The sequence below is a fragment of the Primulina eburnea genome, chromosome 1 (assembly GCF_022965805.1).
Source record: "Primulina eburnea isolate SZY01 chromosome 1, ASM2296580v1, whole genome shotgun sequence".
NCBI classification, from domain to species: Eukaryota; Viridiplantae; Streptophyta; class Magnoliopsida; order Lamiales; family Gesneriaceae; genus Primulina; species Primulina eburnea.
In genome coordinates, this window is record NC_133101.1 from 17357409 (window position 1) to 17429497 (window position 72089).

The 72089-nt window shown below is 36.4% G+C and overlaps 2 protein-coding genes across 3 annotated transcripts; one reads left to right on the top strand and one right to left on the bottom strand.

Annotated features, from left to right (window-relative positions):
* Nucleotides 1-19211: 19211 nt before the first annotated feature.
* On the bottom strand, nucleotides 19212-20195 carry LOC140805165 (secreted RxLR effector protein 161-like). The gene is made up of 2 exons (XM_073161385.1): nucleotides 19665-20195; nucleotides 19212-19352 (listed from the first exon to the last, which is right to left on the bottom strand). The coding sequence occupies exons 1-2, from the start codon at nucleotides 20193-20195 to the stop codon at nucleotides 19212-19214; spliced, it is 672 nt and encodes a 223-aa protein (XP_073017486.1).
* A 25697-nt stretch (nucleotides 20196-45892) lies between these two features.
* On the top strand, nucleotides 45893-51741 carry LOC140828763 (transcription factor bHLH18-like). Of its 2 annotated transcripts, none has more exons than XM_073191636.1 (5): nucleotides 45893-45941; nucleotides 49586-49631; nucleotides 49751-50245; nucleotides 50430-50813; nucleotides 51013-51741. In XM_073191636.1, the coding sequence occupies exons 2-5, from the start codon at nucleotides 49596-49598 to the stop codon at nucleotides 51130-51132; spliced, it is 1035 nt and encodes a 344-aa protein (XP_073047737.1). In that variant the 5' UTR covers nucleotides 45893-45941; nucleotides 49586-49595; the 3' UTR covers nucleotides 51133-51741. The 2 variants fall into 2 exon arrangements, with proteins under 2 accessions (XP_073047737.1, XP_073047736.1); XM_073191635.1 differs by lacking the exon at nucleotides 45893-45941 and adding an exon at nucleotides 49387-49503.
* Nucleotides 51742-72089: the final 20348 nt, after the last annotated feature.

Sequence of the window (72089 nt, forward strand, 5' to 3'; positions counted from 1 at the left end):
TATCGGTTCTGAGAAAGACTCGGCGGTTCTGCCCTAGCTAGGCTGTCTGCCCTAGACTCTGACTCTGACTTTATTCTAAGTCAATACATTAACATATCAATCTGATAATCTGCAAATATCAATGCAATAAAATAAAGTATGTGATTTAGGGAAACTCAAGTCAAACCTAACTCGAGTTGTGCAATCTCGAATCAACATTTATTTATACATTTGTCTTCCCGGTCTGACGAAGACGAAGTCTCGTATTCTGATCTGTCCATACCCAGTCTGGCAATGACAATCATATAAATACAACATCAGTATATAACTCGAATCAAAACCTGTTCTGATCAATACTCAAATCAGTATATAATCTGATCTATATCTGAACAAGGTACAATCTAATTCCTATCAACGATATCACGTTACAATCGAAATCATTACTGAATCTGATCAATCTAATCAACTGATGTTTTAACGGCTAACAATACAATCTTGATACCCCGTCAATCAAAACATCACCGATATACTACCAGAATTCATAATCTGTGTCAACATAATTTATACTCTGAATATTCCCACAATTCTGATATAGAATCTCAGTCAATCTCTTTCAAAAATCATAACAATTACAGAAACAGTCTGTTCTTTAATCTGACTTCAATTCTATAATGTCTACGGTAGCAGAAACACCATATCTGAATCATATTCAATTCTGACAATATCATAATTTCAAATCTTGTCTAAACGTAATAAAACTTACGTCCTGTAGCAGCCTGCGTTGATATGAACACAGTATCGAAGTCGGATTTAAAATCTAACGGACAGATTTCTCACAAAAGGCGTAAGGATTTTCCACACAAATTCTCTGAAGCTTCTCCTCGACTTTTGTTAATTCTTCATTCTGAAGAATGATATATATATGTATATATATCCCAATTGCATGTCAAGGCAACGTGTTTACTTTTCTTGAATTTCGGTCGGCGCTCGAGCGGTGGAAATCTACCGCTCGAGCGCGGTATCTTCTGTCCAGCAATTTCCAGTCGCACTCTTGGCGCTCGGGCGGTAATAATCTACCTCCCGGGCGCCACATCTTCTGCCCGCGGCGTACTTTTCAAGGACACTGGCGCTCGGGCGGTCGATCTTTACCGCTCGGGCGCCAACACTTCTGTCCCAAAAATTGTATACTCTAAATATTTGGCCAATCTGGTCTCGTAGTAGCCCGTCTATACTTATATCAATTTAACTTCAATAATCTCATGTTAATATAATTAAAATCTCATATTAACAGAGTCAAGATCTTGGCCCTTACATTTCTCCCCCTCTTAGATCTGAGTTCGTCCTCGAACTCGCAAGTAATCAATTCAGATATATCAGAAAAAAAATGTATACAGAGTTTTAAATCAAAACTCTCATCTTACTGAATCCATTCTGAAATTTCTTTCATGTATCAATCTCTTATTTCAAATCTGGAATAAGACTTCATGAAGTATCTTATCATGATACTTCTCCATTTAATTCTGACAAAATCAATCTTGCCATGTGGGTTATACAACATCCGTATAAACCACTCCATAGTCTATAATGATCCAATACAGCCAACCATCGTTAAATCTGCTGCTCTCGATCTAGGACATATTCAATCCTCGACCTCAAATACCAATCATCATCATCCGATGTTGGTTTATGACATCTGTTCTTTCTGAACTATCTTCATCTGCCTTCGAATTTCTTCAAAAGAATTAAAAATCTGTAGTATTCACTGTTTAATATCTTGTCTGTAACTATCTCATTACCCATCTGGTAATCTGATAAATACCATCATATCATACTCACATAGTGACAATCTGTCATATCCACTAGTGCTAGCATCCAACACTGCAGCTTGCTGGATATCGTCCAATATCTAGATAGCACATTCTGGCTATCTTCTGGTCAATCTGACCATTTCTTTGACATCGATCTTTGTCATCTGGTCATGTTTGTACGTGATCTGGTACAAACTAGTAGATATAGATTGAACAATCTGTCAATCACAATCATATCACATCACAATCTGGAAAGTATTACAATGATCTTATTACGAAATTCATCGAAATATATTCCCCATGTCGAATCAGAAATATACTAAGTCTGTAATAAATCTTCTGATTTCTATCTTTCTGTCTTTTCTGTTAGCGATTCAGACATATCAGTACAATTTCTGCTAACATTTTTTTTTTTTACAAATTCTGTCACGACTGATCTAATCTGTCTATATCATACATGTCTGTTCGAATCTCCTACATTCTCAGTCAGCAAAATGAACACTGAATCCACTACAATGCATTTCTGACACTATCTGTAATTTCAGATTCAAACTATTCGGTATAAACCAATCAGCTAATAATAAAATTTAAAGAAAAATACCTACCTGGTATTCGGCCCTGATTATAAATATCAATTCGGTTATACAACTCTGAAATATTCTGATATCATAACACAATTAGTCTAATACAAAACATAAAATCACATATCTGTTTCTCTGACCGATACTCTGCTCTGATTATCGAAATACTGTTCTGACCACTCTGATCACGTTTCTGAACTGCTGCAATTCTTGAATTCATTTCTGCTATAAGCTGCACTGTATATACTCTCAACGGTTCATAAAATCTGTATCAATACTGATTCAGAATAACCATAATCTATACTAATCTAGTAAATATATAGGATTGTAAGGTCTAACAATACTATCGATTCTGACAATTCAATCAGATCTTCATGCCATACTGATCATCTGCTATATATCATCTGCAAATATAATATGCTCCCCAAACAATACAATCTGTATAAATAATGATCTAGAAGCAAAAATTCTCAAGCAGTTTAAAACACAATCATATCAGATAATCTGTCAACTCATATAATATCAATCTCTGACAATTCTGACATTTCTGACTTCCTGATCTTTCTGATATCGGTATCTGATCAGTCACTGATCACAATATCAACTGTCTCAAAATCAATCAGTATACTAACATCAGATATCATCTATTCTGAATAGAATCTGTTTCAACAAAATACATATCTGAACAATTTCTGTATACAAGAATCATAATTATCTGAATATTTAATATGATCTTTCAAATATTCTTTCAATTCATTTTGTATCATTCTGTATAGTCAATACCATTCTGTACTAAATCTACTATACAAACAATACCTGATCTCCATTCAATTCTGAACTTTTTCTTTCTGATATAACACCATTCTGAAATCTTATCTAAGCAAACATCAGTCAACTTGTATAATACTGACCAATCTGTCAATACTAAACTCGATTTCAGTGGATCTAATGAATACATAAAGAGACAATCTGCTCCTTTCTGTACTAATCGAGTCATATACAATCTGAGTATCACAAGAATTCTGAATCTAGAATTCTTACCGTGAAGTCTCTACTCATCAACCATATCTGGTCTGAATCTTATGTTCTAGTTCTGTACTTGTTTAGCAGATTAATATCAATAATGCAATCAAATCTGAAAACACAAGTACATTATCATCTAATTCAATCTCATTCTCATCTTACTGTAGTTTACAATATTTCACAGAAATCTCTGATATAAATCTTTCTTTCCTAACACCAGGAAATTAATACTACAGTACATACAACCCAACAGATACAGTATATCTCCATGCAACTCAGTCAAAGATATTCTTAACAAATGCATTAGTATATATCAATACATATGCAATAGAATCATAAAGACTAGTACCTGTTGTAAATTCTGAATCTGTGGTTTCAAGTGAACTCTGTTCCCTACGATCTTCGGGAACGCTTCTGGGGACAAACTTTAGCAAAGTGTCCCGGCTGTCCACAAATATTGCATCTACCAGTTACTCCCTGGCATTGTTCAGTGAAATGTCTTCCTCCGCAACTTCTGCAATACACTCCAGTATAACTTGGACCAGAAACACTAGAGCTAGATGAATCGCTTCCTAGCTTCTTGAATGGCTTCTTTCGAGCTTTCAGCACATCTTGCTTCCCACTCGTACTGCCGTGATCATATCGAAGAGGGGATTGCTGTGTCTGAAGTGGCTTCACACACAACCTCCCTTGTGGGGACCCGGACACTAATCAAGTTTTTAATCATCATTGGGACTAATTAATCAATTATAAAACAGGGTCTAAAATTTTTTTAAAATAAAAAGCGGAAACGTAATGTAATTTACTCAAATTACATATTAAACATATATATACAACTCGGTATTATCTACAAGAATTCCACTAGGTTCAACTACATATCAGTGCTGAATCCTAAGTTGCTTCAAAGCCCGGATCTCCACGCTACCTAGTCCAGCCTCATTCTCATCTTGACCCTGATCCAGCCCCACCTGTTGTCATGCACACATACAAAACAAGACAACAGCCGGATAACTCCGGTGAGATATGAATATCCCAGTATAAACAATGTATACATGCAATCATATAAAAGCATATACAAAAGCATATAAGCAATAATCATAACATGTATCAAATCAGAACATGAAGCAATATCAAGAATAACTCTTATTCTAAACATGTACCATCATCAGGAACATAATCCACATCAAATAATATAAATCAATATCAAGCAATGACTCACACTCAGACTCAAACTCAACTCAAACAACGCGTCGTCTCAGACTCGACTCAACTCTAACCTAGGGATCCCGATGTCTGGATATAGGTAATTATATCGAATCTCAGTCGATAGGAATGAATCAATCCCTAAACGGCATCGATATAATTAATATCTCCAGTGTCTGGGCGAATCAGCCGCAGAATTGACGACTCAGTCAATAACCTGACGAATCAGCCAGTAATTAGGCGAATCAGCCAATAATCAGACAACTCAGCCTGTAATTAAGCGAATCAGCTTATGTGTAGACGAATCAGTCAATAACCAGACGAATCAGCCGGTGACTAGGCGAATCAACCTATGACTCAACGACTCAGTAGTCAATACATGCAGTGGCTATAAATCAATAGACAATACCCATCAATCTCATCAATTACAAGAATCAATGTAATAAACTAAGTATGTGATTTAGGGAGACTCGAGTCAAACCTTACTCGAGTTGTGCAATCCCAACTCAACATTAATTTATACCTTTCTTTCTGATACTCTGACTCTGTCGAAGTCTCGAACCCCAAGCCTGTCAATACTCAGTCTGACAATAACGATATTGAGGGTATAATATCAATACACCATCCAACCAATACTGGATATAATCAGAATTTAATCAAATTCTGTTTCAACAACATAACGGCGAAATCTCAATATATCCAGCCATATCATATTAGTCAGATATCAATTCTAATATCTCATACTCAATAACAACTCAATTCTGATATCACTTGACTCCAAAACTATTCCGAAAATCATAACAATTCCATAATCAGTCCGTTTCTTAATCTGACTTCGATTCTATGATGTCTAATATGTCGAGAACAACATATATGAGTTCCATTCAATTCTGGCAATATCATAATTTCAAAGCATGTCAAAACGTAGTAAAACTTACGTCCAGTTGTAGCCTACGTTGATAGGAACACGGTACCGAAGTCGGATTTAAAATCTAACGGACGGATTGATCGCAAATCGAATTCTAAAATTCAAAAGCTATTTTCCTTCGAAGCTTTCGTTTCCTTTTTCTTTTTTTCCTTCATTTGCACGTATATACATATATATATATATACTCCATGCATGTGAGAGAAACGTGGCACAATTTTCACAACACACGCCTCTCGCTCGGGCGGACATAAATTACCTGCCCGGGCGAGCAACTCTCGGCCCTTCTGCGCGATTCAGTCTCGCTCGGGCGGACAAAAACTTCCGCCCGGTCGAGACACTTTCGGCCCTCTTGCATAATTCCGTCTCGCTCGAGCGGACATAAACTTCCGCCCGGGCGAGACACTTTCGGCCCACATATTGGCTCTTCCTACTTCTTGGTCCAATAAAATCTCGGACTGACCCGGCTATAACCACATTAAGTCATAATCCATAATCTCATATTAATCTAATTAAAATCTCGGGCATTACATCCCTAGCTGTCTAATCAGACTCGCCTCAGCTCTCTTCGCTCTACTCAAGATATCCGCAAAATGGTAAGGTCGCTGCATATTCATCAATGCAACTATCTCCGAGTTCAACCCTCTGATGAATTGATTCACTACAGCTTCATCATTCCCAGCCAAATGAGGAGCAAAACGCAGTAGAGTAGAGAATTTAGCAATATATTGATCAATATTCAGCTGCAAACTCTAATTTCTTGTCCTCTCGATACGAGGCTGAGAAAAATCTTCGATAGAATTCAGTTCTGAATATTTCCCACGACATCACTGTACCTCTCTGTGCCCACATTCTTCTACTTGTAATCCACCAACTCCTGGCGGCTTCTCGTAACTGATAAGGCACCATGTTAACCCTCTGTTCATCTGTATAGTTAAGTAAATCGAACAAGATTTCTATATCATCAAACCAGTTCTGACAACCTTCAGATGTCTCAGTACCATTCAGAACCGGCGGCTGTAATAACTCAAATTCTTTCATCTTTTCTTCTAACTGAGTTTCTGATACATCTCTCTGTTCAGACGAAGTACTGCCCTTTTCTGAAATTCTTCGAGGCGGTATATCTGAATATCAAACAGATTAGTACACAATCTATACAATCTGTCTCAGCCCTCCTCTGATCATATACCTCTGATTCAGACTCGGTTCTGATCCAGGCTTAACAATTACATGCTGCAATCAACTCAGATAACAACCAACATGTAATAGGGAAAGCAGTAAATCATGCTAGCACACACAATGTAAGTCAACATTGAAATAATTCTCATGCTAGCAATCACATGCAAGGACGAAAAATTCAATCTACCCCGCTCATTCTCTACCATCTCATTCTAAAAGATCTATCAACTCTGACTATCTCAATCTAAAGGATCTATCGCTCTGATACCACCTGTTGTGGGGACCCGGACGCTAATCATCTTCTTAATCATCTTTGGGGTTTAATTATCAGTTAAGATAAACAGGGTCTAAAAATTTTCTTTTAAAATGCGGAAGGTAATGGAATCATTCTATTACACAAACTAGTATAATAATACAAATCTTTTATAACATGCCTCTAATTTAAAATTAGGTTCAACTACTACATTCAAGTAATAAAACCTATCTACATCCAAGTCCGCGATCACCACTCTAATCTCGATCTCTCCTCATCTTCTGGACCCTGATCCTGCCCCACCTGTTGTCATGCACACATACAAAACAAGACAACAGCCGGATAACTCCGGTGAGATATAAATATCCCAGTATAAACAATGTATTAAATGCAGTCATATAAAACATATATATACACATGAAATATATCTTGTCACATATAGCATAATCAACAACAAGTATCCATACCAGTCTGTAAATAAAACATGAATCGTAATCTACGAAACATAAATTAATACGGATCTGTATAAAAGCATAAACAAACATCAAGACATGTATCTGATCTGATTACATGAATCAGTGACTCGTGATCTAATCTTATCTTATCTCAAATCTAGGGATCCCAATCTAATTTAGACTTTGGTATGCTATATCGAATGTGTCTGAGATAGACGTCGATCTACATCTGAAGCTCTTCGATACACCGTAAGTCTAGAGTCTTATCGGTTCTGAGAAAGACTCGGCGGTTCTGCCCTAGCTAGGCTGTCTGCCCTAGACTCTGACTCTGACTTTATTCTAAGTCAATACATTAACATATCAATCTGATAATCTGCAAATATAAATGCAATAAAATAAAGTATGTGATTTAGGGAAACTCAAGTCAAACCTAACTCGAGTTGTGCAATCCCGAATCAACATTTATTTATACCTTTGTCTTCCCGGTCTGACGAAGACGAAGTCTCGTATTCTGATCTGTCCATACCCAGTCTGGCAATGACAATCATATAAATACAACATCAGTATATAACTCGAATCAAAACCTGTTCTGATCAATACTCAAATCAGTATATAATCTGATCTATATCTAAACAAGGTACAATCTAATTCCTATCAAAGATATCACGTTACAATCGAAATCATTACTGAATCTGATCAATCTAATCAACTGATGTTTTAACGGCTAACAATACAGTCTTGATACCCCGTCAATCAAAACATCACTGATATACTACCAGAATTCATAATCTGTGTCAACATAATTTATACTCTGAATATTCCCACAATTCTGATATAGAATCTCAGTCAATCTCTTTCAAAAATCATAACAATTACAGAAACAGTCTGTTCTTTAATCTGACTTCAATTCTATAATGTCTACGGTAGCAGAAACACCATATCTGAATCATATTCAATTCTGACAATATCATAATTTCAAATCTTGTTTAAACGTAATAAAACTTACGTCCTGTAGCAGCCTGCGTTGATATGAACACAGTATCGAAGTCGGATTTAAAATCTAACGGACAGATTTCTCACAAAAGGCGTAAGGATTTTCCACACAAATTCTCTGAAGCTTCTCCTCGACTTTTGTTAATTCTTCATTCTGAAGAATGATATATATATGTATATATATCCCAATTGCATGTCAAGGCAACGTGTTTACTTTTCGTGAATTTCGGTCGGCGCTCGAGCGGTGGAAATCTACCGCTCGAGCGCGGTATCTTCTGTCCAGCAATTTCCAGTCGCACTCTTGGCGCTCGGGCGGTAATAATCTACCGCCCGGGCGCCACATCTTCTGCCTGCGACGTACTTTTCAAGGACACTGGCGCTCGGGCGGTCGATCTTTACCGCTCGGGCGCCAACACTTCTGTCCCAAAAATTGTATACTCTAAATATTTGGCCAATCTGGTCTCGTAGTAGCCCGTCTATACTTATATCAATTTAACTTCAATAATCTCATGTTAATATAATTAAAATCTCATATTAACAGAGTCAAGATCTTGGCCCTTACACTAATCCTCTTCAATTCATGAATCTTCTCCCATGTTGACAACACTTTCTGCAGGACATATATCTCCATCTTTCTTTTGATATTTATTAAACGAGGGGTTGATTGCTCAGTCACATGGACATGAGTGCTGCTGCATGCATCAGAATCGGACATATTGAAATACTTTTGAACTGATATTAAAACACATCTTTTAGCACTATCATCCAATTTATAGGAAAATGACGATGGAGAAGCTGAAGAGTCTCAAGTCAATTAAAGAGTCTTTCACATATACCGAGGACTTTAAGTTATCAGTTGTTCATTATCAACTGACACCAGTTTGATTGTTATTAACAACTGTTTAAATAGTATCAGTTTATCATCAACTTATGATAATTTGTTTCTCAATAGTTCATTTGTTTACTTATCACAACTGATGTTTCTTAGTGTGTCATTACTCCATGTGTTTAAATCTCATACAGATCATTGCGTGCAGAAACAAAGAAAAACGACGCATTATCAAAATAAACATTTTATTTATTCATAAATTTTGGAGAGAACTACATTTTCGTAAGTTTCTACTACACTAGCTATCCACATCCTCATCCAAACAGCTAGAGCTGAGGAAGAAGTCTTGCAGAAGCTGTGCGAAGAAGCGAAGCCATTAAGAATCTCCAGCTCCTTGCGAAGCATCAGCTCATAGAGATGGCCTTCCTTGAAAGCATCCACCTCTACAGAAATGTTTAAGTGCCTTCGCACTTCTCTCAGCTGGGCCATCCGCCTGAAGGTGGTAACCCTCCCAGAGTTGTACAGAAGCTCCAGTTCCTGTAACTCTTCCCAATAGGGAAGACTGGCATAAAAAACCTTGTCCTCTATAGCAGCCTTTTGAGCTTCAAGCGAAAGTGGAGAGAAGTTTGAACTACTTGCTCCTTCCATTATTTTTTTTTGCTGATACTTGTGACTAACTCCTCTATTTTTATTTATAGGCCAAGTCGGGAAAATGAAAGGACACTTTCTTAAGTGACGATTACTCTACTAAGCCTCAAGATTATCTTATTTAATCGAATTTATTTTATTTTCTCTAACGCATCTATTTAGGGGGAATGGTGGTTTAAGAGGTTAACTGAGAAGACAGTTGTTAGTGTATTCTCAACTGAAAGGACTTAGCCTCACTAACTGATCGTTCAGTTGATAATTCCACTAATCTTCTCATATAAGTTAACTAATTAAACCTATCATATTCCAAATCAAATGACGTGACTGTCTGCCAAATCATGATGAATTTCAGTTTATAACGTGGACACATTTTTAACCGCTCAAAATTGTACACACGCTTACAGCACACGTACACACATTTCTTCTTACTCAAAATTTTCCTAGACTGACACGTGTCCGATAATTCAAACAGTCACAAACTAAAGTACTTTACCCGCTTTGATTCAGTTCGTCTTCCTTACAATCACGATTATCCTCACTTTTCAAAGGAAATCTATATTTTTCGTTTCTACAGGAAATCATTCAGCTTTCAATGGCGACTCAAACTCCTGCTCACATATTGAATGCAATGGTCATCGATTTTAACTCGGCTCTATCGATTCAAGAAGCAGATGTTAAGAATGTATTTCTAAAGCTTGAGTCGGCAGGTCTCAGGATGTTCTTAGGACAATCTTCCCAGAAGATATATCTCAAGGTCAATGAATTCTACAGGAAAGGATTTATCACTAATAATGACAATATATCTGTGACTATCAATGATCAGTTGCTACGTCTTTCTGAGGAATCTTTCGGAGAAATCTTTTCTTTACCAACTGATGGTTATGTAAATTTTTCTGAAGTAAAAACTCAGGACTTTGAAAAAATGCAGTCTCGATTATCTGCTGATGGACGAAAAATCAAGATTTCCGATCCAAAGAAGGAACTGAAACCAGAAATTCAGTTGCTAGCTGATATCGTAGCAAAAGGAATATTAGCAAAAGCCGGTTCTTATGCTGCTCTTACACTCGAAAAATTCCAGGTAATGACCATAATCTTGAGTGAAAAGAAAGTAAATTGGAGATATATTCTGTTTAACATCTTAAAGAATATGCTCAAGTCATCCAAACAATCATGTAGCTTTGCTATCCAAATCAGTTATCTGTTAAAACTGAAGGGTTTAGTAGCTGAAAATGCTGAAATATCATCAAAATTCAAAGTATTTACTGCCAAAAACATCTTGCAATCAAAAACCAAACTGGAAGTTGAGCCATCACCAGTCAAGAAGGTCAAAACAGCAAAAAGGAAACTGATTCTCAGTGAATCAGACGCAGAGAAAACTCCCTCACCTAGGCTTTTCAAAAGACCAAGGACTAAAAGAACCAAAACAACAACAACAATGGAAGTTATCCAATCAGCTGATCAACAACCCATTCAAGCCATACCTTTGCAGATACTATCACCTGATGAACCAGTTACCAAAGCCAAGACAACAGCTAAGGTTAAAGCCCCATTAACCCTTGTAAATCACCCTACCATCTTGCCTAGGGCCAGATCTAAAGGTATAATATTAAGGGAACCAGTGCAATCAACACACTCAGGAATGGATCTTCTTCACACTCTTTCAACTGACAAAGGAAAAATACAGCTAGTTGAAGAACCCCGGCCATCCAATGCCATTCAAATACACATTGACCTTGTTTGGGAACAGGTCAATGCATTTGCTACATCACAATTAAAATCTTTTGACTGTTGGAAAAGCTTCAGAACAGAAATCTTTGCCAAAGAGCTGAAGCATAGATCTCAACTGAAAAAGTTCATCAAACTAGAAGCAATCGTGATGAAAGTAGTCAAAGCTGCTACAATTTCACAAGCATTAGAAAGGCAAAAATACTTCTTTGATCAGATTCGCGTCAAAATGCTAGCAAGAATGGTAGCACAGCTGAAGTCCAACTACCATCCAACAAGTCCAACTGCATACAATGATAGAGCTGTGTTCACTCAACTGGACGCAGATCTTAGTAGCCTGCAAAGGGAAATAAGATTTTGGGAAGAAGATCAGGAACTAGTTATTCATGAAAAACCCTTCAACTCAAATACTGAAAAAGATTTATCCTTCTCTCCACAAAAAGAACCATCTCCACAACAGTCAACTGAAAAGCCAATTCAGGAAATACCTAAATCCTCTCAGACAGAACATCAGTTATATTCTGAAGAAGAACTATCCTTGGCAAACATCGATGAAATCATTCAAGCTGTTGCCTTAGAAGCTAAATATGACTCAGTTACTCATTCAGCTGAACAACCACAACAAGATATTAAGATATCGTCTGAAGCACCAACTGAGTCACTCATTGATGAAACATTTATATCTGCTCAAACTGAAGACCAAACTGAAGTACCAACCCAAAAATCAGAAAAAGAAATAACTGCAGCGGAAAAATCTCAAACTGAAGCACCAGTTCAGTCAGAAAGTTCTGCTGAACAAGTTGTTCAAACTGACGAACAAGCAAAACCATCAGACCAAGAAACTGCTGAATATGAAGAAAGTCAGTTGCTCACTAACTCAAAAGAGCAAGAACAAAGTTCAGTTATTCCTCCACATGAAGCCTCTATGCATGAACCATCCATCTCCATCATTCAGCCAGACAGACAATTATTTGATCAAAATCAACCATCATCATCTCAAATTCAAGAAAACATTCCAGCTCAGTCTACGGTTGGAACAATGGAAACTAATCAAGCATTAGTTCTTTTTGGACAACCATCGAAGCATTCAGAAACGCCCAGCCAGCAACCTCCAATTCAATCCACAGAAATGGATACTGTTCTTGAAGAAATTCAGAACATACAGTACATTATGCAGCAGATGCTAGCTGAAATCAAGAAAATTCAACTCGAACAGCTGTCGATACTGTCAAATTAGATTCTTCGATTGAATTTGACTCATCAAAACTAAACAATCTTCAAGCCAACATGGACTCTCTTAGCAGGACTGTGCAAGAAATGAAGAATGGGCTAGTCAGCTCATTCTTTACAACTCAGAATGTAATCAGTCAGAGAGTTGAGCGACTGGAAACCTCTGTTTCAAATCAAATAGCATCGCTACAAACTTCCTAAACAACTGTCGCCTCAAGTATCTCAGCAGATGTAAAACGTCTATCCATTGATGTTCGAAAGCTGTCAGACAAAATGGAGATGTTTGACAAAAAGGGGGAAGGACAAAGCAGCTGAAGAAGATTTAATCAGATTATTTATATGATCAGATTTTATATTATCTACAAGGAATCCAGATATTATATTCTCAGATGTTATGTTATCTACAAGGAACCCAGTTATTTTATAATTCAGTTGCGTAATCTACAAAGATCTCAGTTATTCGATCTTAAATCACTTGGTTTTGTCAAACACCATAAAGGGGGAAATTGTTGGAAACTAGATTCTGGAGTTTGACAAAACATAAACCAATCGATTAACAAAATATGAATCAACTGATGCGCACAAGCAAATTCGGCAACTGAAGTAAGTTGATACAATGATATAAAGTAAACTGATCAGTTGAAACTGATCAGTCTCTCAACTGAAGACGTCTCGGGAAAGAACAAAGGAGACATAACAGATTACAAGAAATTCGCACTTCAATCATTACAGCATAGAACAATGTGTTTCGGCTATTGCAATTAAGACGCCGTATCACAATCAATGAAGAGAACATTGCCCAAGGAATGATGAAGTGGCAATCAACGGATACTATAATTCAAATGCATATCAAAGTTACCGTTGAAAAAGAAGTATAAATATAACTGAAGAACAGCAGATAAAGTAGAGACGATCATTCAATCTTAAAGCTTGCTGTTACTCTGTCAAAATCTCAGCTCACTCTCATTTGAATTATTCGTAGCAATCAAGGCTACAATCTGAGCTTATTAGCACTCTCTAAAAGTTGTTAGACTCAATTGTGCTAATATCAGTTACGTACTGAAAATATTGTGTAGAACTAAGAGTTTCAGTTTTGGCAGTTGTAAGTCCAAACTGAAGTGGGTCTGTACAAGTGTTGTACTTGATCAAAGTCTTTTAGTTAATATCCAATCCTTGTGATAGAAGGGGTGACGTAGGAGTAATTAAATTCTCCGAACATCCAGAAACAACTCTTGCATATTTCTTTCAGTTTCGTATTCTGTCTTTCAATCAGTTACTTTCCGCAACTATTCTAGTTTAACTGATTGTTATTGACCAACAAGATTCCGAGATTCAGTTTGTCACCAAACTGAACTCAAATATTCTTAAAGAACATTTTTAAGTGTGAGTGTTTATTCAACCCCCTCCCCTTCTAAACACTCTTATTACGAGAACCGATCCTATCACCTTCAGATTGACAAATGCCCCAGCGATATTCATGAATATCTTGGATCTTTTATTTTTTTCGTATCTTGATAAGTTTATTATAGTATTCATAGACGATATTTTGATCTATTCGAGGAGCATAGAGGAGCATAGGCAGCACCTCAAAATAGCATTACAAACACCGCAGGACCGAAAATTGTATGCAAAGTTCAGCAATTGCGAGTTTTGGTTGAAAAAGGTGGCTTTCTTAGGCCATGTTATCTCGAGTCATGAATTGTAGGTCGATCCAACTAAGGTCGAGGCAGTCCAGTGCCTAGAAATGCAACCGAGATATGAAGTTTTTTTATGCTAGCCATCTGTTATGAAAAATTCAACAAGGGCTTTTCATCTATTGCAGTACCCTTGATAGCGCTAGAGAATAAGAATGTCAAGTTCATATGGGGAGCTGATTGTCAGGAAAACTTTAACCTGTTGAAGCAAGCTCTTACTACGTCACCCGTTTTAGCTATGCCATCAGAGCAAAGAGAGTATGTGCTGTATGCAGATGTTTCAAAGATAGGTTTGGCACAGTTCTTATGCAGTATGATCGATTTATTGCATATGCGTCTAGACAATTGAAAGTGCATGATAATTCGACTCATGACCTCTAGCTAGCAACAGTTGTTTTTGCTATGAAGATTTGGAGACTTTACTTGTATGACGAGAAGTACAAAATTTTTTCCGATCACAAGCGTCTCAAGTATTGTTAACCCAGAAGGGGCTGAATATGAGAGATAGAAGATGGCTAGAGCTTGTGAATAATTACGACTGTGATAGTAGTTATCATCCCAAGAAAGCTAATATAGTGGTAGATGCATTGAGCAGAAAAATCACAGTCTTATCCCAACTATCAGTACAAAAACCTCTTTCGATGGAGATTCAGATATCAATCTTGAGATGTAAACTAAGGACAAGGCCTCAAATCTATCTACTCTGACATTGTGATCTACTTTCAGAGATCAAATTCGGGCTGCGCAAAATACAGATAAGTAATTACAGAAATGGACACTAGGGGATGATTCTAAGGGCCAGATGTTATATTCAAAATAAGATGGTATTGTCAGATACTGAGGCCGGTTTTTGATTCCTAGAGATGATTCCCTTAGATTTGAAATCTTGACAGATGAATATAATACTCCTTATTCTATACATACAAGGAGTACGAATATGTATAAGGACTTGCAGTTACTGTATTGGTCGTCAAGTATTAAATGAGACATCATGCGTTTTGTATCTGAATGCATAACTTGTCAGCAGGTAAAGGGACAACATCAGAGACCGGCAGAGATGCTCAATCCACTTTCTATTCTCGAGTGGAAGTGGGAAAACGTTACTATAGATTTGTGGGCTTACCTAAGATGGTAAAGGGCTTCAACTCTATTTGTGTGATAGTTGACCGTCTCACTAAGTCCGCACATTTTATTCCATTAAAGACGATTTTATCCATGACACAATATGCAAAGCTGTATATTCGAAACATAGTCAGACTACATGAAATCCCAGTTTCTATAGTGTCTGATAGAGACACGAGATTTACTTCATCTTTTTGGAAGAGCTTGCATTCTGCTTTGAGAACGAAGCTACTGTTCAGTACAACATTTCAATATCAGACAGATAGTCAGTCAGACAAGGTGATACAAATTTTAGAGGACTTACCCTGAACTTGTGTGATCGATTTCCGAAGAATTTGAGAGCCGAATTTACCTCTAGTGGAGTTCACCTATAGCAATAGTTTTCAGTCGTCTATAGGAATGGCTCTATATGAGGTACTTTATGGAAGGAAATTTAGATCGTCTATTCATTGGGATGAAGTAGAAGAGAGAGCTGTGATAAGAACAAAAATTGTTCGGCATACAACAAATTTATTAGTCAGAATCCAGGACAGGATGAAGGCTGCACAGAGCAGACAGAAAACTTATGCTGACAAAAGAAGAAGGGATCTCGAGTTTTCATCGGACACCATGTGTTTGTGAAAATAATAGCACCTATGAAGGGTGTTATGAGATTTGGCAAAAGAGGCAAGCTTATTCCAAGATTCATTGGACCATTCGAGATCTTAGAGAGAGTCGGAGCGTAGCTTATAGAGTGGTGTACCACCTAATCTTGCTGGAGTTCATAATGTTTTCCATGTATCTATGCTCCGCAAGTACATGTCAAAAATTCTTCACATGTACTGAATTTTGAGCCACTATAGTTTACACCAAACAATTTTGAGCAGACATGAGAGAAAGCTGCGGATTAAGGTGATAAAGATGGTCAAAATCAAGTTGTTGAATAACTCGGAGAAAGAAGCTACTTGGGAGACCGAGATTGACATGAAGAGTCGCTATCCGGAGTTGTTCGGTGAGTCATAATTTCGAGGACGAAATTTTATTTAAAGGGGGAGACTAGTAACATCATGCAAGAAAATTATTCAATTGGTAAAATATTTTAATTAAATGATTTTGAATTAATGAATGATATATTTTGATTGACTAAATGATTAATTGTGTAATTTTTCTTGATTTAATAATTTAAAGATTTTCAAACGAACATCGGTGTTTAGTCGAGGACGGAGGACCGAAGACAATTATGATGTTAAAGATTTAAAAACTAATTTTTTTTAGTTAAGAAAAAATTAATTTAAATAATTTAAGAATTTTTTTTCCATTTTTAAGGTCAAATTTAAATTAATTAGTGGCACTAAGAAATTTTATTTAATTTTAAGGGATTTTGAAAAATATGCATTTTTAAACCTTTTAATTTGATGCCTGATTTTATTCATTTTAATGGGTCTAATTATTTATTTAAAAACTAAGGTTAATTAAATCCATTAATTAAGTGTTTAGAAAATCTTTTTAAATTGTTTTTAAAAGAGTCCTACACACCACCCCCCCTAAACACCTACACACACATTGTAAAACACACCAATTTCACGTGAATTGAAACTGAAGGGAAGGAAGGGCCGAAACCTGGGAAGCTAGCAAAGGGAATTTCAATTTTTTTTCTCCATCGTTCTTCAATTTTCTTCCCCGTTCTTCCTTCCACAAATAATCACCCGACGCCTTTTCATCTCAAGGTGGGTTTTCGGTGGGTTTTTTTAGAGAAAAAAGGGTAGAAATCGTCCTCCGTTCGTTACCGACGTTCCACCGCACCAATAATCATATTTCGAGCGTTTTAAACACAAAAGCAAGTTCCAAACCTTTCTTTTTTGCATCATTTAAACCATATTATTCATGTTTATGATATTTTGAATGAAAAACATGATGATCAAGTTTTATTAATGTTTTGAATAATTTATTTTAAAGTTTCGAACTTTTTAATGCACGTTTGGGTCACGTTATGATTCCTAGGGACTCGCTGCCATTAAGGAAAAGGAAGACGATGATTAGAAATCCTAAAGAGAGTCTCATACAGGTTAGAAAAGGGCTGGAACGGGAGGGGAAAGTACTGAGCCTTGGTTAGGGTGTATTGCATGTGTTGGGTTTGGTTTTGGGGAAAGAAAGGGGGAAAGACCACACATGGTGGGCTATGCGCAGGAGCTGGTGCGTGAGAGTTCCAGTAGGGTCCTAGGAGGGTGGATAAGGGGCTGGAGTTGGTCTAGCTAGTGGCTGGTCGAAGGTGGCTAATTGGAAAAAGGGGGCCACAATGCGCGATTATGGGAAAACTGTGTTGTTTGGCTAGGGATGAGGAAAGAGGCTGGACCGTGGTCTTGTGTGGGCTGGACCAAGGCTCACAAGGGTGGACTAGGGTCTAGTAAGTCGTGGTTCAAGTTTGGGAAAAAGTTATAAAGTTCTGAGTTAAATAGGGTTATGAAAAGAAATTACGGTTTAGCGATTAAGTTGAATAAATCAATGGTTTGGAATTCAAAAACGAGAACTTTGAGGTCCAGGGGTAAAATTTTCATTTTATGTGCCGGGTAATTCGAATGTCCTGGCAGTGTCCCGATGGGTCATAATACATGTTAAATGATTTTTTAAAATGATTATGGTGAATCTATGATATTTTTATTATAAATGCTACAATTGAGTGATTTTCCCGAAAATTCTTATTTTACGATTTTGGAGGATATGATATGTTATAAATAAAAGGAAAGGAAAAATATTTTGAAGGATGTGAATTGACAGTTACTTCGAGGATGAGTGGGGGATCTGTCTTAAGAAAGAGCGGTGAACTTACTTTATTTTAGGCCACAGCCCAGTAACGAGAGTTGCCAACGCCCCGCCACCAGGTACCAAATTGATCAATCGAACAGAGGATAAACGATAAAGGATAGTCATTTCAAGTATCAAACTTCACTAAAATAATTTATGATGAGGAAATTCGTTATGATATTATGTCCTTCAATGATTTACGAATTTTTTTTATATGTTTACGAGTTTTTATATCAGCTTATTTTATTAAAAATATTCTTTTAAAGATATATGTGCATGTATATATAGTACTCGTTACGTATGGTTTAGCCATGTTGAATCGTTAAACTCACTAAATTTGAATGATCACAGGTAAGGATGATGTTGAGGGAGGCTCAGACACTTGAGTGGATCGGGCATGACAGTACACTCCCAAAGACCTTAAGTTTTTCACAATATTATGATAATCAAAGTTTTGATTAAAATTTTGAGGATTATTTTAAAGAGCGATCTATGTTTCATTTAAAATTTTAGATGTCGGATTTTGTATGATTGATTTAACGCAAATTCCGATTTATGGATTTTTATCGCAAATTCCGATTTTTCTTAAATATGGATTTATGTTTTGGTATTTATGAAGATATAAAAAAAATTCTAGTATTATTTATTTAAAGTAAGAGGTAAGGGATGTTTCACTAACAACTCTTAGAGTTGTTCTTTTAGCTCCTTGAGTTCAGCTGGGAGCCCTTCGGCATGGTGTATTGGAGATTGATGCAATACCATGTACCAAATTTATCTCGAACTCTACTTCACGGTCCAAGACCTTTCCAAGAAGCCCTTCTTCAAAAATGTCTGAAATTCTCGTATTACTGGAATATCTTCCAACTTTAGCTCATCTCCTTCGTGCACTACATTCACCATTGCTAAGTGCATCAGAAAATTATGCTACACAGTTTCAACACACCATATCACAGTATGAATGCAATGCAGTATGTCTAAGTCCTAAAGATGCATATGCAAATGAGATGTTGTCCGAGATGTTGTAACATCTAAGACAACATCCAAGAATGATTAGGCAGAAAACATGCTGAGAGATTTCCTAAGGTTGGAAAACCTTTCAAAATCCAATGCTTTGGTGAATATGTCGGCTAGTTGGTTATCGGTATTAACAAACTCCATTCAAACCAATCCTTTCTCTACAAGATCTCGAATAAAATGATGTCTTATGTCAATGTGCTTTGTTTGAGAGTGTTGTACTGGATTTTTTGAAATGTTAATGACACTTGAATTATCACAGTACATAACTAAAGGTTCACTCTTAAGCCCATAATCTTCTATCATTTGATTCATCCATAAAAGTTGAGTGCAACCACTTCCGGCTGCCACATATTCGGATTCAGAAGTTGAAAGTGATACACAGTTCTGTTTTCTACTATGCCATGATATCAAATTATTTCCAAGATAGAAACACCCACCAGAAGTACTTTTTCTATCATCCAAATCCCTAGCCCAATCAGCATCAGAAAACCCTACTAGATTTGAGTTGGTTTCGTGTGTATACCATAATCCTAAGTCAATGGTTCCGGCTATGTATCGTAAGATACGTTTTACGGCTTTTAAGTGAGAAATCTTAGGATTAGATTGGTATCTAGCACACAAACAAACACTAAACATTAAGTCTGGGCGGCTATCAATCAAGTACAGAAGGCTTCCTATGATGCTGCGGTAAAGGGTGTTGTCAACATCTTCGGCCGCAACATCTTTGGATAACTTTTCATTTGAGCCCATAGGTGTTTTCATGTGCTTGGTGTTTTCATTTGCAAATTTCTTTACTAGATTCTTAGCATACTTACTTTGACATAAGAAGATTTCATCATGCATTTATTTGATTTGCACACCAAGAAAAAAGTGTAATTCACCAACCATGCTCATTTCAAATGTAGTAGACATGCATTCAACAAAATCATTAGCATGCTTTTGGGATGAAGAGACGAAAATGATATCATCAACATAGATTTGACAAATGAGGATCTCACCTTTGGATTTCTGAATAAAGAGAGTTTTATCTACCTCACCTCGTTTGAATCCAATTTCGAGTAGGTATTCAGCCAATCTGTCATACCAAGCACGAGGTGCTTGCTTCAAACCATAGAGAGCCTTTTTCAACTTGTATATATGATCAAGATTATGTGGATCTTCAAATCCTTTAGGTTGTCTAACATATACTTCTGAACACAAAATCCCATTCAAAAATGCACTTTTAACATCCATTTGAAATAGTTTTATTTTCATGTAGCATGCAATGGCTAGCAGAAGTCGGATTGACTCAATGCGGGCAACATGAGCAAAGGTCTCATCGAAATCAACCCCTTCAACCTGTGTGTACCTTTGAGCAACCAATCTTGCTTTGTTTCGAATGATGTTTCCTGATTCATCAGATTTATTTTTAAAAACCCACTTTGTTCCAATTATATTGCCATGGTCAGGAGGAGGAACTAAATCCCAAACATCATTTCGAACAAACTCTTCCAGTTCATCATGCATGGCATTGATCCAAAACTCATCTTTTAGAGCTTCGTCGACATTTTTAGGTTCAATATGGGATACAAAGCATGAGAATCTAACCTGTGAGTACATCGTACTCATGCACACTAGTCCAACCATCTTTCGGTAGTCAAATTTATCTTTCTTCCTGGTTTGGACATCCTCACGCATTCCTCCAATGATTTGAGATGATGGATGGTTCCTTTGGATTTTGCTTGGAATACACGGTTCATCATCTGCTGCCTCATTATTGCTGTGATCATCTTCTTCTGGGTTGGTGACTTCATTATCACGTGTTGTGCCAGATGTTGCAACATCTGGGACAACATGCAACATCTGGGACAACATCTGTATTTTCCAGTGAGGTTTGAGATTTCAGAAGATCTTCAACGTCATCTTCAGCAGTTTTCTTCTTGAGATCTGCACAATCATTAAAGACAACATTAATAGATTCCATAATAGTCCTGGTTCTTAAGTTAAAAATTCGATAAGCACGACTATTAGTGGCATATCTCAAGAACAAACACTTATCACTCTTTGAAGCGAACTTAGCAAGTTGATCCTTGTCATTCAAAGTGTAACACACATAGCCAAAAACATGAAAATACTTAAGGTTGGGCTTCTTTCCCATGATAATTTCATAAGAAATCATGGTTGATCCACTTCTTAAATACACCATATTTGAAATGTGACAATCCGTGTTAAGTGTCTCTGCCCAAAAACGCTTTGCAATGTTTTTTGAAGCTAGCATTACTTTTCCCATTTCTTGCAAAGTCCTGTTCTTGCGTTCGGCAATGTCATTTTGTTGGGGAGTTTTAGTGCTGAAAATTCTTGTGAGATACCTTTCCTGTCACAGAAGGATGAGAAAGAAATGTTTTCAAATTCTTTAACGTAATCAGTTCTGATTCTTCTTACCTTCTGGTCATGGAAGTTGGTGATTCTTGTAATCAAATTTTTTAATACATCGAAAGTATCTGATTTCTCTCTAATAAAGCTGACCCAAGAGAAACGTGAGAAATCATCAACACACACAAAAGAATATTTCTTACCTCTGAGGCTTTCCACTTCCATAGGACCCATAAGATCCATGTGAAGTAACTCCAGACAACGTGTTGGCCCAGATGTTGGCAACATTGGATGCGACACGCGAGTCAGTTTACCTTTTTGACAATCTCCGTACACATATGGTACACCAGAAGAGAGATTAGGCATACCTATAACTGCATCGTACTTACTCAGATTCTTTAGGTTTTTGAAGTTTTCATGACCGAGTTTTTGATGCCAAAGATCAAGTTCAGTGATTTGCACATGTTTGCATGAAAGTTCTTCACCTATTTAATAGCAATTGTCTGAGGACCTTGTACCTGTCATAATGCACATGTTGGCTTCATCAAAAACTTCACAATTATGTTTATCAAACTTAACAAGTAAATTATCATCACACAATTGGCTTATGCTTATAAGATTGGAATTTAATCCTTCAACATGAAGCACATTGTGGATCTTTGGTAGTCCTTCAACATTCAAAGTACCCTTTCCAACAATTTTTCCTTTAGCTCCCCCTCCATACGTCACTCTACCACATTTTTGCTCAACATAATCGGTGAGGTATTTCGTGATCCCGTCATGTGGCGTGAGCTTCCACTATCAAAGTACCAATGACCTGCAGTATTAGTCTTAAACGAAGTATAAACAACTTTACAGTGAGTTTTTACCTTTGGGACCCAAATTTGTCTTACTGTAGGTCGATGGTGGGAGGTGTTGCGGGAAATGTTGGACAACTTTCGGGGCAACATCCGACTCGACTTTTTATTCATGCGATCATCCCTGAGTTTAAAACAGTAAGGCCTGATATGACCAGGCTTAAAGCAGTAATGGCATACGTAACTTCATCTTTCTTTTTAGTAACAAATGTAGTGGGTTGTCTTTTCGGTGGAAAGCTTTTGGTTGAAGATGTAGATTGTGGCGGTGTGAGTGTTTCAGTTTTTCCTTTCACAAATACAGTGGAATTTGAAGATTCACCAGTTTCATATACACTGTCTTTAAATCCCAAACCCTTCTTGTCATCTCTTCCCATTGAAAGAATGGTTTCGAGCTTGATGTGCTCGAATTAAATTTGGCCAAGGTTTCAGTTGCCTTTTGAAGTTCTTCTTTGGTCTTTCCAAGTTCCAAATCCTTTTTGCTCAAAATTACCTCAAGTTTGGCAACTAAGGCTTTTAGATCAGTGTTCTCTTTCACAAGACTTGAGTTCAACTTGTTTCTTTGGGTCCAATCTTCAAATAACTCTTCATAAAGCTTTTGCACACTTTCAAGAGTGATTTCTTCATCATCAGCTTCTGATTCATCATCTCCACTCAAATTTCCAGAAGTTGTGGATTCAAGCACACTGAATTTTTGCAGATTTTGCGGCCAGGTGTGGCAACACCTAGGGCCACACTTAAAGGATTCACCTGTAGTCTGCGATTTTCTGTCAATAATGCAGTCAAGGAGGTTTGATTTTCTTCATCAGTGGATTTCTCCTCAGCATCGGATTCTTCATCGCTTAGAGACATATTATAGCCTTTGTTTTTTCGCAATCGGTTGGCACATTCATTGGCATAGTGTCCAAAACCCTTGCACTCTCTACACTACACCGAATCATACCTTTTTGAATTGTATTGTCCCTTGTCTTCATTCTTTGGTTGAAATTGTTGCTTGGCAGGGTACTTTTGTGATTTTTCTGGTGCAGGAAAGCTAGTAAATTTAGATGGTTGTGCATCCTTCTTTTTATCTCGGATTTTTTTCAAGTAATCACCAAATTTCTTTGTGATAAAAGAGATAGAATCCTCGCAGAGATCAGAATCATTTACTTCTTCAGATATTTGAAGAAGTTCATTATAGGAGTCATTTGAGGCTTGGAGTGCAACTATCTTCCCTGTGTCCTTCTTCTGCATGTCCAGGTTCATCTCAAAAGTGCGTAATGAACTGATAAGGTCTTCCAATGCCATCTGAGAAGTGTCCTTAGCCTCATCTATTGCGCAAATTTTTATGGTGAATCTTTCGGGCAGAGAACGGAGAACCTTGCTAAGTAGACGCTCATTGGAGATGGATTCTCCAACACTGAATGCCTCATTAGCAATTTCCCGTAGGCGGCGATCGTACTCGAGTATGTTCTCAGATTCTTTCATCCTCATCATCTCGAATTTGGAAGTAAGAATCCTCAATCTGGTTCGTCACACACTCTCAGACCCTTCACAGTGTCTTTGGAGAATATCCCATGCACTTTTAGCCGAAGTACAGTTTGTGATTAAACTCAACATGTTCATGTCAACCGATGTGAATATAGCATTCAAAGCCTTTGAGTTGTGGTTCGAATTTTGCACTTCATCAGCAGTCCAGTCAGTTTCAGGCTTTGGCCATTTGTCACCCTCTTGATCTAACATGACCGGTGGAGTCCATCCATTGATGACACGCTGCCATGCCCGTTCATCTAGAGATTTTATGTAGTATCTTATTTTGACCTTCCATAGGCTGTAATTGGTACCATCTAGAACTGATGGTCGAAGTGCTGCGCTTGCAAATGAATTATCCATTTGATTAGTTCTGTCAAACAAAACAAAAAACCAGAATCAGCACTTAGTATATCAAGAGTAGGCTCTGATACCACTTGTTAGGATTATTTTATCCGACATATGTCAAAAATAATGAAAATATCAGTATAGGATGTAAAACAGAGAATTTGTGTTTTATCAGAATTAAATGTTGTTCCAAATGTTACAACATTTCGGACAACATGCAGCGGAAAAATAAAGTTTGTAACACAAATTCGCTCAACATAAATAAATGGACGAGATTAAATATGCACAAGTATAAATACTTGTGCGGTGTCTTATGACAAAAATTAATCACTAGAAAACTCAATCGTTTACAAAAACCTAACACTAGTGATTATGACAAAAATCAATTTCCTCAACACTTTGAGAAAAATAAAGCTTTCTAAAAACTACAAACCATATTAAAACGTAAATAAGAAAGCAAAACGTGATCCCGAAAAGCACGATCAATTAGATGTAATCTTCAGTCAACATCGTTACGGATGTTGTCTGTAGATGTTGGCAATATTCAGAGCAACACGAGATCACCACTCTTCAAAACACAGCACGTCTCTTGAATATGATTTTCTCTGAAATTCTGAACGTGCACGAGTGAATATTGACCGAGAGGAAGAAAAAAACAATGATGTCCTTGGTATCTTATTTATAGATGTAGAGTTTCATTCCATAAAGAAACCTATTTCACAAGGAAAAATAAGAGTTTTATTAAGAATAAACTCTTTTGAAATACCAATATTATATCTCATCAATAAATAACATATCGTTGAATATATTTGAATGATTATCTCATTATCTAAGAAAGACAAAATCATATTAAATAATAAACTCAATTAGATTAATAAAGAAACAAAATATTAGGGAAATAATTTTAAATCCATATGATATATCAATTAAAATTAGAAATCATATTTCCCTTCACCGAGCTTCCTACAAAAAGTTACGAGTTCTACGAAACTTTCTTATAACGACAAAGATGTCATTTCAGATATCTAAGTGAATGAAATTTCATGTTTTTGGACCATTTCTCATAACAAATTAAAGTTGTAAAAATTACTTGTTGGGCCGTTCCGGATAGGAATACATGAGCCCTTTTGTCATACTTTTCTTTCTTGAATATATATTTTGGACTGCTCGTGAATTTTATTGATACATACATAGATCGATTTAAACATGAGTACTAAAAATTCGGAGAAAATCATATTTTCCATAACATCACATGGGTGTGGATACCCATTCAAATTCCCATAACAATTAAAATAAAATGTTTAAGTTATTGATGACACGATGAGCTGTTTTGACACGTATAAGATTATATGCGATGACATGATATGAGATGACATGATTTGACACGACATGATTTTATACGACACGTTTACATTACGCTTCTAAGTTCATGAAAGTTATGTTGAGTATGATATTTTTCACTGCTGTGTGCTATGTATATGTATTTGTTATTACTGGTACAGGTGTGTTGAGTCTTTAGACTCACTAGGCGTGTGTGATGCAGGTGAGTTCGATGTCGAGGAGACTGGAGGTGTTGGACTCTGAGTCAGCGGACCTGGTGGGCGACATGACCCGAGGACCTAAGATTTTTCCGCACTTTATGATTTTATGTTTTGGAGATGATATGATGATTTTATCTGCTGTTTATATTTTACTGTTGGATGTTGGATTTTACTCACTTCTTTTACTCCGTATATTTTATTGGTAATTAATTATGATAACTTTTAAATGTTATTTTCAAAATGAGAGCTTTATTAAAAAAAAAAAAAAAAAAATTCCGCAATTTAGAACGAGTAGATATTACATATTATTTCTAATATTAATTTCAAACAAGATATTACAAGATCTCATGTATTTAAAGTTAGCTTAGTATTCTTAATAACCCAAACTTAATGCCAACCTAATTAACTATTGACACAGAACCAACTTCTATATTAGAATACCCAAAACATATTATATAATTCTTATATTAGATTTTATCATATTAGTTTTTCATAGATAATTTATCATCTATGAGTCAAATCTTTCATCTCAAGTCAGAATCACAAGCTAACTTATCTCTGATAGGTATATTCTTAACATTGTATACAAATACTAACTGTCTCTCTAATATAATTCCTCAAAAATTCGACAAGTGGTTCAAGAAACGAGTTGAACGGGATATTTTCGAGAATTTTTCAAAAATAGAAATTTTTGATAGACATATGAATTGAAAGAATATGTCAAGAAAATTTTAGAGCAATATACGGAATTGAATTCCGAGCTTCATACGAAAAGTTAAGAGTTCTACGAAACTTTCCTATGACGATAAAGATGTCATTTCAGATATCTAAGTGAATGAAATTTCATGTTTTTGGACCATTTTTCATAACAAATTAAAGTTGTAAAAATTACTTGTTGGGCCGTTCCGGATAGGAATACATGAGCCCTTTTGTCATACTTTTCTTTCTTGAATATATATTTTGGACTGCTCGTGAATTTTATTGATACATACATAGATCGATTTAAACATGAGTACTAAAAATTCGGAGAAAATCATATTTTCCACGACATCACATGGGTGTGGATACCCATTCAAATTCCCATAACAAGTTACATTATAATATATTATCAGTTTACTCAAATAATAATAATATATGAACGATTTAATATAAAATTGTGTCCATCTGTCCTCATCATGTACGTCACTAACATTAACCAATCAACACCTTTTGACTGAGTAGCCAACAATCGAATTGTGCACGTGAAAAAACTGGGTTATTTTCATTTAATAACAATATTTAAATGGTGGTGACAGTGCTGTTACGGTAACGTACTTTCGAATAAAACAAATGAAGTAATTAAATAATAATTTTTTCCTACTTTTTTTTTAATTTTTTTGTGAAAACATGGTTTTAATTCTAACCTATTACCTCATGTTTTCGTAATTTAATATGTAATTATTAATTTATTATGACGAAAATAATAACGTTAATTAAAAATTATGTTATCGTTAGTCGGTACTACGTCTACAACATTCGTATAGTGGAAATTTTAAAAACATTCGTATAAACTAAATTCAATTGGATTTTGATCTTCAAATTAATCAAAATTTGGTTTTAATATAATAGATATTTTTTAAAACAGAAAAAATCGCGTAAGACGGTCTCACGGGTCAATTTTGTGAAACAGATATTCTGTATGGGTCAACCACGAAAAAATATTATTTTTTTATATCAAATATTTTAATTTTTATTGTAAATATGGACATGGTTGATCCGTCTCACGAAAAAGATCCGTGAGACCGTCTTATTAAATACCTACTCCTTTTAAAATTATAAAATCTAGAGTGAGTCTCATATGAGACCGTCTCACGGATCATAATCTGTGAGACGGGTCAATCTTACCCATTCACAATAAAAAGTAATACTCTTAGCATAAAAAGTAATATTTTTTCATAGGTGATCCAAATAAGAGATCCGTCTCACAAAAACGACCCGTGAGACCGTCTCATACAAGTTTTTGCCTAAAATCTATTTTAAACTTAGGTAAACTGATTTTCGTTGAAGTGTGGCATGAAATTAGATTTTATTCACGTATTTTGTGAACTTGATATCTTTTGTGAACTAAAAATTGAGTAAGTCTAATGTGAGACCGTCTCACGGATCATAATCTGTGAGACGGGTCAATCCTACCCATATTTACAAAAGGTAATACTTTTAACATAAAAAGTAATACATTTTCATGGGTGACCCAAATAAAAGATTTGTCTCACAAATACGACTCGTGAGACCGTCTCACACAAATTTTTGGCCTAAAAATTTATGTAGGTCAATTCACGGAATATTTAAAATTTTCTAGTTTCGTATGTTTATCTCTTTACCATTTAAATTAACATATATACTTAAAAGTCAAAATTTCTAATTCAATAAAAAAAATTAAATTTAAGTAATCAAGAAGTTTATTTAAAAATTATGAATCCATCCTTAATTTTTGTCACTTAAAAAAAAGAAGAGGATTTTCATCTGATTTTTCAGTACAAATATATAGCAATATATGCGGTTTTTTGCATCTTTTCACACAAAATCGTCCTAAATATTAAGGATTGGTATATAATTTATTTATTTTATATTTTGAAATTCAAGTTTTATGAATTAATTAGATAAGTTGCTTTCAAAATTAATGACTTTATACAGTAATTATTTAATAACATTAAGAAGTCTAAGCTTCATGGAATAATTTATTTATTTTTATTGATGATAATTAAACCAAGTTGCCCATTTGTCTTATATTATACGCGAATGATTATCTGCCATCAGATTGTCATATCTTTACGTTAATCATTGCAATTAGAATAATATTTAAAATTGAGTAGATCATAGAAATTCATAGCTCTAATCGTAGGACAATATTTAAAAAATGTGAAGATTATTATTATTATTATTATTATTGATTATCTCATATTAACTAATTTGGTTTAGTACTCCCGTCCTACGTTGATAAGAAAAAAATGTTTAAAATAATATAAAAATGTTAAGTAATGTATATATATAGCAATTTGAGTTAATCATTGTAATGCCCGGAAATTTAATCCTGGTAATCTGTAATTATTGAGTTATAAATTTGATATGATTATAAAAGGATTAATCGGGACATGAAATAAGATGTTATGTGAAGGGTGCGAATTGTTGGACAGAACAAGTGGCGCCCGAGCGGTAAGAAATGACCGCTCGAGCGCCAAAGTTCGATAACAACACATCTTGGACAGAAGGTGTGGCGCCCGGGCGGTAGTTTTTAACCGCCCGAGCGCCAAAGTGTGATACGCCGAGCGTTGGACAGAAGATGTCGCGCTCGAGAGGTAATTTATTACCGCCCGAGCGCGAGTCATGCAAGATGAAAATTCGCCACTTGTTTGGCTGCATGCACGCGGATGTATATATATATATACAAACGTTAAAAATCCTTCAGAAACAAGAATCGAAGGAAAACTTTGGCCAAATTGTTCCTGAATCTTCAAATCGCGATTGTGAGAAATCCGTCCGTCTGATTTTAAATCCGACTTCAGTACCGAGTTCCTAGCAACGTAGGTTACAACTGGACGTAAGTTTTACTACGTTTTGACATGTCTTGAAATTATGATTTTGTCAGAATTGAATGGAATTCATATATGATGTTCTTGACATGTTAGACATCATAGAATCGAAGTCAGATTAAGAAATGGGTTGATTATGGAAATGTTATGAATTGTTAGGATATATTGATTTATACCAGTCAGATTTGAATGGTGATTGAATTACAGATTGTAATGGACATGAGTTATGATTTGTAATTGATATCTGTTGATTTGGTATTGACGGGGATACTGAGATTGTACCGTTGTGCCGTTGATTTTGAATTAAATCCAAATTAATTAGATTGTTATTGATTTGGAAGGTATATTGATATGAGATTATTGGTATTACCATTGTCAGATTGAGGGATTGACAGAGTTTGGATTCCAGACCGAAACCGACAAACGAAAGGTATAAGTCAATGTGTATTGGGACATCGACTCAAGTAGGATGTACTTGGGTTTCCCTAAATCACATACTTATTATTTTTTTATCATTGTATTTAATTATTTGATTTAAATGCTTGTTCTATGGAGTTATAGGAGCATGCATTAGACGAGTAATCTTGTGATAGACGTACCTGATAGTGGCATGTAACCACGGGTACATTGCACGATGTCACAAGATATGGCGATAGACCACAGTCTATGACGGATGCGTCTCGACACTGGATGTTTGGTTATATCGACTTGGATAGAACTGGAGTCTTTTCTATTACTGGTTGTCGATATAGGAATGCCACATCTGGACACCGGGATCCCTAGGCTAGGATTGAGTCTAGTCTGAATCGTGGAGTCACGAGTATTGTCGACAGATTGATAGTGTTTACATTTCTGATTTTGATTTGTATTACTGTCATATGTTTCATGCTTTATATTGATTATATGATTGCATGTTCGTTGATTTATACTGGGATTTATTCTCACCGGAGTTATCCGGCTGTTGTCTTGTTTGTATGTGTACTTGACAACAGGTGGGACAGGTTCAGGGTCCAGGAGATGAGGAGATATTGGGATAGAGTGGAGACTACGGACTGGGATTGTATATAGGGTTCGAACACTTGATAGTAGATGTTTAAACCTTAGTTTGTACTGATTTGTAGTTGGTACAGGACTTGTACTTTATTATATACTGAGTTGTATATTAGATTGTTATCACTACTTTCCGCATTTAAAAAAAAAATTTAGACCCTGTTTTATAATTGATTAATTAGTCCCAATTATGATTAAGAACTTGATTAGCGTCCGGGTCCCCACAACAGGTGGTATCAGAGCGATAGATCCTTGAGACTGAGATAGGAGCTAGTGAGCGGGGTAGAATGAGGTTTCTTTCCTTGCTTTTGATTGCTAGCATGATTTACTGCTTTATAATACATGTTTATCTGTTTATCTGATTTGATTTGAAAACATGTGTTATTGAATATGAATTGGATCTAAATCTGGATCAGCAGTAAGATGATCGGAAGAGGATTGAAACCGGATTTTGTTTGGGATTGCTAACCCTTTTGAGTTTCAGATATGCCTCCGAGAAGAGTACCGGAACAGGGTAGTACATCGAACCCTCCTATGGACGTTACAGCCACTCCAATGGAGACACTGTTAAAAAGATTCCAATCATTCCATCCACCCACTTTGAAAGGAACCGAAAATTCAGTGGATTGTGAAAGTTGGCTGGATGATATAGAAATGATGTTTGATTCGTTGGAATATACTGATGAGAAGAGGGTGAAACTGATAAGACACCAATTGCATGATATTGCCAAGAATTGGTGGATCAACACAAAAAGGGCATTGGAACACCGAGGTACGATTATTACCTGGAGTGTATTTAGAACTGAATTCTATCAGAGGTTCTTTCCAGTGTCATACAGGAAGGACAAGGGAGCCGAGTTTGCGAACTTGAGACAGGGCTAACTTAACATCGAGGAATACGTGGCCAAGTTTTCTTCCCTATTGCGCTTTGCTCCACATGTGGCGGATCATGACGAGGCCGTGGCGGATCAGTTTATAAACGGCCTGAATCCGGAAATATTCACCTTGGTAAACACGGAAAGACCGAACAACTTTACCGATGCTTTGAATAGAGCCAAAGGAGCCGAAGCCGGTCTGATGAGACAGAGAGGAGCTTCGTTTATGCTTCCAGCACCGGGATTCCAGCAACCACCTCCTCGATTTGAAGGTGGCAGCAGTAGTGGCGGAAAGAAGGACTTCTTGAAGACGAGAGGAAAGCAGTTCAAGAAGTCAGGGAGCAGTTCTTCTAGTTCTGGGAGTCCTCGACAGAGCCAGAGCTATACCGGACCTATTTGCAATACTTGTGGAGGGAAGCATTCCACTGAGCAGTGCCGAGGAGTGTTTGGCAGCTGCCGTATTTGCAAGCAGCAGGGACACTTTGCTCGAGTGTGTCCCCAGAGAGGTGCCCAGGGATTCCAGACAGCTGAGTCATCGGGATCAGTGGCTCAGGCAGGTAGACGACCATCTGCTGTTCATTCTTTTCAGCCAGCACCGTCTACCCAGTCACAGCAGAGGCCAGGAGGAAGCCAGACAGTGAGCCAGCCTCCGAGACAGCAGGCCCGAGTGTTTGCTCTGACCGAGGAGCAGGCACAGGATGCACCTGATGACGTTGTAGCAGGTAACTGTTTTATTTCTGGTTATCCTGCGTACGTATTGATTGATACTGGTGCATCACATACATTTATTTCTGAGAGGTTTGCACTGAGTCATGCATTACCTATTGAGTCATTATCTGTGGTAGTGTCTGTTTCCTCTCCGTTAGGGACAGGTTTGATATCAGTAAAGTCTGTGAAATTTTGTACACTGCAGTATGATGGGCATAAGATTGAGTTGGACTGTATTGTGCTTGGGATATCTGATTTTGATTGTATTATAGGTATTGATACATTGACCAATTACAGGGCTACAGTCGATTGTTTCCACAAGATAGTGAGATTCAGACCTGAGATGGCTGAGGAGTGGAAATTTTATGGTAAGTGTTCTCGAGCCAGAATTCCTTTGATATCTGCAATGAATATGACACGATTATTGCAGAAAGGAGCGGATGGATTCCTGGTATATTCAGTTGATTTACTGAAATCGAGCCCATCACTGGCGGACTTGCCGGTGGTGTGTGAGTTTGCTGATGTCTTTCCGGATGATATTCCTGGATTGCCTCCGATTCGAGAAATAGACTTCAGCATCGAGTTGATGCCAGGAACAGTTCCGATCTCGAGAGCTCCTTACAGGATGGCACCGATCGAATTAAAAGAATTGAAAGAACAGTTGGAGGATTTACTGGCCAAGGGGTATATCAGACCAAGTGTTTCTCCTTGGGGTGCTCCAGTACTGTTCGTGAGAAAGAAGGATGGGTCGATGAGACTTTGTATCGACTACAGGCAACTGAATAAGGCAACGGTAAAGAATAAATATCCATTGCCTCGTATTGATGATTTATTTGATCAGTTGCAGGGTTCTTCGGTGTATTCCAAGATCGATCTGAGATCTGGATACCATCAACTGAGAGTCAGGGATTCTGATATCTCCAAGACCGCATTTAGAACCAGGTATGGACAGTATGAATTTATTGTCATGCCATTTGGTTTGACTAATGCACCGGCGGTTTTTATGGGGTTGATGAACCGAGTTTTTCAAAAATATCTCGATGATTTCGTGATTATCTTCATCGATGATATTCTGATCTATTCTAAGAATATGATGGAGCATGCGGAACATTTGAGAATTGTGTTACGAATTTTGAGGGCTGAGAAACTGTATGCTAAATTGTCGAAATGCGAGTTCTGGTTGAAACAGGTGATATTTCTGGGACATATTATATCAGGAGACGGGATATCTGTTGATCCCAGCAAGGTTGAGGCAGTGATTTCTTGGCCAAGACCGACATCTGTACCAGAGATTCGCAGCTTTATGGGTTTGGCAGGATATTATCACCGATTTATTAAATATTTCTCGAGCATTGCCAAACCGATTACGCAGTTGACTCAGAAGAATGCTCCATTTGTTTGGTCTGAGGAATGTGAGACCAGTTTCCTCGAATTGAAAAAGAGATTAACCAGTGCACCGGTGTTGACTATCCCGTCAGGTACTGGTGATTTTGTTGTTTATTGTGATGCATCTCACCGAGGATTGGGTTGTGTTTTGATGCAGCGAGGGCATGTGATCGCTTACGCCTCAAGACAACTGAAACCCCATGAATCTCAATATCCAATTCATGATCTTGAATTGGCAGCCATAGTCTTTGCGTTGAAAATATGGCGACACTATCTGTATGGTGAGAAGTTCGAGATTTATTCTGATCACAAAATTTTGAAATATCTCTTTTCACAGTCAGAATTGAATATGAGACAACGGAGGTGGCTGGATTTATTGAAAGATTTTGATTTTGAAATCAAATACTATCCGGGGAAATCTAATGCAGCAGCAGATGCACTAAGTCGAAAGGTATGTTCTCTATCCTTATCGACTATGGGAGTCTCGAATTTGATTGAGGACTGCTGTTTGTCTAGACTAGTATTTGAGACAGATAAGAGACCAATGAGATTATATACTATTCAAGCGGAACCAGAGCTAATTGTGAGAATTAAAGCGGCTCAGAAAGGTGATCAGAATATACAGAAGTCGATTGCTATGGTTAGAGCTGGACATCGATCGGAATATCAGGTTCAAAATGGTATTTTGTATGTGAATAATCGTCTTGTGGTGCCGAATGTTTCGGATTTAAGACAGCGGATACTGACAGAGGCACACAACAGCCGATTTAGCATTCATCCTGGTGGCAGGAAAATGTATAATGATTTAAAGACACAGTATTGGTGGAAACAAATGAAAGATGGAAATGGGATCACATTTCCATGGATTTTGTGACACCGTTACCGAGATCCTCCCCAGGTCATGATGCGATTTGGGTCGTGATTGATCGATTGACCAAATCTGCATGCTTTATTCCATACAAGATGGCATATAGATATGATCAGATGGCCGATATCTATGTCAGAGAAGTTGTTAGATTGCATGGAGTGCCGAAATCAATTGTTTCAGACCCTGATCCTCGGTTTACATCGCACTTCTGGCAAAGTTTGCAGCAAGCTCTAGATACGAAATTGCATCTTAGTACCGCATATCATCCACAGACTGACGGACAGTCGGAACGGACGATTCAGACAATGGAAGATATGCTGAGAGCGGTAGTGCTTGACTTTAGCACTGGATGGCAGGAGGCATTGCCTCTTTGTGAATTTTCGTACAACAATAGCTATCAAACAAGTATTGAAATGACACCATTTGAAGCGTTGTACGGAAAGAAGTGTCGATCCCCTCTTTATTGGGATGATATCTCTGAAGTTCCTGAGACTGGACCTGATATGATCAGAGATATGACTGAAAAAGTAAAACTCATTCAGAAGAAAATGAAGGCAGCCCAGGACAGACAAGCCAAATATGCCAATCTTCGACGTAGACCGTTGGTATTTGAGGCAGGAGACCGAGTGTTCCTGAAGATTTCACCTTTCAGGGGTTGTCCGATTTGGAAAGAAAAGGAAGTTGTCTCCACGATACGTCGGTCCTTATGAGATTCTCGAGAAGATAGGAGATCGTGCCTATCGACTAGCCTTGCCGCCTTCTTTATCTGGCATACATGATGTCTTTCATGTATCAATGCTGCGGAAATATCTCCCTGATGATTCTCATGTTATTCAACCAGACGAGACCGAGCTGGACGAGACATTGAGTTATGTCGAGAAACCGATTCGGATTATCGATCGTAAAGAAAAACAGCTCAGAACAAAGACGATTCCTCTTGTGAAAGTTCAATGGACTCGTCATGGTGTTGAAGAAGCTACTTGGGAGACTGAATCTGATACGAGACAAGAGTTCCCAGCATTGTTTCACTGATGTAAAATTTAATACAATTTTTGTATATATACTCCTTATTAATACGATTGATAGTGCATGATTTCGAGGACGAAATCGTATCTTAGGGAGGGAGAAATGTAATGCCCGGAAATTTAATCCTGGTAATCTGTAATTATTGAGTTATAAATTTGATATGATTATGAAAGAATTAATCGGGACACGAAATAAGATGTTATGTGAAGGGTGCGAATTGTTGGACAGAACAAGTGGCGCCCGAGCGGTAAGAAATGGCCGCTCGAGCGCCAAAGTTCGATAACAACACATCTTGGACAGAAGGTGTGGCGCCCGGGCGGTAGTTTTTAACCGCCCGAGCGCCAAAGTGTGATACGCCGAGCGTTGGACAGAAGATGTCGTGCTCGAGCGGTAATTTATTACCGCCCGAGCGCGAGTCATGCAAGATGAAAATTCGCCACTTGTTTGGCTGCATGCACGCGGATGTATATATATATATACAAACGTTAAAAATCCTTCACAAACAAGAATCGAAGGAAAACTTTGGCCAAATTGTTCCTGAATCTTCAAATCGCGATTGTGAGAAATCCGTCCGTCTGATTTTAAATCCGACTTCAGTACCGAGTTCCTAGCAACGTAGGTTACAACTGGACGTAAGTTTTACTACGTTTTGACATGTCTTAAAATTATGATTTTGTCAGAATTGAATGGAATTCATATATGATGTTCTTGACATGTTAGACATCATAGAATCGAAGTCAGATTAAGAAATAGGTTGATTATGGAATTGTTATGAATTGTTAGGATATATTGATTTATACCAGACAGATTTGAATGGTGATTGAATTACAGATTGTAATGGACATGAGTTATGATTTGTAATTGATATCTGTTGATTTGGTATTGACGGGGATACTGAGATTGTACCGTTGTGCCGTTGATTTTGAATTAAATCCAAATTAATTAGATTGTTATTGATTTGGAAGGTATATTGATATGAGATTATTGGTATTACCATTGTCAGATTGAGGGATTGACAGAGTTTGGATTCCAGACCGAAACCGACAAACGAAAGGTATAAGTCAATGTGTATTGGGACATCGACTCAAGTAGGATGTACTTGGGTTTCCCTAAATCACATACTTATTATTTGTTTATCATTGTATTTAATGATTTGATTTAAATGCTTGTTCTATGGAGTTATAGGAGCATGCATTAGACGAGTAATCTTGTGACAGACGTACCTGATAGTGGCATGTAACCACGGGTACATTGCACGATGTCACAAGATATGGCGATAGACCACAGTCTATGACGGATGCGTCTCGACACTGGATGTTTGGTTATATCGACTTGGATAGAACTGTAGTTTTTCTATTACTGGTTGTCGATATAGGAATGCCACATCTGGACACCGGGATCCCTAGGCTAGGATTGAGTCTAGTCTGAATCGTGGAGTCACGAGTATTGTCGACAGATTGATAGTGTTTACATTTCTAATTTTGATTTGTATTACTGTCATATGTTTCATGCTTTATATTGATTATATGATTGCATGTTCGTTGATTTATACTGGGATTTATTCTCACTGGAGTTATCCGGCTGTTGTCTTGTTTGTATGTGTACTTGACAACAGGTGGGACAGGTTCAGGGTCCAGGAGATGAGGAGAGATTGGGATAGAGTGGAGATTACGGACTGGGATTGTATATAGGGTTCGAACACTTGATAGTAGATGTTTAAACATTAGTTTGTACTGATTTGTAGTTGGTACATGACTTGTACTTTATTATATACTGAGTTGTATATTAGATTGTTATCACTACGTTCCGCATTTAAAAAAAAAAATTAGACCCTGTTTTATAATTGATTAATTAGTCCCAATTATGATTAAGAACTTGATTAGCGTCCGGGTCCCCACAATCATTTTCGTAAAACGATGATTAATAAAAATTAGTTATTGTAACAACACATTATACAATTGCGTTTTAACTGGTTTTTTAAAATAAATATTAAAATATCGTAAATTTAAAAAATTTGTAAAAATATTGCATTCCATGATTCGATACTCCGGATTCCTAATTTTTTTAAATTAAAAAAAAAGTCACGGATTCTATTTGTAAAAATATTTCATTCTGGGATTCAAAACTCCGGATTCCTAATTTTTTTAAATAAAAAAAATTCACGGATTCTTAGAATAATCCGTGACTTTATTTTTTAATAATATGTGATTTTCTCCTATAAATTGCACTGAATGAATTATGCATTAAGAATCGTTTGATGAGCACTTTGAGGTGCTTCAAACAAAATATTCTCCAAAAGCTGCAATATCTCGTGTTCTAAGAATGTATACATCGATGAATTAGATCGAGTTTGATATTAAACCAAGCAGAAAACACTCGAGATAATCTTTCGCTAAGAAACACTGATATATTTTGTATCATGTGTAACTGAATAACTGAAAATAACAGGAATCAGTTGTGACATATATCAATTCAGTTATGGTGAAAAACTGAACCGACAGATGCTCTTACTGATTAAATCAGTTTGAAAACAATAGTAAACAATTAAATACACAAGATATGTTTATGGATGTTCGGAGACTTCAAATTGTCCTACGTCACCCCTTCTACCACCTCGGGTAGGATTTTGTAGAAGACTTTAATTAATTACAACAAGTGTAATAAGCCACCCAGCTTAGAACTTACCACTGCTTAACTGAACTACTAGACTAGACTGAAGGCAGCACCTTTCAGTCAATACTTGTTTATCGTCTGTGTGTCAAAGACTACATAGATAAGTTTATTGTCTTTGTGCAAGACTGTATTTGAGTGGTGGTGAACAATGAATGCACCACGAAAGTGTTCTCACACACCGATAGAAGTAAGCTTCTAAATTAAGCTGATATGACTGAGTATTCCCTCTAGTTTCTTCTTGATTTTAAATGCTTACATGATATTTATTATATGATTAAATGTATGATTGCATGATTACATGAAAATATGACATGATTTCATTAAATTAAGGATTTGACGAGAATATTCGATAATAGGTAGGGAAAAGGAGACCAGAGACGACCAAGACAAGAATATGTACTTTTCATTAAATAATGGCAAGACTTCCTAATATGATTAAAAATGATTAATTTTCCTAAAAATGTTGGAGTTCGAATTATTTTACAAGTCGAGCTCGATTTTTCCCGGGAAGCCGGTTTTGGGCAAACAAGGAGTTTTAAAATATCAAAAATATTATTTTTTGGAAAATTATTTTATAAAATTTTATTATTTAATTAAATAATTATGATTGGGCCCAATTTAATTAATTTAAGTAGGTCCAATTACCCTTAGGCATGCAAGTCCAAAACCAAAGCCCATTTAACTTGCTAATTAAATTATAAATAAAGTCCTAGGTCTACTAAACCTCACAATTCCCTACCACCAACAGTCGTAAACACACCACACACACAATACATAATTTCAAAAATTTGGAGGAGAATAAAAGCTTGTATTCTTCGTCGTCCGGTCGTCCAACGTCGCACTCTCGTCGAAGATCGTATATTTGAGCGTTATAAACGCAAAGGCACGTTCCTAAACTCTTTTAAACATAATACGAATCATAATATGTGTGTGTTTATTGATTGTGCATGAAAAATAGTGGGGTTCGATTATTTTACGGTACGTTACATATTTTCAAAGTTTTTATGATTTTATGCTTGTTTTAAAAGAATCGTTATGAACCCAACGGACTCACTGCCAAAACATGATAAAATATGATTGAATATGAACAAAACATGATAATTATTGAAGAGTAAACAAGCTGGAAGTGGAAAGGGAAGAAAAGAACCGTGAGTTTTTAAGAGTTTGTGTGAATTTTGTGGGTCAAGTGGCTCGTTCCTTATGCATGGGGTCTTGGGGCTTGATCAGGGCTTGGGGTTGGGTCCTAATGGTCATTGATAGGTCCTAGTAAGAGTCCTAGCATGGCTAGGACTCGTGGTTCAGGCTGGGGAGGAGTCCACGAAAGCTAGGACTCTCCCCAAGCCTTCTCGCGACCAGCTGCTGTACAGGGGGTGCGGCTCGGGTTGGGGCTAGGCTAGGTGGTCCATTAGGGTCCTAGGGTGATGGACAGAGGTTGGGTCAGGGGCTGGTGTGGTTGGGTTGGCTGCTGGCTCGAGATATCGGGAGGTAACCAAGGAGAGGCACGCAGCTGCTGGTTTCTTGAACTAGTGGCTCGTTGCTAAGGCTAGGGCGGGCTAGGTTGGTCCAATAGGGTCAAGGGAGGTTGGCCAGGGGTTGTGTCATGGGTTGGTGTAGGGTGGCTCGACGTGGTTCGAGTAAAAACATGGAGTACACTTGATGTGCAACTCGCGCATGCAGCTGTTGAGGGCAGGGGGCTTGCAACGGTTTTTTGCGCTGGTTCAGGCTTTGGGCTGGTCTGGGCTAGGTCTGGGTGTGGTCTAGGCTTCGTGAGGGTGAGTGCTGGTAGATGGTCAGGGGGCTGTAAGGCTCCTAGAAGTAGAAGGAGTCCTAGTGCACCAAAACACCTCACACGCACACACGCATGCAATTGGGTCCAGGGTGCAGTGTGCAGGTGATTTAACGCGGGCCAGAGGCTGGTTCTTGGGATTGGGGCTGGTCAGTAGGGTTCCTAGATGGGTTGGCTCGGGGTTTGGCTCAAGGTGGCTCGGGCGTGGCTCGAGTAAATTGGGAGATGTCTCGGGTGGTTCGGTAATGTGTCAATTTTGAAAATTAGAAGGCTAAAATTGGAACCATGGGTGTGTTTCATGGCTCCCAATGGTAGGATAAATAATAAAAAGTTTAAAAATTGGGATCAAAATAACGAGTTTTGGAATTTCCGGAATTTAATCGCCGCAAAAAACGTTAATTAAAGAATTAATTGAAAAGCATAGTTTTAAGCTTAATAAAATTGGGAAATATTATATTTAAGCTTAAATAATTATTTGGAATTAGCCCTTGCCATTAAAAGATTGAAAAAAGATAAAATCGAGAATTTTTACGTCCAGGGGAAAAAAAGATAATTTTACACATAGAAAAATACTTAAAAACTTGGCGGCCTCCCGAAGGATCATAATCCTTGTAAAATGAAATTATATGATTTAAAATAACGATTTTGATGAAAATATGTATTTTTATAATTTATGATAAATCAGTGCAATTTATACTGTTTAAAATACTATTTTTGGAAAGTTATGACATTTTATAATTTTCAAGAAAAAGAAAAAATACTTTGAGGGATGTGAATTGACTATGATATATGATATATGATTTGTGGGGGATCCGTTTATGTTAAGGACGGTGAACTTACAATTTTATGCGGATGTTGTGAGGGGAAAAGGCCCAGAGGGAGTCCATTTACGGGAAAAAGTTCCAGAAGGAATCTCAACGATCGTATTTCTATGATGGAGCCTAGTACACACCCTCATGGGCCATGTGGAGCTGAAGACTGATCAGTCGACCGAGAATAAAAGCTAGTTACTTTCAAGGATCAAACTTCACCCAAAATGATATATGATTGAAAAGCTTATGATTAAAATGATTTTATGATATATATGATTTATGATGATGATTAAATCTATTTTTACAATGATTTATTTATGTTCAAAGCTTTTTTTAAATGATTTTTAAAGGATTTATTTATGCTTAAAAGTTATTTTAAAATGATTTTACGATTTATGATTTAATTATGCTTAAATGATTTTAAATGGTCTAATTATGTTCAAAAGATTATTTTAAATAAAAATATGATTTTTAATTCATGTGAATGTATATGTATTATTTTCTATCCATATTTAGAACGTGTTGAGTTTTTAGACTGACTAGGTTTGTTTGATGCATGATTTGATGATTTATGGGAGGCGCTAACGATTAAGTGGATGGAGTGCAGCAGTACAAACCCGATGTCCTTTATGTTTCCGTACTAGCTTGATAGATAAATGCATTAAAGATTTATGTTAAGGATTTTTTTAGAGATAATTTTTATGCTTTATTTTATTGTTAGTTGATCTATTTCAAGGTCGATTTAGGAGTTTGGGTTAGTCGATGAGTTAAGATTTATTTTATGAACTTGCGTTTTAAATTGGTAAATTATTATGATTCATGATCTTGTTAAATTATTTTATTTAGTAATTTATGATTTATGATTAGTAAAAAAAAATTGAGGTCGTTTCATCCCCCATGCACAATCTTCTTTGGTGTGAGCCGTTATATGGTGATCCCAAGAACCAGTGTCAATCCCAGAATATGTCTGAGTTGACTGTTCATCATCGTGATACATAAAATGTCCCACTTGATTTAAACCTAATGTTCTCAAACCTTGTGTTATTACCGGAATGACTGCATCAAAATCGCAATCACTTACGTTATGCAACACTGGCGATGAATCAACATACAAATACATGCAATCCAGTGTGAACAAATCAAACATTAATTGTAGACTATCATCATCTGTAATATAGACATGATCTTCAATGTAACGAGACAACGAGCTATAACAATATTTTGTTGACAATTTGATGAAAAATTTTGATGGATCGATCTCCAGCTTGCGATGCACATAACTCACCAGTTGGGAAAATGTAATAGACCATGAGATTTTAATGGGCCTGGTCGAGAGGATACTATATACAACCCTACCATCTTCATTAATGATATAGCCACCTACGTAGAGTAATGCCTTTATAGTATCCATGTCTGGAGCAAAAACTAAGATATTATGTATATAAATATAAAAAAATTTAATTATGAATTTATTATACATATATTAAAATATAAATTTTATATTGAATTAAATTTCAAAAATCACTTAGAAAAATTATTATTATTAGTTTTATTAAAATATATAGTCAAATCAATTTAATTACAAAATATATTTAATAAAACCTATATTTGTATTTATAATAATAAAAATAAGTTATGATTTATATTAAAAATTAAGATTTTAAACATATGTAATTATAATTTATACATATATTATTTTTTAATGTTAACAATTTTAAAAATTAAGAGTATCAATAAATTTTTATACAAAATAAAACATATTACACAGACAAAAAATTCTAATTTACAATATAAAGTTAAGTTAGCTGTTTTTGCAAAGCAACATATTTGCACGGGCCAGGGCTCGAGGTGTCACATTATCAAAGTTCTTTGTAGTTTCATAATATTTGTTACGTAACTCTGGTTGCATAAATTTATTATATCTAGGGGTGTGCAACGGTCGGTTTGGTTCGATTTTAATAAACTTCGGTTCGGTTTTTCGGTTTATGGTTTTTCGAATGCATAATCCTAAACCAAACCATTTTAATTCGGTCTGGTTTGATTTTTTTGTATTATGGTTTGGTTATTACGGTCGGTTATTACGGTTTGGTAGGATCGGAAAAGAGTTTAGAGGGGGAGGGGGGGTGAACGAACTCTTTCAAATTTTCTTGTTTAAAATAAGTTTTTCTTCAAACGTTTTTAGGCGGTTGAAAATTCTTTCTCAAACGGTTGGAAAGTTGAACCACTGATGAGTGCAGGAAAACGGTTCACAATTTCCAATGACGGTTCAAACAATTTAAGCAGACTTAACAAGTTGCGGTTAAAAAGGTAAGAGCTTGCGATAAGTAAACAACACAAGATTTTTATGGATGTTCGGAGATTTAACACTTCTACGTCACCCCTTCTTCCTTTTCCAGGAAGGATTCCACTAAAAGACTTTGGCTTTATAACGTATTTGCAACAGCCCAATCCAATCAGGACGTATCACACTGCCTGTATTGGAACTCTTAGTGATCACTTTATACTTCTGGATATTAAGAACACTCGGTTCACCAGATAACAAGACTTGATCAAATAACCAACAGGTTACTGATGAAAATAAAGGTTTGGTGTGAGTAGCACGAAAATGATCCTAAAAATGATGAACTGAATTTCTGTTTTTGTGCGTGCTGATTGAGCGATGAGGTATATGAACTTTAAGAGTGCTCGGAGATCTTTTCAAGTATGCAAGCAAGCTGTTGTGATTCAATTGTGAGCTGAAAAGAACTGACTTCTGCTTGGCAGACTCTTTCGTTAATATACACGATTTCTTTAACGTTCGGGAAGGACATAACAACGTTAACCTGATTCTCTGAACAAATGAGTCGCTATCGTCTTTATGAGCATTAAATATTCTTTATTGAGCGCATTTAATTTTCCTTTTGCTCAGCACCGTTCTGAAGCACTTTTCTTGAGGAGTTCCTTTTATAGAAACTGTATTAAGCATCAGAACATGCAGTCTACACTTGGTCTCTTTTATTTGGGATAAGATCATAAATACAGATCAATCTTGGAGCAGATGTATATACGTAGACTTCAAGATGTTGTAATACTTTGAATTCATTAAACCGGTCAGAGAATGTCTTTGATCAATAAATGATCCTTTAAATGATCCGGTTCTTATAAGCGGTTGAAACTCCTTTTAGCTTTGGTCGGTTAGAAAGATATACCATAATTTGAGCTGGACGGTTGAACTAATATATGTCACATATATGAACCGCAGTACTGTCTTGTTTTTGTCATACGTCAAAATTCTTGCTTCAACAGGTTTGTGTAATAAATTTAGTTATAAATGAAGTTGTGCGTTATAAATTTTTTAAAAAAAATAATAAAAAACCAAAATCAAATTGGTTTTGATTATCTTACAAAAATCAAAATAAAGTAATAAAAACAGACATAGCTATAATTCGTCTAACCAATTTGTTAAGTATATCACAAACATCAAAATAAAATAATAAAAAATATAGTTATGACAATCGTAAGCAATTTAGAATTTGGATATGTTGATAGTGAATAATTCCAGCATTGGATCCATCAACTCCTGCAACAAAAATCCTCATGTGTAGGGAAATTAAAATATCAACCTATTATGAAAAAGAATAAGTTCATATAAATTAGATCAACTTAACAAACCTGATTACAAGTCACAACTATATATCAATAAGACAGTAAAATAGTAAACATAATGAAATTACTTATATTATTTATTTTATTATTTATTATATTTAAATGAAATTACTTATTAATTATTTTATTATTTATTATATTTTAAATGGTCGGTTCGGTTTTTTCGGTTTTAAAATTTCAAAAACCGATAACCGAAAGTACAAAAAATCAAAACCATAACTGATCGAAAAACCGAACCAAAAAAACCGAAATTTATTGTCCGGTCGGTTTTTTCGGTGTAAACCGTTTAATGAACACCCCTAATTATATCATAATTTGTGTACATATCTCAAACTTCTTCCGATTTTTTTCTCTAATTTTTATCTAATTTATCTCAAAATTTAAACTATCTTAGTAAATCTGTATCTATTCTATCAATATCATATCTTAATAAAATATTTATTTATCTTTATCTTTACTTTTGAATTTTGAAATGATTAGATAATAAGAAGCCATTTTGGGAAAAAAATTATTTTAGAATAATCCCTATATTTTTTTACACAATTTACAAAACCATTTTTTTTTAAATATATAAACACATCTGTGGCAAAGACACTAATTATTATTATTTGCCAACTTCTCCTTCAAAAGTTGGATCTTATCATACAATTTATCCCTGGAAAACAACAAAAGTTAGTTTCCACATTTTTTTGAGAATGGATTTGGCATTAATCACGACGTTTGATATTTTAATCCCAAAGCTTGAGTTATAAGAAACTGAGTAGTTAACATCTGACTATAAGAACTTGAGTGGTTATACGTTTGTTAAATCTGATTTTTTTTTTTAATAAAAAACCAAAACTCATATCAAACTATAAGAAAAGCTTTAGGATTAAAATATCAATAGTTAGATATTAGTTTTGATTTTAAAAAAAATTAACAAACGTATAACCACTCAATTTCTTATAACTCAAACTTTAAGATTAAAATATCAAATGTCGTGATTAATGTCAAATCCATTCTCAAAAAGATGTGGAGACTAACTTTTAAATATATTGTTTGAAGATAATAAAATCTTTTCATCCGTAATTGATATATATATATATATATATATATATCACAATTTATATGATCCTAATCAATTTGAATGGAATGCCTATCTTATCTAGTTGTTCTCTACCCCATCATATATAATATCAGTTTGATATGCTGCACAGTTACCGTGCACACCTATGTGAACACCGATGAGGTGTCACCCACCTATTGGATGTGATGAAATATGGAAAAACTGCGCATCCAATAGGTGAGTGACACCTAATCGGTGCTCGCATAGGTATGCGGCATATAAAAAAAAAAAAAAAAAACACACACACACACACACACACACACATATATATATATATATATATATATATATATATATATATATATATATATATATATATATATATATATATATACACACACACGATCCTTGGGTTGATGTACCGTTTAAAGAATATAAGTCACATGAAGGTAAGTTCTCCATCCTGCCATATTTTTGTAAGTTATATGTTTATATTTATCATTCGCATTTTTTCACGATCAACAAGGGTTTTTTTAATTTGTTTTGCACACTCATGGGCTGTATAAAATAATGGATAGTTAATGATTATTCTATTTGATGGAATCATTGAAGATCGAGAAGAAATTCTAGAAAATGTCAAAAAAAATGCGCTGAGAAAAGGTATTAAATATAATTTCAGAAGATTATAATCTTTTGTATGGACAAAAAATGTCTTAATTTAATTGTATTCACTCGTTTATGACCCTACTTTAGACGGCGATGATAAGGACAAAATTTCTTATTTGAACTGGCCAATTAAACAGAGTATTTCAAGCAAGAATTTATTTTTAAACAAAAGTAACTATATATGCAATGACACCAAATAAAGGGCATAAAGGAAAGTTTTTTGAGATCGTACCATCTTAAGTTTATAACCTAACATTCGTGCTCTTGCTGAGAGTCGACGTAGTGAAAGGTGCGACCTAAAAAAGAGCTACCATTTGAAAAGGTGTGGGAAAGACGTCTAAAGTGGGCCGCGGCATACGTTGGCTTCTCAAAGGGTAGACAATATTAAAAATGTCTCTCATCGATATATTAAATTAATAAAGAGTGTCTTATAAACTCAATATGTCACTATACTCAGTGGGCAAACCTTCTGGGATGATAACAAGAGACCAAGTTTGGTTTTTAGAGACCCTGATATTCGCACTCCATAGTTTTGCACCATTATGGATGAAAGCAAGCTTCATGAAATGTAGAGGGTTCCCAAGGTAGAGAGTTATCTGTTAAGTAGACCTTTGGTTTGAAAATACCAACCTTGGAATGAATAGTCATTGAATGGAAATTCTTATGAGAGTGACCAGAGTCTGTCGAGATGATGGGTATAGGGCAGTGAGTGATGAGTCAAGAACAATTGTGGTAGAGGCTGGAGAATGTTGTGGACTCATAGAGACAGTGGTGGATGGTAGAGATTTGGAGAAAGAAGGGGATAAACCTGAGGATAGGGGAGCCAATACTCGAGAAAGAAATAAACCAGAAACAGAGTTAGTGTAGTGTAGAGACTGAAGAGTTATTGTGCTGAGAGAAGTGGAAGCTTTGTTCGTCAAATTTTACATGGCAAGAAATGTATAATCTGCCATCCAAACTCAAACATTTGTAACCCTTATGTTTGGCACTATATCCAAGAAATGTGCAGGCAGTGGATCAAAGAGCAAGTTTATGTTTGTTGTAATCTCTAAGACATGGGAAGCACAAACATCCAAAAGTTTTGAGAAAGAATAAATCTGGAAGTTTATTATATAACTTATGAAGAGGGATATCATTATCAAGAACAGAAGTTGGAAGGTGATTAATGAGATAAACTGTAGTTAGAAAGACATCATCCCAAAACGTCAAGGGCATGGATGCATGAGCAAGAAGAGATAGACCTATTTCCCACTTGGGTTTATGACTGTCACGCCCCGAGCCCGGACCCGCGCCTACGTGACTGCACAATGGGCCCCTATAGCAACTACTTCGTATTCGTCCTCGCTTTACGAAAATAATTAACCCAAGTTACTATAGAAGTCCATTGTAAGCCATTATAAACTCATTTTTAAATCTTTGATTTTTTGATGTGGGACAAGGGTATCACAATCACCCCTCCTTCAGAACGCGTCGTCCTCGTCGCGGCCTGACCCCTCGATCCACCAGCACCGAGGATCTAGAGGTGGCTCCTACAGGTTCAAGAGGTGGCTCCCGTCATGTAGCACTTTGCCCCGCAGGTTCAAGAGGTGGCTCCCGTCATGTAGCACTTTGCCCCGCAGGTTCAAGAGGTGGCTCCCATGCACGTAGCACTTTGCCCCGCATAGCACTTATTTCTCGGTGTTCCATGCCGGTGACCGGCTCTGGTACCATTCTGTCACGCCCCGAGCTTGGGCTCGCGCCTGCGTGACTGCACAATGGGCCTCTATAGCAACTACTTCGTATTCGTCCTCACTTTACGAAAATGATTAACCCAAGTTGCTATAGAAGTCCATTGTAAGCCATTATAAACTCATTTTTAAATCTTTGATTTTTTGATGTGGGACAAGGGTATCACAATAACCAAACATTTTTTTATCAGTATTTGGTTATAATTAGTTATTTAGTGGTATTATATTATCAAATAATGATTGTAATTTGTTGAATAATGATGAAAAACTGTAATTTTAATCATGGAAGTTGGCTTGCTTCATACGTGGCACATGTGGCGAGAATAAAGCTCATATTACATACATTAAAATTCATCTCATATATATATATATATATATATATATATATATATATATATATATATATATATATTTATTTATTTAAAAATGGGAGGATAAAAGTGCGTCGTTTTTCTTTATTTTGTTTGTGTATATTTTAATGTGTCTAATATAAGTTTTATTTTAAGTTATTCGATGAAAATAAAACTTATTAAAAGACCCAGTTGAGTTATGCAAAGAATTTAAGTGACTAAAACTCAAAACATGTCAATTTACAAGACTAAAATTTAAATTTTCTCAAATTATACCACTTGTCACAGACTAAGCCCTTTAAGTACTCGTGTGACCTTTGCTCCTCAACTTCGCCCCTGCGAGTGCTAGCAAAACAGTGTTATGTGTCGGGTTTATGTGCAAGTGACTTAAGTAAGATTGCTTCAATAGAACTTTGAAAAAGAGAATTGTAACTTGCAAGCGAGACTTCACTCTATTTATAATAGTGTCTTTCTTCAATGAACGGCTAAAATCTATTCGATCTAACGGTGGAGATCAATTCTCATGAAGTTTCTACCATCTACATAAATCTAGAGATATCTATCTATACACAATGAGAATTCTATACAAATATAGAACAAAAAATGTTTAAAGTTCTAGATGTCATTGAAACTTAAGACATCATACTTAACAAATTTGATGAATGTAATAGCTCGAAAAGCGAAAGTTGCCTTGTAAGTCCACCCTCGGTTCTATTTGTGTAAAAGTATATATAACTCGGTAACAATATAATACATATAATCAAAACCAACAGAATTATGGTAATGGGAATATATAATTGTGAATAAAATAATTTATGTATATTTGGAAGCAGAAAGCTACTGCAAGTTGACCTATGAGCAAAAAGACTAACTTAAACCTGCTTAAAAGTTATAGTTAGGTGTGATTTTTCCATTTGCACTCTCAAAATTTCAACGCCCACAAAGTCAAATTTAATTTCAAATTAAGACAACTAATTAGCTGCCCACCAACATTTTTTACACCAAACAACATGTTCATATTAATGATGAAAGAGATGTTCAAAGGTCCAGCGAGGCCGCCGGTACACATAAGCTTGCAGCAACTGAGAAAATTGTTTAAATTTTTACTTATAGGTGTGAGGTTTTGTTAAAAAAACTCGATCGAGGTTGTCATGTAAAAACACAATTATTAAGTTTCTTCTTTGCTGTATAAGTAGCTGACCATATTTGTTGGACCAATAAATTTAGAGCAGCTCACTCCTAAATTGCAAGGACTTTTGAGGAGAAAAGTGAGCCTTCTTCCACACATAATTTTCAACCTCGTGAATAAATTTTTCATTCAAACTTAACATATTTTGACCTTTCATGCAGATTGATTCTAATGGAGATCTCAAGTTTCAGAAGCTTACCTGAGTTGGTAAGATATTACAGATTCATGTGTCCTTAAAGTTGATTTTTCTGACAAGAATTGCTGTTATTATTGGCCAGGAAAAAATCTTGTGGAAATCACATTTACTTTGATTTCTCCGTTTATAGGGAATGGATGATCATTTTTTCTTCCAGCAATGGCCTGTTAATTCACTCGAAGAACTCGGTTCCATGCCGATTGCTTCTGCCTTTTGTCATGAAGATATGCATCAACCTTACTCACTACCGCCTTTACCAGACCTCAAACGCACAGCGGAATCGGCTCAATCTGTGGCCAGCAGACCATTGAAGCAGGTCAAGATGAGCCCATGGAGTGCTCCAAATAATTATGTCAATCATGATCCAGCAGGAAGTGTACTGATGCCTAAAGAGGAGACAATGTCTCCTTTCAGTATTCTAAATTTTCCCACCGAATCTGTCGTCTCCCAATCTTCATCAGAGAACAAGAATTATGTGCTGAGACCTTGTCAAGGTGCTAAAAGAATCAGCAGCAATACAAGGATTACTCAGGCACAGGACCATATTTTAGCTGAGAGGAGACGGAGGGAGAAGCTCAGCCAGAGATTCATAGCTTTGTCTGCTCTTGTCCCTGGACTGAAAAAGGTTCCCCTCTTATGTTTCCTGGTTTCATACCAATCATTCAAACGCTTATGATATATGTTTCGCCACGGGAACCGAAAAATCACTAGTTTCTTAAAATGAACTGTTTAATTGGTTGACCACAAATCTCTAGTTTCTTCAAATGAATCATGAAACAGCAGATTTTCTTGGGGATGTTTTCTTACAGATGGACAAGGCTTCTGTTCTCGGAGATGCTATCAAGTACATGAAACAACTGCAAGAAAAAGTCAAGTTTCTGGAGGAGAAAGACAGGAAGAAACCCTTTGAATCTGTGGTTTATGTGAAGAAATACGTGCATTATACTGACAGCGGTGATGAGAACCCTACCTCCGATGAAAGATTTTCGGGTGGTCCTATGATTACTGAATCACTCCCAGAAATTAAGGTTAGATTTTGCGACAAGGATGTCTTGATCAGCATTCACTGCGAGAAAAGGAAAGGATTGATTGAAAAGACGGTGTCTGAGATCGAGAAACTCCATTTATCAGTTGTCAACAGCAGCGTGATGTCCTTCGGAGATTCTGCTCTCGATATCACAGTACTTGCCCAGGTAATATTTATTCGCGATCATGAACAATTTTTTTTTACAGAAGTACTATTAGAGCCAATCTGAAAACACTTTCTTTTTTCTTTCTGAAATGTGAGTTCTTGCACATGTAAATCTTAAACATATAATTCAACTTTCATTGTTCCCTTGAGATTTCCGGATCGGTCCCAATAACCTGACATAAACTTGAAATTACATGCAGAAGGATGAAGAATTCACCATGACTATAAAGGAACTAGTGAAGAATCTATGCAGTGCCATCAAGCATTCCTCTGAAACGATCGAAGTTCCCACCTTAATCATTCATGGAAATAATCAATAACCGTAGCTTTTTAGCGACAGATTCTATGCTTCACCTGGTGCAGCCGATACTGTAGCATGGGGGTGATCACCGCATGTTTACGGTATGGGCCGTTGATTATCCACCTGGTGATCTACTCCTGGTGTGGCTTAGAATGCCCCGTACGTTTCTTAGTATATAATAATCTTTGTTTTTGTGTCGATTTTCTAGCTATGAAGATTGAAGCCTGCAAAGCCCTCCACCATTTCAAGCCATTAAATGACCTCCTTAATTACCCGAATCTTGTTTTCCTATGGAGTACATTTTTAAGAAGGGTTTTTTTCCTACTCTTTTTACATGGTTGAATCCATGTTATAGCTTACCCTTCTGTCGTAAAATGAACGCACCTCGTACTTCATAGGAGGCCTTGTTTTTTATGGGAGGTTGGAATTTTTTGTTTTTGTGGATGGATGGATGTATGGAAGACATTTGTAGCAGAAAGTTAGGTTGTAATTGGTCTGTGTTTTAGATGCCTACAAGAATGGTTTCTTCTAGGCCTCTTTTCTCTTTGTTACGTCTATTTGGTATAAAGAACTCGTGAACCTTTCGTGCTTCTAGTTTTCTTTTAATAAAATTTATTTTACTTTGTTATGTACTTTTACTGCTGATTTTGCTTATTAATTTGTTGATTCAAGGGTTATAAGTTTTTGTAGTTTGACGAGGGTAATCTATAAAATGTTTAAGGTTGTATTTGGATTTGAGGGAGTATGTGAAGGAATTATTTGAAATGACTTCAAAGTATAATCACTCATAACTAAGTTCATCCAAACAATTAAATAGATTCAAAATTCATAGCTTCAAATCTTTGCATCTAAACGTAACATAATAAGTCACTATTTTAACGACGATTTAAAATAATTTGTCGCTAAAATAACCGTCGCTCTTAAATGCATAGAGAAGGAATATAAAAACCATTGAAGTTAAATAAATATCGACAGAATTTGTATAAATTTTGTCACTAATTCATGTGACATAATTTTTAAATTAAATTACATCACAATTTTGAATTCTAAAATTCGACCTACGTTAACGACGGTTTTTTCAAAATTGTCTCTAGTTGGCTATATATACCCTTTCCTTCTTCATTTTTTTTCCAGTGGTTTTCTCATTTTCTCTCTGGTATGAGCGAGTTCTTACCTTTTTTGTACCAAATTTCATGCATTTTAATGGACACGGATTTCTCTGCATAGCAGAGGATTGTATTGATCGAAGTAATCTCTCGCGAAGAAGACTGTTATATTAGAAAACATTTTAACTCATATAAACTGAATAACTGAAAAAGACTAGATTAATTTTTGCATTCATCAGTTCAGTTATTGTGACAACTGAACTGACAGATACTCTAACTGATCCAAACAGTTTGAAAACAACATTTAATCAGTTAAATACACAAGATATGTTTATGGATGTTCGGAGACTTCAATTGCTCCTACGTCACCCCTTCTACATCCACGGGTAGGATCCACTAGAAGACTTTGATTTATACAACACCTTGTACAAACCCACTCAGCTAGGACTTACACTACTGTCTAAACTGAACTCTTAGCTACGACTGAAGCCAGCACCTTCCAGCCAACACTTCTTTAATGTCTATGTGTCAAAGACTACATACACAAGTTTAACGTCTTTGTGCAATACTGTATTTTTGAGTGGTGGTGAAGTGTGTGCGTGTGTGAGAACTGAACAAAAGATGTTCTCACACACTGAGGAAAAATAACTTCTAATCTAAGCTGATATATCTTTTGTATCTGTCTGGGCTGATTGCTTCTTGAAAGAAGATGTGCTGATAAGCGTTCCCTTCTTGTTTTTTACACTCTCTCTGTTATCTTTTGTGTGTCACTCTCTTGAGTCTTCAGCTCTCCTCTTATTTATAGGAGGAGAGCTTGAACATACAGAGAGATACATTAATGTATCTGTTGCATTTGAATCGACTCTTTGGACTTTGTGTCTCGACTTTTCGACTGCCCTTCTGGAGCGTTTGTCTTTAATGCTCTGATACAGTGTCCATTATTGTCCTTTGACTGGACACTGGCTTTGTACCTTCATGCACAGCTGGAATCCATTTTGAATAAGCTTGTCTTGATCTGCAACTGAAAGATTCTGACTGATGCTTCGGACTGGTCAGCTGGACTGATCTTCAGTTGGGCTAGTGAAATCATTTGACTCGTCAGTTGAACAGATTTCACTCTTTCAGTTGAACTAGTCGGCTGGGCTCTTCGTCAGTTAGACATATTATCGGCTGGCCAAGCTTTTGAGGTTCTCCTGCTGAATCACCTATCAGCTGGACAATCAACTGAACTTCTTGTTGATAAACCAGTTTGACTGATTCAGTTTCAGCGATCAGTTGGTTCAATCAGTTGACAATTCCTTTAGCTTCAGTTGTGGCTTCGTAAACTGATTATTTCAGTTTTAGCTATCTGCGCACTAAGGTAGATTATTAGTAACAAAATAACAAGTTTTTGTTAAAATCAAAATCAAGATTGCGAACTTGAAAAGTTCCAACAACAAGTTTTGTGAACATCAAAATCAAGATTGCGAACATTAAATGTTCCAACAATCTCCTTCTTTTTGATGATCACAAAACTTGGATAAACAATCTATTCAACTAATATATTCATCCCCTTTTTGTGTGAATCAAAAAATCATATTTTCAAAACATTTTAAGCACAAAATTTTCTCCCTCTCAGTATTTAATAAAAAATTCTTTCCATTAATGCGTTCTCCCCCTATATCTCTGAAATTTTGAAAAATACAAAAGAAGAGGGATAGCTAACCAATTTTCTCCATGACTCATTTTCTGCTACAGCACATATGCTCTGCCTTCAACGAATAACTTCTTTTTTTCGAGCATGGATAGGCTGTAAATTTTATACCGCTGTAATAATCTATGAGTATAGTTTCAACACAAAAAGCGGTTCGTCATTTGGACACTTGAGCAAGGAGGTATGTCATTTTTCCCACGGTCACTACAAGCTACACAAAAATTCTGTTTTTCATATATATGTTTGAAAAATCTGAAATTTTCGAACTTTAAACATCAAAATAAGTTTCAATGTTATTTCAAGAACAACCCGCTCTGATACCTCTTGTTAGGATCTGTTAGGTGGGTATATCGTTGAGCTACAATAGCTCGATTCTTGAAATATTGAACACTGGTGAATTAAATCGAGTTTGGTTTTCAAACCAAGCGGAAGACACTAGAAATAATTCTTCGTAGAAGTCGATTAAACATTTTGTAACCCATTTAAAATATATGCAAGTTGAATGAGTAAAAATATTTTGTTGAAGCATTTTATCAAACACTTGTTATGCAATATTTTGGTATTTAAAGAACACATAAAATGCTTCAACAATGCATCTTTAAAACAATAGAAATGATAAGTAAATGCAATAAATAAATAGACACGAATTAGCTTATGGATGTTTGGAGACTTCAAATGCACCTACGTCACCCCTTCTTCCACATTGGGAATGATTCATTAGAAGACTTTGATTTATACAACTCTTTGTACAAACTCACTCAGCTTAGGGCTTACACTACTGCCTAATTGAACTCCTAGCACTCAAGATTGTAGGCAGTACCTCACAATCATCATATTGTTTAATGTCTCATATGCAAAGACTACATACACAAGTTTATTGTCTTTGTGTAAGACTCACTCAACTAATCTTTGAAGTTCAACTCTCTTGTATATGTGTGAGTGATTGTGTGTGTGAAGAATTTATCCTTTACAATGTACATCTCAAATGTATCTTCATACAAGGGCTTGGGCTCTCAACTAGCAGATTTCTATATGCTAACTGCCCATACTTTGAATCTTCTTCAAAAGCTCTTGTTTGATCTTTTAGATGTTGTATTTATAGGCCTCAACAATGATATATATGTTAGATACAAGAATATGACTGTTTGGAAAGTTTCTGTACTGTTTCTAAAATTGCAACGGTCAAATTCGTCTTGCTAGACTTTTTCTGAGCTTAAACTGGTCAACTGGTCGTTCAGTTCAGTTGGTCAGCACCTGGTTCAGTTCAACTGGTCGTTCAGTTCAGTTGGTCAGCAGCTGGTTCAGTTCAGTTGGTTAGCTACTAGTTCAGTTCAGTTCAGTTGGTCAGTTGCCAGTTCAGTTCAGTTCAGTTGGTCAGTTGCTAGTTCAGTTCTGATTTCAGTTTGTACAGAACTATTACTTTAATCATCATTTATCATCATCTTAAGCTTCGACTCAGATTTTGACTTCTGAAGATGATTTGTAGATCATTGTCTTATCTTTCCAATGCATACTGAATCGCTTTATTCCAATAAGCGAGCTGAGAGATATGACCAAAATACCGCAACTGCTAATACCCAACTTATTGTTGTATTCGTGTAATCAGTTCGATAATTCAGCGATCATTTAGACATTGATAACATCCGATTTTGCCCAACTGATGTGAAATATGACTTGTTAAAAATTGAGTTTCTGATAAGTCTAGTTGGTGGGTTTCAATTGAATCATCCAGCTGAGAGATGTTACAAAACACCGAAGCTCTCCAGAAATTTAGTTTGGATAAATTCAGTTTCAATTTCTTGTGTTTGCAACTTCACACATGAGTAAATATGTTAGAAATACAATAACTAGTTTTGTGAACATCAAAATCAAGATTGCGAACATGAAATGTTCCAACAATCTCCCCATTTTTGATGATCACAAAACTTCGATAAACAATCGATTCAACTAACATATTTATCCCCTTTTTGTGTGAATCAAAAAATCATATTTTCAAAACATTTTAAGCACAAATTTTCTCCCCCTCGATATTTAATAAAAAATTAATTTTATTAAAATTATAATGAGTTCTCCTCCTATATCTCTGAAATTTTGAAAATTATAAAAGAAGATGGATAACTAACCAATTTTCTCCATGACTCATTTTCTGCTGCAGCACATATGCTATTCCAGCAATGAATAAACTTCTTTTTCTCGAGCATAGATAGGCTGTAAATTTTATACCGTTGTAATATTCTACAAGTCTAGTTTCCAACGCAAAAAACGGTTTGTCATTTGGACACTCAAGGAAGGAGATATGTCATTTTTCCCACGGTCACTACAAGCTAAACGAAAATTCAGTTTTGCATATATATGTTTAAAAAATCTGAAATTTTCGAATTTTAAACATCAAAATCAGCTTAATGTTCTTTCAACAAAAACCGCTCTGATACCATTTGTTAAGATCGGTTAGGTTGGTAAATCGTGAGCTACAATAGCTCGGTTCTTGAAATATTGAACACCGATGAATTAAATCGAGTTTGATTTTCAAACCAAGTAGAAGGACACTCGAAATAATCCTTCGTAGAAGCCGATTAAATATTTTGTAAACATTTAAAATATATGCAAGTTGAAGGAGTAAAAAATATTTTGGTTGAAGCATTTTATCAAACACTTAGTATGAAATATTTTGGTATTTGAAGAACACATAAATGCGTGATTTAGAAGGGTGGGGGTGTTGAAATGTTGAATAAGGCCCCTCACAATAAACAAATAAAACTGATCTTTTCGAAGTTTTGAGTTCAGTTTGGTGACAAACTGATTCTCGGAATCTTGTTGGTCAATGACAATCAGTTAAACTAAAGTAGTTGCGGAAAATAACTGACTGAAAAATAGAATACATAACTGAAATAAAATACGCAAGAATTGTTTCTAGATGTTCGGAGATTTCAATTACTTCTACGTCACCCTTTCTATCTAAAGGATAGGATTTCCACTAAAAGACTTTGATCGAATACAAGATTTGTACTGACCCACTTCAGTTTGGACTTAACACTGCCAAAAACTGAAACTCTTAGTATTTCAAAACGTTTTCAGTGCGTAACTGATCTTAGCACTATTGAATTTACAGTGTGCTAGTGAGCTCAAATTGTAGCCTTCACTGCTACGAATAAACCAAGTAAGAGTGAGCTAAGATTTTGGCAGAGTGACAGCTAGCTTTGAATAGAGTGATCTCTTCTTTTTTATTCAGCTGTTCTTCTGTCATATTTATAAGCTTCCCTTCCAACGGTAACTTGAGATATATTTGAATCTTTGTATCTGTTGATTGCCACTTCATTATTGGGCATTGTTTACTTCATTTATTGTAATGCGGCGTCTTAATTGCTTTAGCCGAAATGCGTTGTTCTAAGCTGTATTGATTGAGGTGCGGCGTTTCATATTCAGTTGCAGTATGCTATGTCTTTTTGTCGATTGAATGTTCTTTCCCAAGACATGTTCAGTTGAAGGATGTTTAGCTCAAAAACATACGGCTGAATATATCAATTGATCAGTTTTCATTAGATCAGCTGATTTCAGTTGTTAAGTCCAGTTTGCTGAATATACTTGCGCGTATCAATTGATTCATATTTTGTCAAACGCTGGAACTTAGTTTCCAACAATTTCCCCCTTAAGTAATTCAAAACTGAAAAACTGAGCTCTTTGTAGATAAAATAAGATATTGATCAACTGAATCATATACTTCATGAATACAGGAAAGACTGCTACTGAAAAGAGGATTTCTTCTGCTGTTCTATCATTTCTTTGATCTCTTCCCCTTTTTGTCAAACAGCTCCATCTTGAAGGATAATTTCCGAACAGCAGTCGAAAGGAGAGAGACAGAGGTGGATATATTTTCAACAGCAGAGGTCATCGCAACTTGTAACAGATCTATCTTTCGGGAAACAGTTGATTCCAGAAGGTCAACTCTTTTGTTAATAGTGTCTTGAGTGGTTGCAAGACTGTTAGTTATCCCTTTATGCTTCTTAATTTCATCCATTGTGGGAGTGAGAGAAGAGATAGCTTGCTGAATTGATTTTAGTTTTTCTGTGTTGAAAAATTCTGAATGTTCCAGCTTTACAGTGTGTGAAAGCTGGGTGTGCTGAATCTTAGAAATGGCTGAAATCATCTGATTCATATTATGCTGCATATTCTAGATTTCTTCCAGAACTATATCAAAGTCTGAGGAAGAGTGAAGCAGTTAAGATGTTTCAGGTGCTTGTTCTTGTGAAGGTTGATCAGAAATGACTAAAATCCTGTTCTGGACTTCAGTTTAAGCAGTTTTAAGATCAGGGATTTCTGATTCATTGACTTCTTCTGCAGTCTGAGTTGTAACTACAAGAATTTGTGCCTCTTGTTGTTCTTGCACAAAATCTGGGGCTTGCTCTTCAGTTGAAAAATTTTCAATGATTAATTGAGTTTCCTCCGATTCAGTTAGTTCATTTTCTGAAGTTTGAATGGGCACTTCAGTTTGTTCTTCACTCTCAGCAGATATTTCTTGCTGAATTAATTCTTCAGCAACAAGAAGTTGAACTGGTTCTTCAGATGATATCTGAACCTCTTGTTCTGGTTGCTCAGTTGAAGGAGCAACTGATTCAGAATGTATTGCTTCTAGCTGAGCTTCCAGGGCTACTGTCTGAATGATTTCATCAATATTGGCAAAATTTAATTCAGCCTCGGAATACATGTGTTTTTCAGCATATCCTGAACAGGTTCTTCAGCAGCCGGTTGTGGAGATGACTCTTTCTGTTGGGAGGAGAATGAATCTTCTTCTGTTTTCGAACTGGAGGATTTTTCAGTAAGAACCAATTCTTGATCTTGTTCCAAAAATCTGATTTCACTTTGTAGACGACTAAGATCTGTGTCCAGTTGGGTGAACACAGCTCTATCATTATATGCAGTTAGACCTGTGGGATTGTAGTTGGATTTCAGCTTTTCAACCATTCTATTAAGCTTTTTGGCTCTAATTTGATCAAAGAAATATTTTTGCCTTTCCAATGTCTGGGCAATAGTAGCAGCTTTGACTATTTTCAGCACAATCGCTTCAAGTTTAATAAACTTTTTCAGTTGGGATTTGTGCTTCAGCTCTTTGGCAAAAATCTCAGTCCTAAAACTCTTCCAACTATCAAAAGATTTTAATTTCGATGTGGCAAATGCATTTACCTGTTCCCAAACCAGGTCAATGTGAGTTTGGATGGCATTAGATGGCCTTGGCTCTTCAACTAGCTTGCCCTTTCATTTTTCAGTAGTGAGAATGTGAGGAATATCCAAACCAGAGTGAGTGGTGTCCACTGGTTCCTCAATATCACGCCTTTAGATCTGGCTCGAGGCAAAATGGTAGGGCGATTTACATGAGTCAAGGGAGCTCTTACCTTAGCGGGTGCCTTTTCTTTAGTAACTGAATCATCAGGTGGAACTACCTGCAAAGGGATAGCCTGAATAGGCTGTTGGGCAGCTGATTGAGTAATTCTCTCAGTTGGAATGAATTCCACTGATGTTATTGGTTTAGTTCTTTGCGTCCTCGGTCTCTTGACAAGTTTAGGAGAAGGAGTTTTCTCCGAATCTGATTCACCGATAATCAGTTTTCATTTTGCAGTCTTCAGTTGGGCCAAAGTTTTGGCCTTCTTGACTGGTGTTGGAGCAGGTGGTTGCGACCCAACCCCCTGTTTGATTTTTGGCGGCAAGATGTTCTTGGCAGTGAAGACCTTGAACTTTGATGATTTTCCAGCATTGTCAGCTACCAATCCCTTTAGTTTCAAGAGATAACTGATTGGAATGGCAAAGCCTCTTGACTGTTTGGTAGATTGAAGCATATTCTTCAGAATATTGAAAATAATATGCCTCCAGTTAGCTTTCTTTTCTCCCATGATGATGGTTATCACTTGGAGTTTCTCAAGTGTAAGGGCAGCATAAGAGCCAGCCTTAGCCAATATGCCCTTCGCCACAATGTCGGCTAATAACTGAATTTCTGATTTCAGCTCTTTCTTTAGATCGGAAACCTTGATTTTCCGCCCATCAGCAGACAGCAAAGATTGCATTTCCTCAATGTCAGATGTTTTGACTTCAGAGAAGCTGACGTACCCATCAGTTGGCAAAGAGAAAATTTCTCCGAAGGTTTCTTTAGATAGGATCAACAGCTGATCATTGACAGTTACAGAGATACTTCCATCAGTAGTGACAAACCCTTTCAGATAGAATTCATTTACTTCCTTGGGGTATATCTCCTGCGAAGATTGTCCCAAAAACATCCTGAGACCTGCAGATTCAATCTTCAGAAAGACGTTCTTAACATCAATTTCTTGAACTGATAAAACTGAGTCAAAATCAATGGCCATAGCATTCAACACGTGAGCTGGGATTTGATTCGCCATTTCGGAAGATAAAATGATCTGAAATTCGTAAAAGATAAGCACTGAAATTAGTATGCTCTTAGGAGCTGATTGTATGCGTAAGAAAGAGAACTGAATTGAAGCGAGCATAGTACATTTGTACGTGACTGTTCAAATTTGGGACACGTGTCAGTCCATGAAAAATTTGAATAAAAATATGTGTACGTGTGCTGTAAGCGTGTGTGCAAAAAGTGAACGGTTTAAAATAGGCCACGTTATGAAACTGTAGTCACGTTATTTGATTTGGAATATAATAAGTTTTTAATTTGTTAATTTATGTGAGAAGATTTGTAAAATATCCAGCTGAACGATCAGTTGGGAAAATGATTCATTTCAGTTGATAATTCACAAACAATTGTCCTCTCAGTTAACCTCTTCAAAACTGATATTCCCCCTTAATCGGTGCGTAGAATAATTAAAGTGACGGTATAAAATAAATTTAAGGGTCAGAAAGATTATCGTTTGCTGAAACGTTGGCGACCCTTCATCTTCCATGATTTTCGGCTATAAATAGAAGTAACGTGGTTAGTTTCAGTCATATTTGTGAAAATAATCAAGACAAAAAGAATGGCAGATGCGAGTAGCTCGAGTGCTTCGCCGTTTGCTCTGGAGACCAGAAAGGCTGCTATAGAACTACATAATGTCAGATTCAAGTAATTCTGATGCATGCAGTAGTAATCATATTCAAGTTACTGAAAAATTAAGTCCTTATTTAGAAGAGTTGAAGAAATCGATGGAGGAATATGTCTTGAGAAGGTGATGTCAACGTGGTTCAAAATTCATGATTTGCAGAGGATAAGTAGTATTGGTGCTGCTCCTTCTCGTGCTCAAGTAGCAACATCAAGAAAATACATTGATCGTTTTGAAGTCAGGCATGTTACAGATCTGCTTGATGACAATGTTCTGTTACATGCAATGATATGGAAGGAATGGTATGTAATTGAGAAGATTTCTACAACTGAATCATTTTCTAGAATCCAAATTTATGAGTTGAATAATTGGATTACAGAATGGCAGGATTCAGTTGGTTCTAAGTTATCTTCTGTAAGATGGAATCGATTTTATTCTTAATAAAGTATCATTTCCTATTTGTTGTTGTGTTCTTATGTTCTGCAAATAGTTTTATTAGTAAAACAACATCATCAATAATTTTAAGACAAGTCAATTAAACCAAGAATATTACGAAAGTAAGAAAACTTAGTCTGGGGTAATGGTTTGGTGAAGATGTCAGCTGCTTGTTGCTCAGTAGAAATATATTCCAGTCTAATGTCCTTCTTCAAAGCATAATCTCTAATGAAGTGGTGCCTGACATCTATATGTTTTGTCCTTGAGTGAAGAACTGGATTATAGGTGGTGGCAATTGTGCTCGTATTGTCACAGAATATGGGAGATTCATTTGTAATTACTCCATAATCTCTCAGTTGTTGCTGGATCCAGATCAGTTGTGCACAACAACTACCAGCAGCAAGGTATTATGCTTCAGTTGTTGAGGTAGCTATGGATGTCTGCTTTTTCCTGAACCAAGAGATCAGTCTGTCTCCTATAAACTGACAAGATCCACTTGTACTTTTACGATCAAGCTTACATCCTGCATAATCTGCATCTGAATATCCAACTAAATTTAAAGTAGAGTCTTTAGAATACCATAACCCAACATTTTGTGTACCCTTAAGATATTTCAAAATTCTTTTAGCAGCTGAGAAATGTGATTGCTTAGGATTTGCTTGAAATCTAGCACACATACAGACAACAAATACAATATCAGGACGACTGCCAGTTAGGTACAACAATGAACCTATTAAACCTCGATATAATGTTGCCTCAACTGATATTCCCCCTTGATCAGTGTCCAATTTTACTAATGAGCTCATGTGAGTATTTGCAGCTGAACATGATTCCATGCCAAATTTCTTCAGCATCTCTTTTGTATATTTAGTCTGACTGATGAATATACCAGTCTCCAGTTGCTTCACTTGCATTCCAAGAAAAAATGTCAGTTCACCCATCATGCTCATTTCAAACTTATCCTGCATTAGCTTAGCAAAATTTTCGCATAGTTTGGGGTTAGTTGACCGAAATATGATATCATCAACATAAATTTGTACTAATAAAATGTGATCATTCTTAGAAAATTTGAACAAGGTCTTATCAATTGATCCAACAGCAAAATCATGATCAGTTAGAAATTTTGAGAGAGTTTCGTACCAAGCTCTGGGAGCTTGTTTAAGACCATATACGGCTTTGTTCAAATGATATACATGATCAGGAAAATTGTGATTTACAAAACCTGGGGGTTGTTCAACATATACTTCCTCTTGTAGTTGACAGTTCAGGAATGCACTCTCTACATCCATCTGATAGATCTTGAAGTTCTTGTGTGATGCATAAGCAAGAAAAATTCTGATTGCTTCAAGTCTTGCAACTGGAGCATACGTCTCATCATAGTCAATTCCTTCTTCTTGTCTATATCTTTGTGCCACTAATCTTGCTTTGTTGCGTCCAACTGAACCATTCTCGTTCAGTTTATTCATGTATACCCATTTTGTACCTATAATAGTTTTTGAAATTGGTCTTGGAACTAAGTTCCAGACATTGTTATGAGTGAACTGATTTAGCTCTTCTTGCATTGCATTTACCCAGTTAGGATCAGCAAGAGCTTCATCAGTTTTCTTCGGTTCTATTTGTGAGACAAAAGCTGAATAGATAAATAAATTTAGCATTTGATTGTGAGTTCTTACTGGATCAGATGAGTTTCCTATTACCAGTTCAGGTGGATGTGATTTTCTCCATCTGTACTAAGTATTTGTTGTATCAGCAATATCTTCAGTTGGTAACTGAACACAGTTTTCAGTCTCAGTTGGTGCTTCGTCAACTGGTATTTTAATATTATCATTATGCTCTATCAACTGATCATCAGCAACGACTTCCTGCACATCTGATTGGTCCTGTACTTCGGGTTCAGGTGTTTGAAATATATTTTGATTGCCATGACATTCATTTTTGTCATCATCTTCCAAACTGATATCTGTGAATCGATCAAATAGCTCAACTTGATCAGTTGTCTTATCAGTTAGTTCAGTTTCATCGAAATCAACATGAACATATTCTTCAACATTTAGGGTTTTCTTGTTGAAGGCTCTATAAGCTATACTAACTGATGAGTATCCAAGAAATATTTCCTCTGCAGATTTAGCATCAAACGCTTTTAAATAATTTTTACCATTATCAAGAATAAAACATCTGCAGCCAAATATTTTGAAATAAGTAATTATACTTTTTCTTCCATGCCAGATCTCATATGGTGTTTTCATATGATTCTTATTAATCATTGATCTGTTCTGAATGTAACACGCAGTGTTTACTGCTTCTGCCCAAAATCTTTGAGAAATACCAGAATCAGCAAGCATTGTTCTAGCAGCTTCTTTAAGAGTCCGATTTCTTCTCTCAGCTACACCATTTTGCTGAGGAGTTCTAGCTGCTAAGAGCTCATGCTTAATTCCAGCATTTTCTAGGAAATTTGAAAGAGTTTGATTGATGAATTCAGTTCCTCGATCAGATCTAATTCAATCAATTCCAACTGATTTTTCATTTAAAAGTCTTTTGAAGAGCTTTATCGGTTGTGAAGCAGTATGATCTTTAGATTTGAGAAAAATAACCCAAGTAAATCTTGAAAAATCATCTACGACTACTAAGGTGTATTTCATTCCTCCTAAGCTCATGAAAGGTATAGGACCAAAGAGATCCATGTGCAACAGTTCTAAGCATCAGGATGAAGATTTACAGCCCTTGTTTTTAAAAGAGGATCGTACTTGTTTACCATACTGACATGCTGAGCAAAGTTTTTCTTTTGAAAAGTCTATTTTGGGAAAACCAGTTACAAGTTCATGTTTACTCAGATATGCAATGGATTTAAAGTTTAAGTGGTTTAGTCTCTTATGCCACAACCAGTTTTTAGATGATTTGGAAGCAATAAAACAAACTGGTGCAGAAGTTTGATCATTCCAACTGACTTTATATGTGTTTCCACAACGTTTGCCAGTTAGTATGATTTCATCAGTTGAAGTTTTGACTGAACATGAGTTTTTGTCAAATTGTACTGAGAATCCACTGTCGCATAACTGACTGATGCTAATCAAGTTATATTTCAGGTTTTCTACTAATAGAACATTTTTAAAAGTAAAGTTACCATGGATAAGCTTACCCTTACCCACAGTTCTACCTTTGGAATTGTCGCCGAAACTGATATTTGGACCACTGTATTTGATCAGTTGAGATAACGTACTTTCATCTCCTGTCATATGTCGCGAACATTCACTGTCAAAATACCATATTGAGTTCTTGTTTGTACCTGTTACCTGTTGGCTAGATGATTCTTCTTCTGCATCATTAGCCATCAAGCACTTTACTTCCTCATCATCACTAGAACTGCATGAGTTTTCTGGTTCTGACTCCTCACTGTCAGTTTCTTCCCATTTAGATTTGTTTTCTTTAGCTAAGAGTACCTCATGTTTCTTTCTGAAGAACTTCTTATCTTCCTTGGGTTTTCTTTTGTGTTCATATGATTTTTTTCTTCTATCAGTTGAACCTTGACTTTCCTTCTTGGGTTTAGGACAATCAGCAATAAAGTGACCTGATTTGCCACAGTTGTAGCAGGCATTTGATTCATCTTTGGAGTTGTTCCTTTCGTATGGCTTTTGGAATTTCCTTGATTCTTTCTCATGAACCTTCCGAATTTTTTGATGAACAATGACATAGCATCACTGCTCAACTGATCAGCAGATTTCTCGATTGAACTGTTTGGTTCTGTTCTGACAGCAGCTAGAGTAGTTGTGGCTGAAGGGGTAGATGGTTCTCATTCTCTGGTCTGCAGCTCAAATTCATAAGCCTTTAAATCAGCAAACGGATCATGAAGTTCAATTTGGTTCAAATCTTTGGACTCCCTCATTGCCATGGTCTTGACATCCCATTCCTTGGGAAGACCTCTCATTACCTTCAGTGCAACCTCTTTGTTGGTACTCCCTTCTATCTAGTTGTCAATGGAATTATGGATATACACTTTTCCAAGTGCATTTAACTCATTGATGATACTGCTTACTCTTTCATCATACTCGTGCATTGATTCACCTGCTTTCATTTTGATGTTATCAAATTTTTGAACAACAACATAAAGTTTATTTTCTTTGGTTTGATCATTTCCTTCACACAGTTGGATCAGCTTTTCCCAAATTTCTTTGGCTGACTTACACATCTTTATTTTGCTGAAGGTTACTTTGTCCAGCGTTTTGTACAGAATGTCTTTAGCCACATCATCAAGATTTGCTTTTCTTTTATCTTCAGTTGTCCATTCATCTCTGGGCTTTTCTATTCTTTGTGGTGCCCCTTTTGTTATGGCAATTGCTGTATTTGTTTTTAGAATCTTCATAGGTCCATCAGTTGTGACATACCACATGTCATCATCTTGTGCAGCTAAATGAGCCTGCATTCTGATTTTCCAATCATCAAAATCTTCTCTGGAGAACATAGGAATTTTGTTGAATGAAGTCATGCTAGCAAGTTTATAGATCAAAAGTATTCAAGAACAAGATTCAACCGCTCTGTTAGTATCTTGGATCGTAAAGATAAAGTTTTACGCAATAAAGTTATACCACTTGTATGTGTTCAGTGGTCAAGGCATGGGGTAGAAGAACCAACATGAGAAACAGAACAGAAGATGAGAGCATCTTATCCATATCTGTTTGATTCTTAGTAATGTATTGTTGGTTTCGTATCGTGTGTAAGATATATGTGTATAAACAGAAATTTCGAGGACGAAATTTGTTTTAAGGGGTGGAGAAGTGTAAGGCCCTGTAATTAATTATCCGGTAATTTTGGCATAATTAGAATAATTATTGAGTTGTGAATTAAAATAATTAATTATGCCAAATAAATTCAAGAAGTGTGTTAAAAATATGTATTTTAGAATATCAGAGAATTTAACGATATAAAATACATATAGAGTTTAAATAACACACGAGAGCAAAATAAATACAGACCGGGATAAATGGGCTTGAGTTACTATTTGATGTAACCAAATATACAATATATAAATATACATATACATACACACATATCTCATGGAAAAGAGATAAGAAGTAAGAGAAAGAAGAAAACCCATTTCCCTCAACCCCATTCCCGCAACCCTTGTAGCAGCTGCGGGAAAGTTGCGATATCTCCTCCGTCCGACGTCCAAATCTTGATCGGTCTAAAGGAATGTCTTTATAACATCCTAAGCTTCGATTCAAATCAAAAATTGCGAAGTTTGAGCAAGGATTCGGGTAGATCAAAGCTGCTCTTCCGGTGCTCTGTTTCTGCGCGAATTCTTCCTGTTTTGGGGTGAGAGTTTTGGTGTTGCTGCGATTTTTACAGCTTGAATTTGTAGAAATGACTTATAAAGAACTTGTAGCTTTATTTGTTAGATTTCTATAGCCGTTGGAATCATTGAATTTGGATAAGAAACTTCTACCAAAATGTGTCAAATCAAATTCTGAAATGGTGCTGTGCAGGACACCTACTGTAATTCGAGTTTTTGTCAATTATGCGCTCGCATTCTGGACTTGTGATTGATAACGAAGTTGTAGAGCTATGTGTTGTCTTCGTAATGATATAAAATTCGTTAAATTCCATTACTAATTGAGCAAGTTATGCTTGTTTTTATGGAACTGCTCAATGTGTGAGATTCTGTCCGCGAATTCATAAGTAGCAGTGTATTCTTGAAAATTCTGAGAATAATCTACTGAGATTCTGAAGATGGTTTCAACTGGAAAAACTTAGATAATTGAGTTATCTTTCATTTCCAATGGGCGGATACTAATTTGAGTTAATATTGAGTGAGATACGAATTTTATGCTCTTTTGTGCCAAATTGGATATTGGTATGGAATGTAGTTTTCATGATCAACTTATTGTTGCTTTGTTCAGGCCGAGGGTCTTGAAGAGAAGTTTTTATTGGATTGTCAAGTTGGTATAGGTATGTTACAGTTCGGTAACATACGACGGTAAAACATAAATTATGTTTAATTGTCATTCTGTGTTACATGATTTTGTTTATGATTTGCTGACGGTTGTAATATGTTAAATGCCTTCGTTGTGATATATGTTTATTATTGTGACATATCATTTGCATTTAGTATAGGGCATACTGTTGTGACATTCATGTTGAGCCCTATCATTCTTGTTAGCCGTTGTAGATATCCGTTGTTATCTGGCACTGTTGTTTATCTCGGAATCATAGTGTGGATGATAGGCCTATACACATGAGACCGTAGATGTGATTGAACAATCCCGTGGGTAGTGCAGCCTTTTGAGGTGAGCGCTGGGATTGTGTCATCTAGTTTGTTCTGTTGTGCCATCATGTTATAGCGTATCAGCTGTATGGAGGCCGAGTCAGGGGTGTTATTCAGCACAGCTTGGCATACCTCGCATACTTGGCAGAGAGGTTTAGCTGCATGACGAAGTAGCTCCCCTGTGTTGTTGCTCGAGCATTATTCCAATTTTTATCGTACCGTTTGTTGGCTCCTGTTTCTCGGTTATTCATTGAGCCTTTCATGCATTGCATATTACATTTTATTATATGATTATGCATGATTTATGTTTATTATTGTTATTGTTGAACTATTTCATACCAGAATCCTAACCTCAGTTGTTTACTGTGGGGGCTGCTGTGGTTCCTTTTGGGCACCATGGTAGATCTCCCAAGTCGTTTTGCAGCATCAGGCCGGGGTTCCGCCAGTGGAGCTCGAGATTGAGGTTGGATTGCTTGGTCTGTTCAGTGGAGTTTTCTAGTTAGTTTATATATATGTCTTGAGTTTGTTTCAGTCTTGTATTGTATTTTATCTGCTGGGAAGATGCCCTGTGTATCCCCTGTGTATCTGTAGTAATATTTGGTTGTTCTTGTTATGTTCTGAGTCGACTCTGTGATATTCTTGATATGGTTAGTAATTGGTAAGTTTTAAATTCTGTTTAGTCCTGGCCAGTGCGGCTATAGGTTGTTGACTCTAGTTGGAGTATATTTTGATATAAAATGCTGCTTGAGTTTTCGGGATGTCTTATTTACGGGGAGGTCATGCCGAAATTTTTCTAGGCCCTGAGGTCCGTTTTAAAGTATTTTAAACATTTTTCCGATGCAGTTTTAAATCAAACTATTATGTTTGATCATTAATTGTTGTTAGAGTAATTGGGCCTCACATCTTGGAATCAGAGCGTAAACTGGGATACGCTCGAACTAGAGTCTAGGACACTTGAGTCTTGGAAATAAAATGGTTGTTGCGCATGTGTATGCTACTTGACAACATACTTATGTGGTTATATGTTTTGTTTACTTCCATTCTAATTGTTTGGTGTTTTATCTTATAGAATGGAGGGAGGTGGAGAAATTCCTGTTGGTGAGATTCCTGTAGCTCGAGGTCGAGGTCGTGGACGTGGTAGACCTCGTGTCCGTGTTGTTGATGATACTTTTGTTGAGCAAGCTGCTCATCATCTAGACCAGCTTAGGATGGATGAGTTAGTTGCGCGTTTCCATTCTATGCATCCACCTCGATTCAGTGGTTAAGAGGGAGCTGAGAAAGCTGAATTGTGGATTTCTGAGATTGAGGAATTGTTTGATTTGATTGAGTATCCTCCAGAGTGTCGATTGACATTAGCTGTGCATCAGTTGAAAGATCGTGCTAAAATGTAGTGGTCTACTACATTGATGACCTTAGATGCTCAGAGGATTGTTCCATCATGGGATATATTCAAGCTGAAGTTTAAGGAAAATTATTGTCCTCCATCATTCTACAGTTCTAAGGCTTCTGAGTTTCATAACCTGAAATAGGGCGATATGTCAGTTGCGGAGTATGCAGATTCTTTTTATGCTATGCTGAGATATGCTCCTCATGTTGCTGCAAGTCAGGTTGCGGTTGTTGAAAGTTTCATTGAAGGATTGAACGATCATTTGCACCCTTTTGTTTCTACCGGTAAGCCACTGAATTATCTTGAAGCAGTGGAAATAGAAAAAAGGGCTGAAGCTAGTCTTAAGAGGAGTGGCAATCGAGCTCCTACCCAACATCATCATTCGGGGAGACAACAATTCAGTTCATCTGGTTCTGCATCTCTTCGTCCACGTGGGAAGCAGTTTAAGAAGCCGGGTTCTAGTTCTTCGAGTTCGGGGAGTTCAGGGAACCGTGGTGGATATCGCTATAGTGGACCTTACTGTGATCACTGTGGGGGCAAGCATTCCATTAATCAGTGTGTTGGAGTTCAAGGGGTTTGTAATGTTTGTGGTCGGTCGAGCCATTTTGCTAGAGTTTGTCCTAGTAAGACGGGGAAATCAGCCCAGGAAAGTAGTGGAGCTCAAAGTAATAAAATTCCAGCAGCGTCCCAGTCTTTCCATCAGCCTAGTCACCCTTCGCATCAGAGTAGCAAGGTGGTCAACAGAATCAGTAAAGGCCCGTATTTCGTATTCATAATTTTGCGGAATTATTAAAAAATTTTTAAATTAATAATTATCTTATCTCATTTAATTAAAATAAATATGTAAATAATTTTCAACTTTAAAATAACAGCGGAAGCGAATAATATTTTCAACCAATAATTTTAGAATAATCCAACGTAAACATCAATTTAATATAATCCAACGTATTAAAACTGAGTTTGAATAATAAAAAGTGCATAAACTAAATCATGAGGTCCTCGGGTTTACTACTGCTGTCCCAAGATCGCTCACTGGTCTCCGTCCGCGGTCTCGACCTCATCAATACCTACAACAATCAAGTCTAGTGAGTCTAAAGACTCAACATGAATATATCGTGAGTAACAAGTAAATATATCATATAATCACATGCAACGTAAAAATAACGTATCGTAAAGCGCATGGTGAAAAGCGTATCATGAATAATTATATCTACGTGCATATCTGAAAATCATACGTAAAAGCTTTGCCCAATAGAGCTCTGTCATAACATATCATAATTTTCTGGTAGAGATAATGTTTCTAAGCAAGTGGCCCATAACATAGCGTAAGCGCCTGATCAGACTAAACCACAGTATACTGGGCGGTAGAGATCAATCACAGCCCTTGGACTGGATGTCCGTACCCATACATAATCATAAACCGGTCGTAAGTCACCGGGCGGAGAGGTCCTCGGTTGCGCCTACCGACTTCCAAACCCATAAGCGTAAGGTGGCCACAAGACATATAGCATAAATCTCAAAAATAAACATTTTATATTTTTATGTACGTAATATAATTATAAACTTATTTTACCGGATAAGTTGGATCGTTCCCAGGCTTGCTGCGACTTACTATTAATATGTGACACATGCAATAAATCTTAACTTGACAAAAATTTAACAATAGAACAAAAAAAACGAGACGACTCGGACCAACAACTTGATTTTTAACCATGGCTTCGTACCAACTCGAACCAACATTAAACCGACGTTTAACCATGATTAAAATACCTCAAAAATACTGAAAAATAAGCCTAATAACTGTAAAACACGAAAATAGGTGAAAGGAGTCCAAAAACATAAAACGCTCTTTCGAGAGTCATTTTGGCACCTTTCGCCGTAAATTTTCGTACGACCTCTAAACTCGACCAAATCACAAACGGCCAAAACCATGACCTTCCTAACTCATTGAGGTACTGTCCAGTTCAAGGCCATGGGCTAAAAGCCAACCAAGAGCTCAAACAAGTACCAAAACCGAAGTTCATAGCTGCTGGAAAAGTGCAGCAGCAGTAGTTTATTTGCTTGTGGTGAAAATTCCAAAATAAATGACTATGGGCTTGAACCACTGCCCAAGGACTCTTACCAACATCCTAAGGCATGTCTTAGACCATGGCTAAAGGCTAGAAGCCAACCACAATCCAAGGAAACACCTAGGACAATTACAGCATAGCAACCAAGAACACCACTTGCTGCATAGTGTGTTGTATTGAACCATTTTACTGTCTTGTCTAGTTCCAAGTGCCATTTTATCACCCATGGCTCGATCTACACATGGTGGAGTGTTGTAGGAACCATGGCTATATGCTAGAAGCCAACCATAATCCATACAACACAACCAAAACCGAAACACAATCCTACAGAATTTGGGGGAAACCGAAATGAACTTGTTTTGTTTTGGTGAATTATTGATGGATCAGTGAACCAAGCTTGGAAAGGACACCTTGGTCACGTCCTAAACATGATAAGGAAGGGTTCTAACCATGGCTATAGTCCCCAGGACAGCCAAGATTCAAACATCCCTCAAGCAACTCAAAGACAGCAAATTGTGACTCATTTCTGCAGCTTAGGTAAAGTTGCTGTCATTGCTTCGTTCTTTGAGGGTATGGACTGAAACCAATGGACCAATAACACCCTAACACACTCTAAATTATGCCTAGAAGCAGCCTTGAGTGCCTGGAATCGAGCAACCTCCTGTAAGCAACAAAGATCAGCTAACCGTGAAGTGGAAAACAAGGGAACCGAAAATTCTGTACAACTTATTGCTTGGAGTGTTGCTGTCCATTTCGGTTTATGTCTTGAATCATGCATATATGATGGTTTTAAAATATCTATAGGACTTGATTGAAGAGAAAAGAAACAACATATACATGCCTAAGATTTTTTTTGACACAAAACAAATCAATACGATGAAGACGAGCGGCGGAGTCGGAGTTGAGTTTTCCTTCTTGCTTCAGCTACTGTTATCACGATCCTAAGCTGCTGGTTTCTGATGTTTTTCGAGGGTGAGGGTGTAGGCTTGTTAGGCA

What these genes read in the sequence shown, in the direction of transcription:
- LOC140805165 (XM_073161385.1), bottom strand. Translation starts at nt 20,195, where the DNA reads ATGGGCTCAAATGAAAAGTTATCCAAAGATGTTGCGGCCGAAGATGTT. An exon ending in TTAACATTTCAAAAAATCCA is followed by an intron (nt 19,353 to 19,664) that starts GTACAACACTCT and finishes GAAACTGTGTAG; the next exon opens with CATAATTTTCTGATGCACTT.
- LOC140828763 (XM_073191636.1), top strand. Translation starts at nt 49,596, where the DNA reads ATGGAGATCTCAAGTTTCAGAAGCTTACCTGAGTTG. An exon ending in TCAGAAGCTTACCTGAGTTG is followed by an intron (nt 49,632 to 49,750) that starts GTAAGATATTAC and finishes CTCCGTTTATAG; the next exon opens with GGAATGGATGATCATTTTTT. An exon ending in TTGTCCCTGGACTGAAAAAG is followed by an intron (nt 50,246 to 50,429) that starts GTTCCCCTCTTA and finishes GTTTTCTTACAG; the next exon opens with ATGGACAAGGCTTCTGTTCT.